Source organism: Ranitomeya imitator, chromosome 3 (genome assembly GCF_032444005.1).
Source record: "Ranitomeya imitator isolate aRanImi1 chromosome 3, aRanImi1.pri, whole genome shotgun sequence".
Classification (NCBI taxonomy): Eukaryota; Metazoa; Chordata; class Amphibia; order Anura; family Dendrobatidae; genus Ranitomeya; species Ranitomeya imitator.
The window spans coordinates 340849784-340921872 of record NC_091284.1 but is presented as its reverse complement, the minus strand read 5'-3'; the positions used below and the strand labels follow the sequence as shown (position 1 = coordinate 340921872).

The following is a 72089-nucleotide window of genomic DNA, read 5'->3' as shown; positions in this document are numbered from 1 at the left end:
TGTATTCTCTAGCCTTCTGATCGTGCACTCCCTGCCTCCTAGCTTCAGGTGTTTTAATTATAGTAGGTCCAATACCCCTCCACAGTGAGAGAGAATTTGAGTCCAAGGAGAGGTTTCACATGTACCCATTCAGATGGAGACGTTTATTCTCAGAGAGGTAGGTTTAGAGTAGGACCTCGTATAAGAGAGATGCCGTAACGTGGCTACGAGGTACACATAAAATTGGCCATTTTTATGCGCTAAAAGCTCTCATTTTTCATATTTCTAGTGCAGTAATGCAGTTTAAAAAAATTTCGTGTTTTCAAGTTTGCATGTTTTGGCGCTGCAGTGTGCTGCCCTATTTGTTTGATTATATACGAGTTGGCGACTCTGGGTTCAGCACCTGTTCACACTGTGTCTATGTTTGGATGTGCAGATCAGGTTTTTTGAAATGTATTCTCTAGCCTTCTGATCGTGCACTCCCTGCCTCCTAGCTTCAGGTGTTTTAATTATAGTAGGTCCAATACCCCTCCACAGTGAGAGAGAATTTGAGTCCAAGGAGAGGTTTCACATGTACCCATTCAGATGGAGACGTTTATTCTCAGAGAGGTAGGTTTAGAGTAGGACCTCGTATAAGAGAGATGCCGTAACGTGGCTACGAGGTACACATAAAATTGGCCATTTTTATGCGCTAAAAGCTCTCATTTTTCATATTTCTAGTGCAGTAATGCAGTTTAAAAAAATTTCGTGTTTTCAAGTTTGCATGTTTTGGCGCTGCAGTGTGCTGCCCTATTTGTTTGATTATATACGAGTTGGCGACTCTGGGTTCAGCACCTGTTCACACTGTGTCTATGTTTGGATGTGCAGATCAGGTTTTTTGAAATGTATTCTCTAGCCTTCTGATCGTGCACTCCCTGCCTCCTAGCTTCAGGTGTTTTAATTATAGTAGGTCCAATACCCCTCCACAGTGAGAGAGAATTTGAGTCCAAGGAGAGGTTTCACATGTACCCATTCAGATGGAGACGTTTATTCTCAGAGAGGTAGGTTTAGAGTAGGACCTCGTATAAGAGAGATGCCGTAACGTGGCTACGAGGTACACATAAAATTGGCCATTTTTATGCGCTAAAAGCTCTCATTTTTCATATTTCTAGTGCAGTAATGCAGTTTAAAAAAATTTCGTGTTTTCAAGTTTGCATGTTTTGGCGCTGCAGTGTGCTGCCCTATTTGTTTGATTATATACGAGTTGGCGACTCTGGGTTCAGCACCTGTTCACACTGTGTCTATGTTTGGATGTGCAGATCAGGTTTTTTGAAATGTATTCTCTAGCCTTCTGATCGTGCACTCCCTGCCTCCTAGCTTCAGGTGTTTTAATTATAGTAGGTCCAATACCCCTCCACAGTGAGAGAGAATTTGAGTCCAAGGAGAGGTTTCACATGTACCCATTCAGATGGAGACGTTTATTCTCAGAGAGGTAGGTTTAGAGTAGGACCTCGTATAAGAGAGATGCCGTAACGTGGCTACGAGGTACACATAAAATTGGCCATTTTTATGCGCTAAAAGCTCTCATTTTTCATATTTCTAGTGCAGTAATGCAGTTTAAAAAAATTTCGTGTTTTCAAGTTTGCATGTTTTGGCGCTGCAGTGTGCTGCCCTATTTGTTTGATTATATACGAGTTGGCGACTCTGGGTTCAGCACCTGTTCACACTGTGTCTATGTTTGGATGTGCAGATCAGGTTTTTTGAAATGTATTCTCTAGCCTTCTGATCGTGCACTCCCTGCCTCCTAGCTTCAGGTGTTTTAATTATAGTAGGTCCAATACCCCTCCACAGTGAGAGAGAATTTGAGTCCAAGGAGAGGTTTCACATGTACCCATTCAGATGGAGACGTTTATTCTCAGAGAGGTAGGTTTAGAGTAGGACCTCGTATAAGAGAGATGCCGTAACGTGGCTACGAGGTACACATAAAATTGGCCATTTTTATGCGCTAAAAGCTCTCATTTTTCATATTTCTAGTGCAGTAATGCAGTTTAAAAAAATTTCGTGTTTTCAAGTTTGCATGTTTTGGCGCTGCAGTGTGCTGCCCTATTTGTTTGATTATATACGAGTTGGCGACTCTGGGTTCAGCACCTGTTCACACTGTGTCTATGTTTGGATGTGCAGATCAGGTTTTTTGAAATGTATTCTCTAGCCTTCTGATCGTGCACTCCCTGCCTCCTAGCTTCAGGTGTTTTAATTATAGTAGGTCCAATACCCCTCCACAGTGAGAGAGAATTTGAGTCCAAGGAGAGGTTTCACATGTACCCATTCAGATGGAGACGTTTATTCTCAGAGAGGTAGGTTTAGAGTAGGACCTCGTATAAGAGAGATGCCGTAACGTGGCTACGAGGTACACATAAAATTGGCCATTTTTATGCGCTAAAAGCTCTCATTTTTCATATTTCTAGTGCAGTAATGCAGTTTAAAAAAATTTCGTGTTTTCAAGTTTGCATGTTTTGGCGCTGCAGTGTGCTGCCCTATTTGTTTGATTATATACGAGTTGGCGACTCTGGGTTCAGCACCTGTTCACACTGTGTCTATGTTTGGATGTGCAGATCAGGTTTTTTGAAATGTATTCTCTAGCCTTCTGATCGTGCACTCCCTGCCTCCTAGCTTCAGGTGTTTTAATTATAGTAGGTCCAATACCCCTCCACAGTGAGAGAGAATTTGAGTCCAAGGAGAGGTTTCACATGTACCCATTCAGATGGAGACGTTTATTCTCAGAGAGGTAGGTTTAGAGTAGGACCTCGTATAAGAGAGATGCCGTAACGTGGCTACGAGGTACACATAAAATTGGCCATTTTTATGCGCTAAAAGCTCTCATTTTTCATATTTCTAGTGCAGTAATGCAGTTTAAAAAAATTTCGTGTTTTCAAGTTTGCATGTTTTGGCGCTGCAGTGTGCTGCCCTATTTGTTTGATTATATACGAGTTGGCGACTCTGGGTTCAGCACCTGTTCACACTGTGTCTATGTTTGGATGTGCAGATCAGGTTTTTTGAAATGTATTCTCTAGCCTTCTGATCGTGCACTCCCTGCCTCCTAGCTTCAGGTGTTTTAATTATAGTAGGTCCAATACCCCTCCACAGTGAGAGAGAATTTGAGTCCAAGGAGAGGTTTCACATGTACCCATTCAGATGGAGACGTTTATTCTCAGAGAGGTAGGTTTAGAGTAGGACCTCGTATAAGAGAGATGCCGTAACGTGGCTACGAGGTACACATAAAATTGGCCATTTTTATGCGCTAAAAGCTCTCATTTTTCATATTTCTAGTGCAGTAATGCAGTTTAAAAAAATTTCGTGTTTTCAAGTTTGCATGTTTTGGCGCTGCAGTGTGCTGCCCTATTTGTTTGATTATATACGAGTTGGCGACTCTGGGTTCAGCACCTGTTCACACTGTGTCTATGTTTGGATGTGCAGATCAGGTTTTTTGAAATGTATTCTCTAGCCTTCTGATCGTGCACTCCCTGCCTCCTAGCTTCAGGTGTTTTAATTATAGTAGGTCCAATACCCCTCCACAGTGAGAGAGAATTTGAGTCCAAGGAGAGGTTTCACATGTACCCATTCAGATGGAGACGTTTATTCTCAGAGAGGTAGGTTTAGAGTAGGACCTCGTATAAGAGAGATGCCGTAACGTGGCTACGAGGTACACATAAAATTGGCCATTTTTATGCGCTAAAAGCTCTCATTTTTCATATTTCTAGTGCAGTAATGCAGTTTAAAAAAATTTCGTGTTTTCAAGTTTGCATGTTTTGGCGCTGCAGTGTGCTGCCCTATTTGTTTGATTATATACGAGTTGGCGACTCTGGGTTCAGCACCTGTTCACACTGTGTCTATGTTTGGATGTGCAGATCAGGTTTTTTGAAATGTATGCAATGTGATAGGACTTTGACCAGAGCTCAACGGCAAGAACACAGACGTCGGAATGGGCTGTGTTTTTACTGTGGTGATTCCACTCATGCTATCTCCGATTGTCCTAAGCGCACTAAGCGGTTCGCTAGGTCTGCCACCATTGGTACGGTACAGTCTAAATTTCTATTGTCCGTTACTCTGATTTGCTCTTTGTCATCCTATTCTGTTATGGCATTTGTGGATTCAGGCGCTGCCCTGAATTTGATGGACTTGGAGTATGCTAGGCGCTGTGGTTTTTTCTTGGAGCCCTTGCAGTGTCCTATTCCATTGAGAGGAATTGATGCTACGCCTTTGGCCAAGAATAAGCCTCAGTACTGGACCCAATTGACCATGTGCATGGCTCCTGCACATCAGGAGGATATCCGCTTTCTGGTGTTGCATAATCTGCATGATGTGGTTGTTTTGGGGTTGCCATGGCTACAGGTTCATAATCCAGTATTGGACTGGAAATCTATGTCTGTGTCCAGCTGGGGTTGCCAGGGGGTACATGGTGATGTTCCATTTTTGTCTATTTCGTCTTCCACTCCTTCTGAAGTTCCAGAGTTTTTGTCGGATTATCGGGATGTATTTGATGAGCCCAAAGCCAGTGCCCTACCTCCTCATAGGGATTGCGATTGTGCAATTAATTTGATTCCTGGTAGTAAGTTTCCTAAGGGCCGATTGTTTAATTTATCTGTGCCAGAACACGCCGCTATGCGGAGTTATATAAAGGAATCCTTGGAGAAAGGCCATATTCGCCCGTCGTCATCACCGTTAGGAGCAGGGTTCTTTTTTGTGGCCAAGAAGGATGGTTCTTTGAGACCTTGTATTGATTACCGCCTTCTTAATAAAATTACAGTCAAATTTCAGTATCCTTTGCCGTTGCTGTCTGATTTGTTTGCTCGTATTAAAGGGGCTAGTTGGTTCACCAAGATAGATCTTCGAGGGGCGTATAATCTTGTGCGTATTAAACAAGGCGATGAATGGAAAACAGCATTTAATACGCCCGAGGACCATTTTGAGTACCTGGTGATGCCATTCGGGCTTTCCAATGCTTCATCAGTATTTCAGTCCTTTATGCATGACATCTTACGAGAGTACCTGGATAAATTCCTGATTGTGTATTTGGATGATATTTTGGTCTTTTCGGATGATTGGGAGTCTCATGTGAAGCAGGTCAGAATGGTGTTCCAGGTCCTTCGTGCAAATTCCTTGTTTGTGAAGGGGTCAAAGTCTCTTTGGAGTTCAGAAGGTTTCATTTTTGGGGTTCATTTTTTCCCCTTCTACTATCGAGATGGACCCTGTTAAAGTCCAGGCCATTTACGATTGGACTCAGCCGACATCTGTGAAGAGCCTGCAAAAGTTCCTGGGCTTTGCTAATTTTTATCGTCGCTTCATCGCTAATTTTTCTACTGTTGCTAAACCGTTGACTGATTTGACCAAGAAGTGTGCTGATGTGGTCAATTGGTCTTCTGCAGCTGTAGAGGCTTTTCAGGAGTTGAAGCGTCGTTTTTCTTCTGCCCCTGTGTTGTGCCAGCCAGATGTTTCGCTCCCGTTTCAGGTTGAGGTTGATGCTTCTGAGATTGGAGCAGGGGCTGTTTTGTCGCAAAGAAGTTCTGATGGCTCGGTGATGAAACCATGTGCCTTCTTTTCCAGGAAGTTTTCGCCTGCTGAGCGTAATTATGATGTTGGCAATCGAGAGTTGCTGGCCATGAAGTGGGCATTCGAGGAGTGGCGTCATTGGCTTGAAGGAGCCAAGCATCGCGTGGTGGTCTTGACAGATCACAAGAATTTGACTTATCTTGAGTCTGCCAAACGGTTGAATCCGAGACAGGCTCGATGGTCGTTATTTTTCTCCCGTTTTGATTTTGTGGTTTCGTACCTTCCGGGCTCTAAGAATGTGAAGGCTGATGCCCTGTCAAGGAGTTTTGTGCCTGACTCTCAGGGTGTTCCTGAGCCGGCGGGTATTCTCAAAGAGGGGGTAATTTTGTCTGCCATCTCCCCTGATTTGCGGCGGGTGCTGCAAAAATTTCAGGCTGATAGACCTGACCGTTGCCCAGCGGAGAAACTGTTTGTCCCTGATAGATGGACTAGTAGAGTCATCTCTGAGATTCATTGTTCAGTGTTGGCTGGGCATCCTGGAATCTTTGGTACCAGAGATTTGGTGGCTAGATCCTTTTGGTGGCCGTCTTTGTCACGGGATGTGCGTTCTTTTGTGCAGTCCTGTGGGACTTGTGCTCGGGCTAAGCCCTGCTGTTCTCGTGCCAGTGGGTTGCTTTTGCCCTTGCCGGTCCCGAAGAGGCCCTGGACGCATATTTCTATGGATTTTATTTCGGATCTCCCCGTCTCTCAAAAGATGTCGGTCATTTGGGTGGTTTGTGATCGCTTTTCTAAGATGGTCCATTTGGTACCTTTGTCTAAATTGCCTTCCTCCTCTGATTTGGTGCCATTATTTTTCCAGCATGTGGTTCGTTTACATGGTATCCCTGAGAACATCGTTTCTGACAGAGGTTCCCAGTTTGTTTCGAGGTTTTGGCGATCCTTTTGTGCAAGGATGGGCATTGATTTGTCTTTTTCCTCGGCTTTCCATCCTCAGACAAATGGCCAAACCGAACGAACTAATCAAACTTTGGAAACATATCTGAGATGCTTTGTTTCTGCTGATCAGGATGATTGGGTGTCCTTTTTGCCGTTGGCTGAGTTCGCCCTTAATAATCGGGCCAGCTCGGCTACTTTGGTTTCGCTGTTTTTCTGCAATTCTGGTTTCCATCCTCGTTTCTCTTCAGGGCAGGTTGAGTCTTCGGACTGTCCTGGTGTAGATACTGTGGTGGATAGGTTGCAGCAGATTTGGACTCATGTGGTGGACAATTTGACATTGTCCCAGGAGAAGGCTCAACGTTTCGCTAACCGCCGGCGCTGTGTGGGTCCCCGACTTCGTGTTGGGGATTTGGTTTGGTTGTCGTCTCGTTATGTTCCTATGAAGGTTTCCTCTCCTAAGTTTAAGCCTCGTTTCATTGGTCCGTATAAGATTTCTGAGGTTATCAATCCTGTGTCATTTCGTTTGGCCCTTCCTGCTTCTTTTGCCATCCATAATGTGTTCCATAGGTCGTTGTTGCGGAGATACGTGGCGCCTGTGGTTCCATCCGTTGATCCTCCTGCCCCGGTGTTGGTTGAGGGGGAGTTGGAGTATGTGGTGGAGAAGATTTTGGATTCTCGTGTTTTGAGACGGAAACTCCAGTACCTGGTCAAGTGGAAGGGTTATGGTCAGGAAGATAATTCCTGGGTTTTTGCCTCTGATGTTCATGCTGCCGATCTGGTTCGTGCCTTTCATTTGGCTCATCCTGGTCGGCCTGGGGGCTCTGGTGAGGGTTCGGTGACCCCTCCTCAAGGGGGGCTACTGTTGTGAATTCTGTTGTCGGGCTCCCTCCTGTGGTCATGAATGGTACTTCGGCTGGTTCTGTCCATGGACTTCCTCTGGTGGGTGTTTCTGAGTTTCCTTCCTCAGGTGACGAGGTTAATTCGTTAGCTGGCTGCTCTATTTAACTCCACTTAGATCTTTGCTCCATGCCACCTGTCAATGTTCCAGTATTGGTCTAGTTCACTCCTGGATCGTTCTTGTGACCTGTCTTCCCAACAGAAGCTAAGTTCCAGCTTGTATTTCTTTGGTTTGCTATTTTTCTGTCCAGCTTGCTATTTTCATTGTTGTCTTGCTTGCTGGAAGCTCTGGGACGCAGAGGGAGCGCCTCCGCACCGTGAGTCGGTGCAGAGGGTCTTTTTGCGCCCTCTGCGTGGTCTTTTTGTAGGTTTTTGTGCTGACCGCAAAGTAACCTTTCCTATCCTCGGTCTGTTCAGTAAGTCGGGCCTCACTTTGTTAAATCTATTTCATCTCTGTGTTTGTATTTTCATCTTTACTCACAGTCATTATATGTGGGGGGCTGCCTTTTTTCTTTGGGGAATTTCTCTGAGGCAAGGTAGGCTTTATTTTTCTATCTTCAGGGCTAGCTAGTTCCTTAGGCTGTGCCGAGTTGCATAGGGAGCGTTAGGCGCAATCCACGGCTATTTCTAGTGTGTTTGATAGGATTAGGGATTGCGGTCAGCAGAGTTCCCACGTCCCAGAGCTCGTCCTTTATTATCAGTAACTATCAGGTCATTCCGTGTGCTCTTAACCACCAGGTCCATTATTGTCCTGACCACCAGGTCATAACAATTAACCCTTCATTACCCCATATCCCACCGCTACACGGGAATGGGAAAAGAGTGGCCAAGTGCCAGAATAGGCGCATCTTACAGATGTGCCTTTTCTTGGGTGGCTGGGGGCAGATGTTTTTAGCTAGGGGGGCCAATAACCGTGGACCCTCACCAGGCTATTCATATCTGCCCTCAGTCACTGGCTTTACTACTCTGACGGAGAAAATTGCGCGGGAGCCCACGCCAATTTTTTCTGCGATTTAACCCTTTAAATTAATAGCTAGAGCGCCCATATTTTGCACATACACACTACTAACAGTAGTGTGGAATATGCTAAAAAAAAGGGATATGAGATGGTTTACTGTATGTAAACCATGTCTCACATCATGTCGGGTTTGGAAAGGACATAGCAAAAGCCGGCAATTGAATTACCGGCTTTTAAGCTATCTAAGCGCTGTATGATATATTAATATATATATATATATATATATATATATATATATATATGTGCCTCACTGACATACTGTATATATATATATATAGACAGTATATATGTTTTTACGATTTTTTGAGAACATGGATCCATTGTATGTCCGTATGTCGGTTTTGCAAGCCTGCGAGAAAATCTCGCAGTACGGATGCCATACGGATTACATATGGAGGATGCCATGCGCAAAATACGCTGACACACCCTGCCTACGGGTGAGATACGGACCACTATTTTGGGGACTTTTCTGCGTATTACGGCCATAAATTACGGACCATATTTTTATACGCTGAGTGTGAGGCCAGCCTTAGAATGGGCTAGTCTGATCCACAATATGGATGAAAGCATGTACGCTATATTTTTACTCGAGCACCATTGGTCCATGGAGAAGACGTTCATGTGCACTACCACATAGACGTGCACCGGTCAGTGTGTGGTTGTATGTCAGCCGTTCGTCTGAAGCCCTAAATGCCTGAGATGGGATACCCCACCGTATAGGATAACGCCAATGCTCAGGCTTTGGACAGATAAACCTGCCTGCTTGTCTGGCATTATAAGGCCACGTTCACACGTTCAGTGTTTGGTCAGTATTCTACCTCAGTATTTGTGAGCCAAAACCAGGAGTTGGTGATAAATGCAGAAGTGGTGCATATGTTTCTACTAGCTGTTTCCAGCCAGCTAACGCTCGGCACGCTTATTGCTATCTAATTAACGCTGCTGGTGATTAAACTAAGGTAAATAATGACAACATTCAATAGCGCTTACGCAGATGGTAAATTAACTTAAAATAAATTTTTTTGCCTCGTTTGTATCTTTAGTTAACCATGCTTGAAACTGCTGACGATATTCATTTAGTTCACAAAAGTGTATGGTACCACTTCCGCAGCACGACGCAAACTTTGCACTGTGTAATTTTTCTTTCCAAACGTGAGATGCACCGCAATCACTACACGTAACGTCTTGCTTTCCCACGTGGTGTTCACTGGGTATATTCTCTGGATTTCTTGCTGCATACCTCGAAGGTGGTGGCAGTTTACATAAACGGGCATTGTTGTTTTCAACTTCCGCAGGTGTCAAATTCCTTCTTCGTTGACACTGGTTATATATATATATATATCAGCTTCTCTTCTTTCTGTCACTCGGTTGATATAAACCTTGTGATATCTCTCTCTGTCCTTATCAATCTGCTCAGGTGTTCATTGTTGATTACCAATCCTATGATTTTGTCGATATTGTTGTTGTCGATCAGCTACTGCATCGTTGTCCGGATTTTCCTGCGGCCTGTGAGATGGACCTGGCGACTCTTCTTGGCTCATTTAGTTTGTGAGAATGTGGATGCAATTAAATGTACGTTTACCTTGGCTGAAGTGGTTGAATTACATAGAAAGGAAGTGCAGCGTGTGGTAATGGGGGGGCAGAGCCTCGTGTGGTAATGTGTGAGGACGGAGCCTCATGTGGTAATGTGTGGGGAGGAAGCCTCGTGTGGTAATGTGGTGGGACGGAGCATTGTGTGGTAATGTGTGGGGACGGAGCCTCGTGTGGTAATGTGTGAGGACGGAGCCTCGTGTGGTAATGTGTGAGGAGGAAGCCTCGTTTGGTAATGTGGTGGGACGGAACCTTGTGTGGTAATGTGGAAGGACGGAGCCTCGTGTGGTAATGAGTGGGGACGGAGCCTCGTGTGGTAATGTGTGGGGATGGAGCCTCGTGTGGTAATGTATGGGGACGGAGCCTCGTGTGGTAATGTGTGAGGACGGAGCCTCGTGTGGTAATGTGTGGGGACGGAGCCTCGTGTGGTAATGTGGGGGGACGGAGCCTCGTGTGGTAATGTGTGGGGACGGAGCCTCATGTGGTAATGTGGGGGGCGGGATTATGTGTGGTAATGTGGTGGGGGGCGGGATTATCTGTGGTGATGTGGTGGGGAGCAGGATTATGTGGTGATGTGGTGGAGGGGTGGGATTATGTGTGGTGATGTGTTGGGGGCCGGGATTATGTGTGGTGATGTGGTGGGCAGGCGGGATTATGTGTGGTGAAGTGGTGGGGAGGAGGGATTATGTGTGGTGATGTGGTGGGGAGGGCGGGATTATGTGTGGCGATGTGGTGGAGGCGGGATTATGTGTGGTGATGTGGTGGGGGGTGGGATTATGTGTGGTGATGTGGTGGGGGGCGGGATTATGTGTGGTGATGTGGTGGGGAGGTGGCATTATGTGTGGTGATGTGGTGGGGGGCGGGATTATGTATGGTAATGTGTTGGGGGACAGGATTATGTGGGGTGATGTGGTGGGGGGCGGGATTATGTGTGGTGATGTGGTGGGGGGGCGGGATTATGTGTGGTGATGTGTTGGGCAGGCGGGATTATGTGTTGATGTTGTGGGGGGCGGGATCGTGTGTGGTAATGTGGTGGGGGTGCGGGATTGTGTGTGGTAATGTGGTGGGGGCGGGATTGTGTGTGGTGATGTGGTGGGGGCGGAGCTACTGTGCAGGGGCGGGATTAGCGAGTAATCACGATGCCTCTTATATATTTTTCCTCTGATTGTCCCACTCCTGGTTTTGGCTTACAAATACTGATGTGAAATACTGACCAAACACTGTGTGATTGTGGCCTTAATGGTCTCAATTTTCAGCTGATTTTTTTACGGCCCACAAGTGAGGTTTAATAAATGTGTAAGACTATGTGTCCACGGGCCGGTTTACATCCGGATTAGCTGCGGATTGGATGCTGCGTACAACCCGCAGTGTCCAGATGTTACAGCATAGTGGAGGGGATTTTATGAAATCCTGTCTCCACTATGCGTGCGAACACGCACCCAGCGGCCCTGCGTTTATGGACATGCGGCGCATCTTTTTACATACCTCCCAACCGTCCCGGATCCAGCGGGACTGTCCCGATTTTGACAGTCAGCCCCGCAATCCTGGGCGGGACATTAGTTGTCCCGCAGTGGTTGGGAGGTGTGCTGCAATATCAGCTGGTCAGCCTCATCTCTGCACCCGCAGAGCAGCCTGAGCACAGCACACCACATATTGGCTGCTCCGTGCGCACAGAACCTGTGAGAAGGTCACAGGGGGGAGGAGTCAGGGGTCACATGATCAGGACCTCCATGGATTGCAGGACTCGGCTGTGCAGGTTGCCAACTTTCCATGGTGCTGCTGGATGAGGTAAGTAAGCTGCCTGTTATGTGTGGGGTCAGGAGGTGTTTACAGTGTTGATGTAGCAGAGCCATGTGGGTACGAGGAGTACGGAGCGGAGCCGTGTGTGTATGAGGTGTATGGAGCGGAGCTGAATGTGTACGAGGTGTATGGAGCAGAGCTGAATGTGTACAAGGTGTATGGAGCAGAGCTGAATGTGTACGAGGTGTATGGAGCGGAGCTGAATGTGTACGAGGTGTATGGAGCGGAGCAGAATGTGTACAAGGTGTATGGAGCGGAGCTGAATGTGTATGAGGTGTATGGAGTGGAGATGAATGTGTATGAGGTGTATGGAGCGGATCTGAATGTGTACGAGGTGTATGGAGCGAAGCTGAATGTGTACGAGGTGTATGGAGAAGAGCTGAATGTGTACGAGGTGTACGGAGCAGAGCTGTGTGTGTATGAGGTGTATGGAGCGGAGCTGAATGTGTACAAGGTGTACGGAGCGGAGCCGTATGTGTATGAGGTGTATGGAGCGGAGCTAAATGTGTACGAGGTGTATGGAGCGGAGCTGAATGTGTACGAGGTGTATGGAGCGGAGCTGAATGTGTACGAGGTGTACAGAGTGGAGCAGTGTGTGTATGAGGTGTACGGAGCGGAGCTGAATGTGTACAAGGTGTACGGAGCGGAGCCGTGTGTGTATGAGGTGTATGGAGCGGAGCTAAATGTGTACGAGGTGTATGGAGCGGAGTTGAATGTGTACGAGGTGTATGGAGCGGAGCTGAATGTGTACGAGGTGTATGGAGCGGAGCTGAATGTGTACGAGGTGTATGGAGTGGAGCCGTGTGTGTATGAGGTGTATGGAGCGGAGCTGAATGTGTATGAGGTGTATGGAGCGGAGCTGAATGTGTACGAGGTGTATGGAGCGGAGCCGTATGTGTATGAGGTGTATGGAGCGGAGCTAAATGTGTACGAGGTGTATGGAGCGGAGCTGAATGTGTACGAGGTGTATGGAGCGGAGTTGAATGTGTACGAGGTGTATGGAGCGGAGCTGAATGTGTACGAGGTGCATGGAGCGGAGCTGAATGTGTACGAGGTGTATGGAGCGGAGCTGAATGTGTACGAGGTGTATGGAGTGGAGCCGTGTGTGTATGAGGTGTATGGAGCGGAGCTGAATGTGTACAAGGTGTACGGAGCGGAGCTGTGCGTGTATGAGGTGTATGGAACGGAGCTGAATGTGTACGAGGTGTACGGAGCGGAGCCGCGTGTGTACGAGGGGTATGAAGTGGAGCGCGTGTGTATGGAGCAGAGCCATGTGTGCAAAGTGTACGGAGCGCAGCCGCGTGTGTAGGAGTAGCTATGTGTGGCCATTATACGGTACAAAGTATCATGTGTGGCCAATATACAGTATGGAGCATCATGTGTGGTCATTATACAGTATGGAGCATCATGTGCAGTCATTATACAGTATGGAGCATCATGTGTGGCCATTATACAGTATGGAGCATCATGTGTGGTCATTATACAGTATGGAGCATCATGTGCAGTAATTATACAGTATGGAGCATCATATGTGGCCATTATACAGTACTAGATTGTGGCCTGATTCTAACGCATCGGGTATTCTAGAATATGCATGTCCCCGTAGTATATGGACAATGATAATTCCAGAATTCGCGGCAGACTGTGCCCGTCGCTGATTGGTCGAGGCACCCTTTATGACATCATCGTCGCCATGGCAACCATTATGACATCTACGTCGATACTGTGCCCGTCGCTGACAGTATGGAGCATCATGTGTGGCCATTATACAGTATGCAGCATCATGTGGGGCCATTATACAGTATGGAGCATCATGTGTGGCCATTATACAGTATGCAGCATCATGTGGGGCCATTATACAGTATGGAGCATCATGTGTGGCCATTATACAGTATGCAGCATCATGTGGGGCCATTATACAGTATGGAGCATCATGTGGGGCCATTATACAGTATGCAGCATCATGTGTGGCCATTATACAGTATGGAGCATCATGTGGGGCCATTATACAGTATGGAGCACTGTGTGGCCATATTTTTTGTTTATAATTGTTCTTTATGAAACAGTGTGATCAGCAGTGCTAAATGGGTGTGGTTGGGACGTGGATATGGGTGTGACTAGTTATGAATGGGTGTGGTCAGAGGCGTGGCCTAAAATTTGCCGCGGCGCGCGTTGAGCGCCGCAAACTTTGTCCTTCTTTACCATCTTCAAAAGTTGGGAGGTATGTTTTTAGAATGCAGCATGTCTGTTTACCTTGCGGCGATGCTCCGTCGCCGCAAGGTAAATTACAGGGCCCTATGTATGGGGTGCGGAGATTCCGGATGTGTGCAATGAACGCATCCGGATCACCACGCGTGTACAGAAGGGGCGCGGCTCTTTGGGCGGAGCAAGGTTTCCGCTCCATCCAAAGCGCCGTAAATTCGGACAGTGGACACCCAAGCACCCTAAGACCCTAAAATCCAGATGTGACCATGCGCCATGTAGCCACAACAGGGTCCCATCTTCGATAAAAAAAGAGCACTATGCCATGGAGGCAGCCAGGAGTGTGGCCCCCTGCTGGCGAAACTGGCTGAAGGTAGGGGAGAAAAGGTTCCCTCATGTAGTAAACTAGGTAGGTACAGGATAGTGGGGGCGTGCCTGACACTGTGACTGGCCATTATCAGCAGGGTCCCCAGCGTGACGCGTGCAGTGTCTGGACGAGGAGCCAGTCATAAATAGCCACGCCCACTGCGCGTCGCCTCCAAGCTTGAAAGCTGAATCGCCACGCCTCCACCTGACGTCATCTAATCCTCGGGCGTTGTTGTGCGACTGCGCAGTGTTCCTGTTGCCGGCACAGTACCCACAGTAAGAAGAACCAGGCCAAACGGACGGCATCATGTCGGGCCAGTGGCCACAAAGCACGGCCAGGGGGCGAGACTTCAACAGCATCATCCAGGCCTGCAGCGGCAACGTCCAGAGGATCAGCAACAACAGTGAGCAGGGCTGGCATTCGGCCATCGGTTGTCTTCCGAGCTGTCATCGGGCGCTATGAGGGCTGGCGGTGCCTGTGTGGCCAGCCACTATACACATAATACACAGTGATGCTACTGCTCCTGTCATCAGCCATGGCCACCGTCCTGCAGCTAGAGGTGGACCAGGGGAGGGGAGCCATGCTGACCTCCAGGTGGCTGATGTGGGAGCCCAGGTCTGAGTTTGTGACCGAGGTGGCACAGTGGGCTCTACAGTGCCATGCTCCTCTACGGCAGGTTCACACCATGTCTGCCTTTTTTTTTCTTCCCTCTGCGTACCATCCATATTTCTGTCTCTTTAACATCTGTATGTCATACAGTATTTACACGAACAATTTAATATATATATTTTACACCCGACCCTCAGTAAAACCATTTCTGTGAGCGCCCACCCTGCCCTGCCCTGGTCCGTATGGTGGCGGGTACTCCATCAGCTGCACACATTCCTACCGGTAACAATTCTATCTGCTAGTAACACAGGGATGGTGAATGGGCACCGTGCCCACAGAGCACCAGGGTCTTCTTGTTTTTTGGAGCGTTGGGGACCCCCCAAAAAAGTCCAGTGTATAATTGTGGTGTGTCTGTCCTCACCGCGTACATTCGTGTTCACCTTCCCGGTAGCAGCCCATGGCTTCACACAATATATGGCCGTACATGGGGGCTGACACCGATCAGATCAAATATATGCCGAATGCGTGTACGGTATTTGGGGTATGGAGGACTGGTTGCAATCTCTCGCTCATCGGGAGGTGGCTGCATCCTATCTAGTTTGTACTAATTGCTTTATAGAGGTTTTCTCAATGAGCCCGGGGGGGGGGAGGGTTTGGGGGGAAATCATATACTAACATTTTGGGCTGGCGCTGCCCCTCCACACTGTATCCCCCACCAATCTTGGCGCATGAAAATCTTGAGCAGGCACCACGTGACTGCTGGCTCCACTGGATGTAATGTGAAGGCTGCAGCTGATTGGTGCCGCAGCAGTCATGTGACGTCCGCCCTCCAGATATTGGTGATCGGTGGAGAACTTGTGAGTCTAGATAGAGGAGTGGTCTCAGTCTGAAAATAGTCCTTTTCTTTTTCTTTTCTACCCCACCCTTTGTCCATTGAAAATGGGGGGGGGGGGGGGGGACGTGTCCGCTAACCTGTGGTTGAGGTGCCATGGCGCTGCAGCTTCTCCTACCTGATTTTCTCCTCTCGTTCTCGTTAACCCTGTAGCTGCTCAGATTCGGACCTTGCTGAACCAGCTTGGAACCAGTGAAGATTCTAGTAAACTCCAACAGAACCTGTAAGTTCTGCACCGTAGCGCTGATCGATACCAAAGAACGTGCGCAGCCCTTTCCTGATGTCTTGTAGTTTAACCCATTATTTTCCCTGTGTGCAGCCAACAGATTCAGCACTCCACTAATGTTTTGGCCAAGGAAACCAACACTTATCTGAAAAATCTTTCATTTGTTCCAACACCATTGTCTCCCACAGAACAGGTACCGTATTAATTTTCGTAAAATTTCAGTATAACCAATACCTTGTATTTTATGATCATGCCAAATATCTCACCAAAGCAGATGAATGGAAAACCCACCCAATGCCATCAGATTTCTCTCCATCTGTTGCACTTTTTTTTAGTTAAAAAGTACTTGATACTGATTACCTGTCCTTGGGATAGGCCACCAATATCAGATCAGTGGGGTCCGACGCTCCACCAATAAGCTGTCCCCATATGCCACCATAGTGCAGGACGGATCTGTGCGGCTCTGCTCCCATTCAATTGAAAGCCTGCATTTCATTATCGGTATGGGTCGCTATGTGATGTCCCTTTCTTACAGCGTCAGCAGAAACTGCAGAAGGAGCGTCTTATGAATGATTTCTCCGCTGCACTGAACCATTTCCAAGCTATCCAGAGACAAGTGTCAGAAAAGGAGAAGGAGACGGTAGCACGTGCCCGAGCCGGGTCTCGCCTCTCTGTAAGTCCAGTCCTAGCTTTGTCTTGGGATATCCCCTCTATAAACCATGTTGGATAATATGGGAAGTATAGGCAGAAAATAGTTCCAATAACACTTGTTTTATTCCAGTTGTGCTCCAATCTGGTGTTTGGCCCATTGCATAGAAATAACTGGCATTTATTGTCAGCCAGCAGAACACTGGAACTCTTGGTTCTGGAGTATGGTCGGCTTTTCCCACCTGCTGCAAGTGGGGCTCTCCAGGTTCTAGTAGATCCGCTGAAATAAGAATAGGCACGGCTGTCTTACATTTCAACCTGTCTATATTCTCATTACTGAGAACTCTGCTGCTCTAGAATTAGGCCTCTGGGATGTCTTGTCTCATGTGGCCACTGCAGCCTGTGATTGGCTGCAGTGGTCATGAGACATCATTGTCATATGAGGCTGGGTTATGCAAAGACCAGCAAGCAAGTCGTAGAAATGCTATGTGAGTTGATGATATACTTATTATTATTTTTTTTTCTTTTGGCCATTTTAAACTTCATTAAAGCAACTCTGTGACCCCCTCCAGCCCTTAGAAACTAAAATAGCCACGTTGTGCAGCTGTAATGCAGCATTCTGACAAGGTGGCTCTTTTAGTTATTGGTGCAGTTAAAGCAGAAATAAAGCGTTTCTTTATCGCCTCTCATTGGGGGACACAGGAACCATGGGTGTATGCTGCTGCCACTAGGAGGCTGACACTATGCAAATAAAAAAGTTAGCTCCTCCTCTGCAGTGTACACCCCACCGACTGGCATTATACTCTTCAGTTTAGCTTAGTGTCAGTAGGAGGTGGACACGGGTCTTTCATTAGACCCTTATCTACCTCAATGTGCGTCGTTTTCTTTCAGTTTTCCTCGGAGGGATACAGGGTGAACAGTCACACCTGTATTCCCACAAGCGGACTATGAGTACGGTGTGTACTGCCACCCCGTATCCTCACAGATCCCTCACCAGGACCAAGATCCTGGCACACCAGCGTGCTCAGAAGTCCGGTCCTGGCTCCGTCCCCCACCCACTCGCCCACCAGAGCCTGTCGGTTGGAGGAGACGAGGACGTCCATCAGCCCTGGATGTCTCACCCTCTTTTAAGGTTAGTACGGCGTGGGATGTTTTTTAGGTGAGTATTTCCCCTATCCCATCCCAGATCCTTGTTAGGGGGGGGATTCTTGTTAAGGGCTCCCAGACGGTGACCCTCTCTTACCCGGTCATCGCCTGTAACCTTGCGGCGCGGTCGATATTTTATCGGTGATCCTGGAGCTCCAGCATTTTCCCCATTCTGAGCAGGCTGCGGCGCCTGTTTTCTGGCCGCAGCGCTCTCACCCGTGACCAGCACCTTCTTTCTTGACAGCTCTTGGCTGCTGTTCGCTCCTTTCCGCGGCGCACTATCAGCGCTGCGGTTTTTCACTGGGCACAGTCCTCAGCGCAGCAGCCCTGCAGTCTATCGCGCTGCTTATCGCTGCAGCGCATTGCTCCGGCGCCGCAGGAGGTGGATCTGCGGCGCCCTTCAGCGCAGGCTGCGGCGCCTGTGCCGCCAGCCTCCCGTCGCGGCGCATTGCTCCGGCGCCGCAGGAGGTGGATCTGCGGCGCCCTTCAGCGGCGCAGCCTACCAGGCTGCGGCGCCTGTGCCGCCAGCCTCCCGTCGCGGCGCATAGCTCCGGCGCTCTATACCGGCGCCGCGGCTCGTTTCCCGGCCGCCGGTTCCCAATTTAAGCCCCGGCTTCGGCCGGGGCCTACTTCCGGTCTTCGGATCTGTCTCTTCCGCTTCTGCGGGCGGGCTTTTTTCCCGCCCGACATACTATGACCTGCCCACTGGCGCCTCTGCGTCTAGCTCCGCCCCCTTCCTCGTGGGACACTCGTCTGGTGTGAGCATCGCTTCACACCACAGCAGCAGCCCTTGCAGTGCCTCACGCAGCGCGCCACGCTCCTTCGCCCGCATCTTCTGTGAGCTCAGCACCAGGGGATTTCTCCACCAAGGACAAGTGGGACATCTTCCAGGACCGGGTCCGTGAGTAGCTGCACTGCAGTCTGACACCCCCCTCTGCCCACTGTCCCCTAACCAACTGGCATCTTCAGGGTCCCTCAAAATGTCTTCCTCTAAAGGGGGCCGCTCTCGCCCCCCTACTTCTTCTTCATCTACTACCTTAGTCACGTACTTTGCATGTTCGTCCTGTAACAGCAAACTTCCCTCAGGTCAGTCCTCCCCGCTGTGTCAGTCCTGCAGCAACCCGATTGCTCCCACCGCCCAGGATCCCCCGGCTGTTCCGCCCGAGAGTGATCCCCCCCATCCCAGGCTGGGCCGCTTCTCTGTCACAATCGGTGGCCGATTTAACACGGGTGTCTCAAACCCTGGTGTCCGCGCTGGATCGGTTACCCCTGCAGACCCCTGCAGTGGCCAGCGGGTCGCAGGAACCGCCGCCCGAGCCCTCCTTGATTAGCCACAAAAGGTCCAGACAGGAACGTCGGTCTGAGTCCTCTTCGCGTTCCATCTCGCCGCACGGCCCTCCCCCGCGGTTGGTGTCGCACCGTTCCTCCTCCCCTGAGTCAGGCGAGGCTTTATCGGATGCGCCCTCAGAGGAGATGTCGGAGTTGGATCCTAGCCAAATCGCCACCATGAGTGAGTCGGTCCAGAACCTCATTCGGGCTATAAACCAAACCTGTGGCATTAAGGATCCCTCTACGGAACCCGCAGATCAGGCGGTTTCGTTTAGACGGGCCAAACCACCTTCAAAATTTTTTGCCCCTCATCCTGAATTCGAGGAAATCCTGGCCAGAGAGAGAGAGAATCCGACCAGACGTTTTCAGAGGGGAAAACGCCTGGGGGTGTTATATCCTTTTTCACCAGATCTTACCGCCAATTGGACGGTCTCTCCCTCGGTGGATCCACCTGTGTCCAGGCTGTCCACCAACACGGTGCTCCCACTGTCCGGCGGAGCGTCTCTGAAGGATTCTAACGACAGAGTTATAGAATCCTTCGCAAAATCTGCCTTCGAAGCGGCTTCAGCAGCGCTATGCCCGGCCTTTGCTTCCACTTGGGCCTCAAAATCCATCTCAAAATGGGCCAAGGATCTGCGGCGAGGTATCCTGGACGGGGCTCCTCCCGCGCAATTAGCGGAACTTGCCAACCAGATTTCCCACGCTGGTGAATACCTGGTTTCCGCCTCCCTGGATGTCGCCTCTTGTGCGGCTCAGGCTTCCAGCAATGCCGTTGCCATCCGCCGGACCGTTTGGCTCAAGGCCTGGCAGGCGGACTTGTCCTCCAAAAAGTCCCTCACTAGTCTGCCCTTCCAGGGCTCTCGTCTCTTTGGTTCCCAGCTGGACCAGATCATTAAGGACGCCACTGGGGGCACAAGTTCCCTTCTCCCCCAGGCTAAACCTCGTCGCCCTCCTCCTAGACGGCAGTTTCGCTCGTTCCGGCCTTTTCGTCGCTTCGCTGCATCAAACTCCTTTTCCCAGCAGCAACAGAGGCCACAGGCACGTCAAGAGAAGAAGGCGGTGTCCTTCAGGCCCACTCCGTCCTGGCGTCCTCGCTATTCCCAGGGTAGATCGTCCAGGCCCAGGACTGGAAGATCCACTTCCGCATGACTCTCGGCAAGACTCCAGCCCAACTCCCAGGTTGGGGGGCCGTCTTCTCCGTTTCAGGGACGTCTGGATTTCCGCAGTAGAGGATGCATGGGTCAGGGAAGTGGTGTCTTCGGGATACAAAATAGAGTTCGCCTCCCGACCCAGAGATCGTTTCTTCCAATCTCGTCCTCCAAAAGATCCCGCTTTGGTTCCGGGCTTCTTCGCAGCCATCGCTTCTCTGCTCAAATCCGGGGTAATCGTTCCCGTCCCAGAAAAGGAACGGTACACGGGTTTCTACTCGAACCTCTTTGTGGTACCGAAAAAAGACGGCAAGGTTCGTCCCATTCTGGACCTCAAATTGTTGAACAGGAGGGTTCGCCTGAGACACTTCAGGATGGAATCCCTTCGTTCAGTAATTGCTTCCATGGAGGCTCAGGAATTTCTATGCTCTATAGATATCCAGGACGCCTACCTACATGTTCCAATATTTCCCGGACATCACCGTTTCCTGCGCTTCGCAGTGCAACAAGATCATTTTCAGTTCGTCGCCCTGCCGTTCGGTCTCGCAACCGCGCCAAGGGTGTTCACGAAAATCATGGCGGCGCTGATGGCCATTTTGAGAGTCAGAGGCTTGGTTCTGTTTCCATACCTCGACGACATCCTCATCAAGCCTCCGTCCTTTGCTCAGGCCCACGAAAGCTTGTCCATTGTTCTCGACACCTTATCCCGTTTCGGATGGCTGGTCAACCGGAAGAAGTCCTGCCTTATTCCTTCTCAGCGCATCATCTTTCTGGGCATGCTCTTCGACACTCGTCAGTCCAGAGTCTTCCTTCCCAAGGACAAGAGATCCACCCTTTGTCGGGACATTCTCTTGCTCCAGGGTCCTCGGCCTCCCTCCCTCCGATCGGCCATGAAGGTTCTGGGGAGGATGGTAGCTACCTTGGAAGCGATTCCCTTCGCCCAATTCCATTCTCGACCCCTTCAGCAAGCCATTCTGTCTCAGTGGGACAGGTCGGTCTTCTCCCTGGATCGGCCGATCAGACTCTCCTTTCGGGTCAAGCGGTCTCTCAACTGGTGGCTGACGTCTCCTCTCATCTCCCAGGGCAGGTCCTTCCTTCCGGTTCACTGGCAGGTGGTGACAACGGATGCCAGCCTGATCGGCTGGGGTGCGGTTTTTCGCCACCTGACGGTTCAGGGCCGTTGGTTGCTGCAGGAGTCCGCGCTGCCGATCAACGTCCTCGAAATTCGGGCCATCTTTCTGTCCCTCCGCCATTGGGAAAGGATCCTCAGGGGCCTTCCAGTCCGGATCCAGACGGACAATGCCACGGCTGTGGCATATGTCAACCATCAGGGGGGGACTCGGAGCTCCTTGGCCCTTGCCGAGGTGTCCAAGATCCTCCTTTGGGCAGAGGCAACGGTTCCGGTGATATCCGCGGTGCATATCCCCGGCGTAGAAAACTGGGCCGCCGACTTCCTCAGCCGCGAGGGTCTCGCGGCAGGGGAATGGTCCCTGCATCCGGAGGTCTTCCATCAGATTTGTCTTCGATGGGAAACTCCGGATGTGGATCTCACGGCGTCTCGGATCAACAGGAAGGTTCCACAATTCGTCTCCAGGTCACGCGATCCTCTCGCAGTGGGCGTCGATGCTCTGGCCATTCCTTGGTCACAGTTCGAGCTGCCCTATCTGTTCCCACCCCTTCCATTACTTCCCAAACTGTTGAAGAAGATCAAAGCGGAAGGGGTGCCGGTCATCCTGATCGCCCCGGATTGGCCCAGGAGAGCTTGGTTCGCGGAGCTCGTCAACCTTCTCGCGGACGCTCCCTGGTGCCTTCCAGACAGGCCCGATCTGCTGTCCCAGGGTCCGATCTGCCACCCGAATTCTCGGTCGCTCAGTTTAACGGCGTGGCTGTTGAGACCGCGGTTCTAAGAGCGTCCGGCCTTTCGGACCGGGTGATTCACACCATGATTCAGGCTCGGAAGCCTTCGTCTTCCAGGATCTACTACCGCACCTGGAAGGCCTACTTCTGTTGGTGCGAGTCCAACCGCGTGCCGCCTATGGTTTTTTCCCTGCCTTCTCTTTTGGCCTTCCTTCAGGCAGGACTGGATTCGGGCCTGGCTCTTAGTTCCCTGAAGGGTCAGGTCTCTGCGCTTTCCATCCTCTTTCAGAAGACCTTGGCCTCTCGGCCACAGATTAAGACCTTCTTTCAGGGGGTAGCCCACGCCGTCCCGCCGTACAGGGCCCCTGTGGAGGCATGGGACCTAAACCTGGTACTGGACGTTTTGAAGGTTTCTCCCTTTGAACCTCTTAGGGAGATTCCTCTATCAGTTTTATCTTGGAAGGTGGCCTTTCTTGTGGCCATCACGTCCATTCGCCGCGTTTCCGAGCTGGCGGCACTGTCTTGCCGCCCTCCGTTTTTGGTCATTCACCAGGACAAGGTGGTCTTCCGACCTCCACCTTCTTTTCTTCCTAAGGTGGTTTCCACCTTCCACCTCAACGAGGACATCGTTCTACCTTCCTTTTGTCCAGCTCCGACTCATCCTCTGGAGCGATCGTTGAACAAGCTGGACCTAGTCAGGGCAGTGAGGATTTATCTGGATAGAACATCCTCTTTCCGGAAGACGGATTCATTTTTCGTCATTCCTGATGGCACGCGCAGAGGCCAGCCGGCTTCTAAAGCGACTATTGCTCGCTGGATCAGTACGGCAATTTTGGAGGCTTACCGGGTCAAGAACAGAGTGCCCCCTCCTGGGATTAAGGCTCACTCTACCCGGGCAGTCGGCGCCTCCTGGGCGGTGCACCACAGGGCTTCCGCCCTACAGCTTTGCAAAGCGGCAACTTGGTCTTCCATCCACACGTTCGCCAAATTTTACAAGGTCCATACCTACGCATCGGCGGACGCCAGCCTAGGCAGAAGGATCCTGCAGGCGGCAGTGGTGAGTCCTCTGACCTGATGGAAGTCTGTTTTCCCGCCCTTGGGACTGCTTTGGGACGTCCCATGGTTCCTGTGTCCCCCAATGAGAGGCGATAAAGAAAACAGGATTTTTGGTTGCTTACCGTAAAATCTGTTTCTTGAAGCCTCCATTGGGGGACACAGCTCCCTCCCAATGTTTTCTGTTGTTATCTGTTCTATGACTGTTCTCACGTTACAGTTCTCAAGTTTGTGGTTATGGTTTTTCAACCTTGTTTCATTATCTCCTACTGCTTTCTCACTAACTGAAGAGTATAATGCCAGTCGGTGGGGTGTACACTGCAGAGGAGGAGCTAACTTTTTTATTTGCATAGTGTCAGCCTCCTAGTGGCAGCAGCATACACCCATGGTTCCTGTGTCCCCCAATGGAGGCTTCAAGAAACAGATTTTACGGTAAGCAACCAAAAATCCTGTTTTTATAATTTCGCAAAAATACCTGTCTTTAGTCGTGGAGGCAGGTCTTAACCCCCCTGCTGCACACGCCACACAGCTGCCAGTCAAGGCTTCTTCGGCGCTGGGCGCCGCCCCCTTCGCGCTGTTTTCTAGTCAAATCCGGCGCCTGCGCTGTTTTGTTCTGCCTGGGGCAGGCGCAGTGAGCGCTGCCCGTCTGACATCAGATGCAGTCTCGAAGACTGCGCCTGTGCGGCCGCCCTGCCTGTGAATCCCAGCCTCGCACTGTGCATAAGGCAGGGCGGCCGCACAGGCGCAGTCTTCGAGACTGCATCTGATGTCAGACGGGCAGCGCTCACTGCGCCTGCCCCAGGCAGAACAAAACAGCGCAGGCGCCGGATTTGACTAGAAAACAGCGTGGAGGGGGCGGCACTGGCGCCGAAAAAGCCTTGAGTGACGGCAGCGTGGCGTGTGCAGCAGGGGGGTTAAGACCTGCCTCCGGGACTAAAGACAGGTATTTTTGCAAAATTATAAAACGCTTTATTCTTTGACTGCACCAATAACTAAAAGAGCCACCTTGTCAGAATGCTGCATTACTGCTGCACAAGGTGGCTCTTTTAAGGTACCGTCACACTAAAGCGACGCTGCAGCGATACCGACAACGATGTCGATCGCTGCAGCGTCGCTGTTTGGTCGCTGGAGAGCTGTCACACAGACAGCTCTCCAGCGACCAGAGATCCCGAAGCCCCGGGTAACCAGGGTAAACATTGGGTTACTAAGCGCAGGGCCGCGCTTAGTAACCCGATGTTTACCCTGGTTACCGTTGTAAATGTAAAAAAAAAAAAAACACTACATACTTACATTCCCGGTGTCTGGTCATGTCCCTTGCCTTCAGCTTCCCGCACTGACTGAGCGCCGACCGCAAAGCACAGCGGTGACGTCACTGCTGCACAGCGTGCTTTACGGCCGGCCGGCGCTCACCAGTCAGTGCGGGAAGCTGACGGCGAGGGACATGACCAGACACCGGGAATGTAAGTATGTAGTGTTTTTTTTTTTTTTTTTTTTACATTTACAACGGTAACAAGGGTAAACATCGGGTTACTAAGCGCAGCCCTGCGCTTAGTAACCCGATATTTACCCTGGTTACCAGTGAAGACATCGCTGGATCGGCGTCACACACGGGGGTGTGACAGTCGCTTTAAGTTTTTTTTTTTCTATTGATTAGTACTTGGCCATGTTGCTGTTGTTCCATAGGAAATCAACAAAAAGTGGGGTCCTAAACTTAATAGGACAATTCCTTCATTACCAATGTGCCACATATATTGACTTGCTTTGATTTAAGATCCACAGCTCTGGTCAGTTTGTGTGGATTCCAAACCGATATTTTGTGCAGCATGTGGATGATTCGGCACGATAACAATTGCAGCATGCTGTGGTTTGCAGTGCAAATCTGATAGCACATGCTCATTAAAGTGCATGGTTGCATGGAAATGATTGGACTGCACACGGATGACATCAGAGTGCAGTCCAATTTCCAAGGAATTATACAGTGGAGGACTTGTGTTCTCATCTGTGCTTTGATTCTTTCATCTGAATGAATCAGAACACACTAAGCTGTCACTTGGATCAGAGTTTGATCAGAGTGTCATTACCGTAATAATCAATCCAGTTCTCTTGCAGATGAGGCCACACGCCTGTATGGCCCCGGCCTAAGGGAGCTATTTCTCTGCATGGGCATTATTCTGCTGCTGTGTGATGAGATCATGGTTCACTGCCATAATTGTAAATCTAATTCTTGGAGATGAGCAGACGTGGCTGTGACACTGATCAGGGATCACTTGTTGGATACGGCAGCTGATGTGGATGTTACATGGAAAATGTCTACACTCAGATCATTGCAGTGATGGTACCTGACACGGGAAATGTTATAGGCGCCCCTCCTCTTCATGTGGAAGTGACAGGTGTTGTAGAACTAAAATAGCTAATTTAGGGTTATAATTGGGATAGATGTTATATATGTGCCTAGGAAGACCAATGTCTCCCGAGCCACAGTGCTCTGTATAATCTGTTTTTACACCGTGACGTGCTTCACCTCATTTATTTCTTTTTTTCGAAGGGTGATGAGCGCCAGAAGGAAGAACCGCTGGTTTCATTTGACAAGTAAGTGACACTGGACACGAGGTGATCGGCTGACCATGATTTGAAGTGGACATTTACAGAGGGTATATTCAAGTGGAAACGGTTTCCTTTATTGGAAATCTGACAGAACTCTTGAGCAGTGATTTACATAGGACTTATTACACTGATGTAAGGCAGCATGCTACATTTTTTTCTCTGCGCCACGACAGCACCCGCTGAGAGAGGGGATCCGCCCCTAGGAACAGGAAACCTACAGAGAGATAAAAGGGGCGGCCCCCTCCTCGCTCCTCACTTGGTTTCCTGTTCCTAGAAGGGAACCTGCAGAGATTGTACTCTAAGGCCATGTTCACACATTGTGGTTTTTACCGCAGAACCGTGGCGATTTTGCAGCTGCAGGTCCGCAGCAGTTTCCACAGCGTTTACAGTAACATGTAAACCCTATGGAAACCGCAAACCGCTGTGCACATACTGCGGGAAAAACCACGCTGGAACGCAGCGGTTTACAACCCGCAGCATGTCACTTCTTTGTGCAGAATCGCAGCGATTCTGCACCCATAGAAATGCATTGATCCACTTACTTCCCGCATGGGGCTGTGCCCACCATGCGGGAAGTAAGCGGATAATGTGCGGGTTATACCCGGGGTGGAGGAGAGGAGACTCTCCTCCAGGCCCCGGGAACCATATTTGAGTAAAAAATAAATAAATAAAATAAAAAATCATGATATACTCACCTCTGAAGTCTCAGCGCTGCACGCGGCCGTCCGGTCTCAGGTTTGCTATGCGACCATGACCTGCGGTGACGTCGCGGTCACATGACCGTGACATCACGAAGGTCCTTCTCGCACAGCATCTTTGGAACCGGACCGCCGCCTGCAGCGCCGAGGAGATCGGGACGTCAGAGGGTGAGTATATCATTATTTTATTATTTTTAACATTACTATTGATGCTGCATATTGCTGCATATGCAGCATCAATAGTAGGGGTAAAATCCCGCAGCGGAACCCGCAGGACAAACCGCGATAAATCTGCAGGGATAACCGCAACGGTTTGCCCTGCAGATTTATCAAATCCGCTGCGGGAGAACCCGCAGGGACAGGACGCTGTGTGTGAACATACCCTTAGTCAAATCTTCAGGCTATGTGCACACGATGCAGATTTAGTGCAGAATTGGTGCAGAACTGCACTGTGATTTACAGTACAATGTAAATCAATGTGAAAAAAAAAAGCTGTGCACATGGTGCAGAAAAATCTGCGCAGAAACGCTGCAGATTTCAAAGAAGTGCACGTCGCTTCTTTTGTGCAGTTCTGCAGCGTTTCTGCGCAGATTTTTCTGCACCATGTGCACAGCTTTTTTTTTTTTTCGCATTGATTTTTCGCATTGATTTTTCACATTTCCTACGTGTGCACATAGCCTAAGGCTAAGTGCACACGCTGCGGATTCCATTGCGGAATTTTCCACAGCGGGTTTGCAAAATCCACAGTGAAAAACCGCTGCGGATTTTAATGCGGATTTATTGCGGTTTCTTTTGCGGTTTTCTCTGCGGATTTTAACCTGCAGATTTCTATTGGAGCAGGTTGAAATCCGCAGCGGAATCCGCACAAAGAATTGACATGCTGCGGAAAATAAACCGCAGCGTTTCCGCGCATTTTTTTCCGCAGCATGTGCACTGCGGATTTGGTTTTCCATAGGTTTACATTCTACTGTAAAGTCATGGGAAACTGCTGCGGATCCGCAGCTGCGGAAATGCTGCGGATCCTCAGCAAAATCCGCAGCGTGTGCACATACCCTAAGGCTTATTTCACACTTGCTTCGATACGGGTGCATCACTAAGCGTCGGCGCAACGTACCGACACACGTTGTGAAAATTTGGCACAACGTGGGCAGCGGATGCAGTTTTTCAACGCATCCGCTGCCCATTGTAAAGTCCCGGGGAGGAGGGGGCAGAGTTCCAGCCGCGCATGCGTGGTAGGAAATGGCGGACCCGACGTACGAAAAAACGTTCCATGAATGTTTTCTTCGTGCCGATGGTCCGCCAAAACACAATGCATCCAGTGCACGACGGACGCGACGTATGGCCATACGTCGCGACCCGTTGGCAATACAAGTCTATGGGAAAAAAACGCATCCTGCGGGCACATTTGCAGGATGCGTTTTTTCCCCAAAACGATGCATTGCGACGGATTCCAAACGACGCAAGTGTGAAAGAAGCCTAAGAGGATGCCTGGGCTGGATTGCCGCCTGTACAGTTTCTTATAGAGCGGCAGTGGCTCCAGCACCAGGGTCGAGGGAATGGTGTTTTATAGCTCCCCCCTCCTCTGAGCGGAGTGATAGCCGAGCCCATCCTGTCTCATACTACAGCAGTGCCGCCGGAGGATTCTATTCCAAGGGGCACAGTTCTCCCGTTGGCGGTACCCCTAATAGAAGCAGGAGGTAAGCGGACGTGATGTAAATGCCTTACCTGAAAGGCCACAGTAGTGGCGGTCTCCAGTCCGGGGTCCGGGCGCTGCAGTTTGGGGATGCGAAGGTGAATAGGCCGCTAGACCGCCCAGAAGTGGTTGGGTATACTTCCGGGCTGTGTGGGAATGCGGTGACGCAGTTCACAGCGGCCGCAATAATACACGGGTTCGGAAGTGAGGATTACTTACGGGAGAGAAATAAAAAAAAAAAGAGAAATTGCCTCTAATATCCAGTGCTATATAAGCACAGACCAGTGGATTTGTTGGTACGCTACCATGTCATCCCCAAATGACCCTGTTTCGCACCCACTGGAGGAGCTAATGTTGCCTGCTCGCGGCAGTAGCAATAAAAGTGGAAGTGGATACTCTAAAGAGTGATTCCACGGATAAGGCTGGAAAGGATAAGAAGTCGGCTCGTTCCACACCTCAACCTGTGCCTTCATCCCCACAGTCGGTATTTTGCTGACAAGCCGCTTTGGTGAGTTAAAACCAATCACGCCTATTAGGCCGGAGTCACCCTACAGCGAGATACGACTGAGTCTCGCAGGTGAAAACCCAGCTCTGGCATCGGCACTGTGGAGCAGAGCGTGCAGCTCCATGTATTGCTGTGCGGCTGCACGCTCCGCTCCAGAGTGCCGGTGCCAGAGCTGGGTTTTAACCTGCGAGACTCGGCCGTATCTCGCTGTGTGTGATCCCGGCCTTAAAGGGAAGGTGCCATCCAAAAATTTTTTTTTCAGAAATTGTAAAAATGTAAAGAATTAATGATTACATTTTCTTAAAAAATATTATCATTTGTTTATAATTTAGTAAAATATGAAAAATAATTTGAAAAGTTTTGGAATTTCCACTTTTAAACACTAGGGGGAGCAGCTGCTGAAATTTCAGAAAAACCTAGTGTACAACTAGCTCACATTACTGCACTGCAGTAATTATGGGCGGAGTCTGCTGACGTGTGTGATGTCTCCTCTCCTCCCCTTCTGGGTGTTTGCTAAGGGATTAGAGAGGAGGATATTCAGGAACCCAGTGAGCAGCCATTTTGTTGGTGACTGCAGAGTATGGTCAGTATTTTACATCAGTATTTGTAAGCCAAAACCAGGAGTGGAACAATTAGAGGAAAAGTATAATAGAAATATATGCACCACTTCTGTATTTATCACCCACTCCTGGTTTTGGTTTACAAATACTGAGGTAAAATACTGACCAAATACTGATAGTGTGACGGCAGCCTTATACTGACAAGTAGACAGTCACCGAGGATGGCAGGTGACAAGGATTCTGGGAAATATATGGGGGAAGGAGCAGGGTGACAGCAGCACAGAGTATTTCAGGAGAGCAGTGTGCTGGTCTATAGGGGCCCCCTGTTTGGTGCACGGAGCAGCCAGGGATTGTACATAGAGCGCTGTCTTTTATACACATGGATGGACCATCTGCTTGTCTGCTCCACAGAAATCCAGGAAACATTTCTGCGGATTGATGGCCTGTTCTGATCCAGACTTTGCATACAGACCCCATTCCCCTCCTCAGATCCTGTCTTCTCCATCCTGTCCTGGCGATGTGTGAAAGCGAGGCAACAGGCGCAGTCTGGGGTGACGCTGGGAAGGAAATGTAGCCATATAGTAACGATAAAAATGAGACCCCTCTCTTCAGCCGCCTCACCAGCCTTCCTCTGATTGCACCCAACTGGAGGTCATGCTGCCCCCTCTATTACCCCAGACCCGCGTGCAGGTGCTCAGCCAGAATCACCATAGAATGGGTCCGCTTTCTGAAGATAATACTGCCATAGTGTTCTCACATAATACCGCCATATAGATCACACACAATACTATCAAATAGATCACACAATACTGTCATACAGTTCTCACATAATACCACCATATAGATCACACATAATACCGCCAGTGTTCTCACATACCGCCATATAGATCACACATAATACCGCCAGTGTTCTCACATACCACCATATAGATCACACATAATACCGCCAGTGTTCTCACATACCGCCATATAGATCACACATAATACTGCCAGTGTTCTCACATATCGCCATATGCTTCTCACATAATACCACCATATAGATCACTCATAATGCCGCCACATAGATCTCACATGTATTGTAAATACTCGGCCAGAATAAAGTCCTTTATTAATCTTTTTTATACCATACCGAACGTATAATCCTCGACTCCCTCATCTCCCACAACAAACATAATAAACCACAATGGGGAAAGACACGCAGGGGGGAGAGGAGTGCATAGGAGAGGATTAGATACTGACTGCTGAGCCGTGTATCTAATCCTATCTTGTGTGATACTGTACACAGGACAGGATTAGCTACACAGGACTAGATTAGCTACACAGGACAGAGGTAGCAGTGGTAGATGGTATATAGAGGTAGGCAGCAGTGGTAGATGGTATATAGAGGCAGGCAGCAGTGGTAGATGGTATATAGAGGCAGGCAGCAGTGGTAGATGGTATATAGAGGCAGGCAGCAGTCGTAGATGGTATATAGAGGCAGGCAGCAGTCGTAGATGGTATATAGAGGCAGGCAGCAGTGGTAGATGGTATATAGAGGCAGGCAGCAGTGGTAGGTGCTATACAGAGGCAGGTAGCGGTGCTATACAGAGGCAGGCAGCAGTAGTAGATGGTATATAGAGGCAGTGGTAGGTGGTATACAGAGGCAGGTAGCGGTGGTATACAGAGGCAGGTAGCGGTGGTATACAGAGGCAGGTAGCGGTGGTATACAGAGGCAGGTAGCGGTGGTATACAGAGGCAGGTAGCGGTGGTATACAGAGGCAGGTAGCGGTGGTATACAGAGGCAGGTAGCGGTGGTATACAGAGGCAGGTAGCGGTGGTATACAGGGGCAGGTAGCGGTGGTATATAGGGGCAGGTAGCAGATGCATAAGAAAATAAAAACTCTGTACTTACCTTCAGTCCTCTCCCAGGAAGTGCTGAATCATGTTCAGGGCAGAGCAGTGTGACGATCTCCCTGCTCTGCTCTGAACAGGTCGGCAGTGAGCAGTGATTGCAGCGTGTGCTGTAATACGAAGTACAGGCTGCAATCACCGCTCCTGGCTGCAGATACTCACCCCGACCCTCGCTTCCCAGCAGCAGCCTCTCCCTGGCAGCTCCTGCTATGATCGCACACACTGAGCTGTGTGTGCGATGACAGAGGAAAATAAAAAACAAAATGGCCGCAATCTCCTCTCACAGCTGTGACGTAGCAGCCCAGTGGGCGTGCCCAAGTCACAGCTGAGAGGCAGGAGGAGCGGTCGGAGCCCGACTGTTGGCTCCTATGCCCATGGCTGCCGTAAGTGAGGTGTGCAAGTGTCGTGTCCAGACACTTACACCCACACTAATAAAAATGGCGGCCTCCAGTGGCAAAAGTAAAAATGAATAAATAAAAAAGTATTAAAGTAGTACATTTACTTTTGTATTAAAAATAATTGATTATATAATCAATAATTATTAATACAAAAACTAAAATCACGGCACCCTCCCTTTAAGCTGATGGCGCCTTTTTCTGTTTTTATATGTCCGTAGGCTAAAAAAAAAATCCAAGCACAAGCAATGTGCCCTATGTTCTGAACCCCTTCCGGATGCTTATTTTAAGAGGTTATGTCAGATTTGTATTGGCCATACCCTGCAGGAGGAGGGCTCAGTAAGAACAGAGGCCATACGTTTGATGATTCGGGGGGAACTACAGTCCCTAGGGGGTTCTAGTAGTATAATGGGGAGAAAGCTCAGTAGGAAACTGACCTCTCCCAGAGCCGAATCCTCTTCTGATAGTGGCGAGATTAAAGGTACCGTCACATTAAGCGACGCTGCAGCGATCTAGACAACGATCCCGATCGCTGCAGCGTCGCTGTAGAGCTGTCACACGGAAAGCTCTCCAGCGACCAACGATGCCTAAGACCAGCGTAAACGTAAAAAAAAAAAACACTACATACTTACATTCCGGCGTCTGTCCTCTCCGGCGCTCTGCTTCCTGCACTAAGCGCTGGTCGTAAAGCACAGCGGTGACGTCACCGCTGTGCTTTCCGGCCGCTGCGCTTACACAGTGCAGAGAAGCAGAGCGCCGGAGAGGACAGACACCGGAATGTAAGTATGTAGTGTTTGGTTTTTTTTTACGTTTACGCTGGTAACCAGGGTAAACATCGGGTTACTAAGCGCGGCCCTGCGCTTAGTAACCCGATGTTTACCCTGGTTACCAGTGAAGACATCGCTGAATCTGCGTCACACACGCCGATTCAGCGATGTCTGTGGGAGATCCAGTGACGAAATAAAGTTCTGGACTTTCTGCTCCGACCAACGATGGCACAGCAGGATCCAGATCGCTGCTGCCTGTCAAACTGAACGATATCGCTATCCGTCCTGCAACATCACGGATCGCTAGCGATATCGTTCAGTGTGACGGTACCTTAATTCAGTTGCATCCCAGGGGTCCGTATCCTCAAACATGAGGAGCATGTATGTTTTCCAACTGACAGTATTAACAAGTTAGTCAAGTCAGTAAGATAAGATTGGGGTTGTCGGAAACCAGGGAATCCCAGACTCCTCAAGAGGTCATGTTTGCAGGTCTCTCCCAGCGGAAAGGCTGAGCTTTTCCAGTAATCCAATCAATTAAAGATCTAGTGAAAAAAGAGTGGGAAAAACAATGGCAGAGATCCTGGGAGTCCTGCACAGGAGCATTTAAACCGGCAATTTTGGTCACTTGTACGGGGTGATCTATGCTTGTTTGGCTGGATCAGCTGGAACAAAATATAAAGAACGGCATTTCTAGAAACAAGTTGTGTTCCTCCATTCCGTTAATTAAAGGTGCAGCTGCTTTTCTATCAGACGCTTCTATTGACTCTCTCCATCTAGCAGCTAGAACGGCGGGTTTAACTAATGCAGCCCGCAGAACGTTATGGTTGAAGGGTTGGAAAAGTGGTGCCCAAACCAGATCCAAACTCTGCGCTATACCCTGTCATGGTGAGTACCTGTTTGGGGCAGTGTTAGATGACATTCTGACTAAAGCAGGAGAAAGGAAAAAAGGGTTTCCTAATGCATTCATTCCTTCCTACAGGAGGGCATTCAGGAAACCGGCATTTGTCAGAAAGAAGGATTATAAAGACCGCTGGAGTAATAAAGGTTTCAGACAAAGGGGGAATCTCTTTAAGGCTAGGTTCACATTGCGTTAGTGGGTATCCGCTAACGGACTCCGTTACATGGCGCAATTGTCGCAATTAACGCTATGTAACGGATCCGTTAGCGCGCGCCCATTGACTGCAATGTGCTAACGGATCGCTAACATATGCCATTTTTGGCATGCGTCAGTGATGTGCCGTTATTTTCGGATGGACCTCGAACGCTGCTTGTAGCGTTCAGGGTCCGTTCTTTGCTAGCGCAGATCGGGCATCTGCGCTAGCGGGATTGCCAAACGCAATCCCTTTTTTGACATTGCGTTAGCGCAATCCGTTAGTGTATCCGCTAAACGGATTGCACTAACGCAATGTGAACCTAGCCTAACAAACGTCCTTTCAAGTCAGCAGATGGATTCCGCTAGTTCTGTTCTACCGGTGGGTGGCAGATTACTCCATTTCTGCCACCAATGGAGAGCATTAACGATTAGCCCCTGGGCCATTAACATCTGGCTTAAACTAAAGGTACCTTCACAATGAACAACTTAACAACGATAACGATAGCGATCCGTGACGTTGCAGCGCCCTGGATAGCGATCTCGTTGTGTTTGACACGCAGCAGCGATCAGGATCCTGCTGTGACATCGCTGGTCGGAGCTAGAAGGCCAGCACCTTATTTCGTCGCTGGATCACCCGCTGACATCGCTGAATCGGCGTGTGTGACGCCGATCCAGCGATGTCTTCACTGTGCTCTCACCGCTGTGCTCTGCTTTACAGCCGGCCCTCACAGTCAGCACGGGAAGCTGACGGCGAGGGACGCGACACACCGGAATGTAAGTATGTAGTGTTTTTTTTTTTTTGTTTGTTTGTTTTTTTTTACAAAGGTAACCAGGGTAAACATCGGGTTACTAAGCGCTGCCCTGCGCTTAGTAACCCGATGTTTACCCTGGTTACCCGGGAACTTCGGCATCGTTGGTCGCTGGAGAGCTGTCTGTGTGACAGCTCTCCAGCGACCACACAATGACTAAACAGCGACGCTGCACTGATTGGCATCGTTGTCTATATTGCTGCAGCGTCCCTTAATGTGACGGTACCTTTAGATTTTGTCAGGGAACCTCCGGACTCCTTTCTATTGACTTCCTTAAAATCACAAGTTCAGCAGGAGGCGTTAGAATTGGAAATTAGAGGCCTTTTTGTCTAAACGAGAGTTAATAGAAGTCCCAGCAGATCAAAAAGGGAAAGGCTTTTACTCCCCCCTTATTTCTGGTCCCCAAACCTGATGGTTCTTTTAGAACCATAATTAATCTGAGAAAACTAAATACATTTTTAAGATCTAAAACCTTCAAAATGGAGTCTATACTTTCAGCCATAAACATTTTCCCCAATGTTATATGGCTGTGTTAGATCTTAAAGATGCCTATTACTATCTCCCTATACATATTTCACATCAGCGTTTTCTCTGAGTAGTGGTCACATTGGAGGGTCATATCCATCATCTACAATTCACGGCGATGCCCTTAGGGTTGTCTATGGCACCCCGTATTTCTACCAAATTGATCTTGGAGGTAATGTCTCATTTACGGGTTAAAGACACCCTGGTTGTTCCATACCTCGATGAACTTCTCATAGTAGGGAATTCCCCCTCTCCAATGTGAACAGAGACTGGCGGAAATAATCTCTTACTTACCGACTCTAGGCTGGTTGATCAACCGGGAAAAATCCAGACTACGCTCTGTAACCTGCCAGATGTTCCTATGCCTTCATCTGGACTCTTTAAACCAAAAATGTCTGCTACCAGAATCTAAAAGGTTATCTATAATTAATAAAGTAAACCTAGAAGTTAACAGGCCTAGTATGTCCTTAAGGGAAAGTATGTCCTTACTGGGTTCAGTGGGCCCAGCTTCATACTAGGAATTTACAAAAATTCACTTTGCAGCAGGACAGAAGACTGCGGGGACATTTGGAAGGTACACTATCCCTGCCGTCAGATGTGCTCAACTCCCTTAAATGGTGGTTAAACCCGGTTAATCTCTCGGGCGGAGTACCTTGGGTTATAGTCCCCTCAAACATAATTACTACGGATGCAAGTCCCTTTGCATGGGGGGCACATTTCAGGGACAAAATAGTCCAAGGTCGGTGGTCTAGGGCAGAGACTGATGACTCTTCAAATGTGAGTTAAAGGCTATATACCATGCCATATCTAACTTTCTTCCACAGCTACAAGGATCTCATACAAGAGTTCAATCCGACAACACCACCTCAGTAGCTTATCTAAACCAGCCAAGGGGGTACGCGATCAATCACTCTCATGTCCATCTCAGCAGACGTTCTGGAACTAGACGAAAAACACCTTGTCCCTATCAGCCCTGCATGTCAGAGGCATAGACCACTCCAGGGCAGATTTTCTCAGCCGCCACACCCTGCACCAGGGGGAATGGGTGCTCAGCATGTGAATTTTCACAATGATAACTGTTATGTGAGGCTTGCCACAAATAGACTTATTCGTCACGAGAGACAACAAGCAGGTTGAAAGATTCACTTCACTGTATAGGATGGACAATGTGGACATATTCAACGCCTTGCAGACCCCATGGACATTTCACCTGGCCTATGCCTTTCCGCCTTTGACGCCATTACCAGTAGTCATCAGGAAGATAAGGGAGGAAGGAGCAAGAGTAATCTTAATAGCCCCGTTTTGGCCCAAGAAGCCGTGGTTCTCATGGGTGAGAGCCATGTCGATCTCCGATCCATGGATACTCCCGGAGGTCCGAGACCTGCTCTCACAAGGCCCTTTCTTCCACCCTCAGGTCAAGGGCCTGCACCTCATGGCATGGCATTTGAAAGGCAGCTACTAAAACTTAGAGGATTCTCTGATAGTTTATTTAATACCCTCTTAAAAAGTTGGAAAGAGTCCACAACAAAAATCTACACCAGAGTCTGGAAAAAAGTTCTAGAGTTTCATTCGGTAAACCTATCTCCTGAAGTACCTATATTAGAGTTCCTAAAGAAAGGACGTGAATTAGGGCTTTCAGTTAGTACCCTAAAAGTTAAAATTTCAGCTCTGGGAGCCTTATATAATTATGATGTTGCAGGCAATAGATGGGTTTCTCGATTTATAGCAGCATGCCAGCGTACAGACCCGGTCCATATACCGCAGGTTCCACCATGGGATCTGAATTTAGTCTTAGATGCCTTGACGGAGACCCCATTTGACACCCTCCTCTTAGCCTCGATAAAATATATCTCATTGAAGACCATCTTATTAGTGGCCTTGGTGTCATCTAGGAGAGTGAGTCGCCTCCAGGCTCTATAAATAGATCCTCCTGACAGAATAGTCTTAAATAAAATATAACCTGACAGAATAGTCTTAAAAACAGACCCGTCATATCTTCCCAAAATGACTACTAAATTCCATAGGTCCCAAGAAATCTTCCTGCCTGCCTTTGATGATAATCCCTCAACACCAGAGGAGGAGAGACTCCACAACTTGGATGTAAAAAGAACTGTTTTAGCCTATTTGGATAGGACTAGGCCCTGGAGGCAGAGCAGGGCTCTCTGTATCTTTCCAGGGTAACAAGAAAGGATCCAAGGTCATGAAAAATACGCTGTCTTGCTGGATCAGAGACGCGATAACATTGGCATGTAAGGCAAAAGGAAGAGACCCACCACAAAATCTGGGAGCACACTCCGCAAGGGCCATATCTTCTTCCTGGGCCGAAAAAGCGGATGTCCCGATAGACCTAGTATGTAAGTCTGCAACCTGGTCTTCGCCTTCTACATTCTATAGGCACTATAGGCTAGATATATCTTCTTCGACTGATTTGGCCTTTGGTAGATCAGCTCTTGACACGGTGATTTTTTCCCCCCCCCCCCAGGTGATTGTCTCTGAAAATCACTCAGTGGGTGCTGTCGTGGCGAAGAGAAAAAAATGGATTACTTACCAGTAATGCTCTTTTATAGAGCCCACGACAGCACCCACTCACTTCCCTCCCTTAATTATAGTTGCGTGTGGTGCATTCTGGTAGTAAGGGGTCAATTGTATATAGTAGACTGTACATAACTTAAGATTGTAGATATGTATATATAATTTTTTATGGAGCAAGTTAACTAAAACCCGGTGGCGGTTCCTCTCATTCTCTGTAATACAACTGGGGAGCGAGGGGGCGCCCCTTTATCTCTCGATAGGTTTCCTGTTGCCAGGGGCGGATCCCCTCAGTGGGTGCAGTCGTGGGCTCTATAAAAGAGCATTACCGGTAAGTAATCCATATTTTTTTTTTGTCATTCTTACAAAAAATGCAAAGAAAAAAACTTTGTGATATCAGAGACATACTGAGGGTACAGTACAGCCTCCATCACCTCTATAGGTGCCCTATTCTAGTTTTGCACAGCATGGAATCGTACATTGCTGTGTATATGAGACCAGGTTAAGCTGAGGAGCGTATTTATATAAAAACAAGCCCTGAAACTGTATCGTATCAGAACTCTGATTAGTACCAAGGAGGTTTCGCTGCTCTATAAAGATTGTAAAATCTTAGTCACAGACCTGAATACCTTACCATGCCTTTATAGATACTCCTTTATTATATATGCGGAGCATTTGGACACCTACAACTTCTTGTCATTTACTAGATTCAACTTTTTCTTTTTTTTTTTTTTCCTTAAGCAATGAAGAGTGGAACCAAATGCAAAGCCAAGAGGAAGATCTTGGAATAACAGAACAAGACTTGGAGCTTATAAAGGAGAGAGAGAGTGCAATCCAGAAATTAGAAGTAAGACTCCTGTAAAATATAATGATATATATATATATATATATATATATATATATATATATATATATATATATATATATATATATAATGTAATTTTTCCTATGATATCTTGTACATAATTTTAATGTAGTTGTACAGACTGCTAATGCTCTCTATACTTCCTTCAAACAGGCAGATATTCTTGATGTGAATCAGATTTTTAAAGACTTGGCAGTAATGATTCATGACCAAGGAGAAATGATAGGTAAAAGTCACTGACTTTATTTTATACTACAAATAGGAAAAAGGATAGGAATCAATGAGGGTTTATTGTAATAGCAATGCTACAGATACGGTATTCATCCACTATACAATATGTTGCCTTACTAAAGAGACAATAAAAAATATGACTGCACCCTAACCTCCCAGCCGAGGGGCTGTCCTGTAGAGCAATGCAGGCTAAGGTTTCTATGTCAACTGAGAATTCTTATTTTAACCCCTTTCTGCCATTAGACATAGTATCTTATCAAGGTGACCTGGGACTTAATTCCCAGGGATGGGATAGTACGTCATAGGCGATCGGCTGCGCTCACGGGGGAGTGCGGCCGATCGCTGCCGAGTGTCAGCTGATTATTACACAGCTGTCACGGTCCGCTCCTGGCACATTAACCCCCGGAACACTTCGATCAAACATGATCGCAGCGTTCCGGCGGTATAAGGATGCATCGCGCAGTGAGGAGGCTCCCTGCGTGCTTCCCTGAGACCCTCGGAAAACGCGATGCGATCGCGTTGTTCCGAGGGTCACCTCCCTGCAGGCCCCGGATCCAAAATGGCTGCGGGGCTCCTTCCAGGTCTTGCAGGGAGGTGGCTTGCAAGAGCCTGCTAAGAGCAGAAGCCGGCAGCCCTGCATGTCAGATCGCTGATCTGACACAGTGCTTTGCAAAGTGTCAAATCAGCGATCTGACACTATAGCATGATGTCCCACCCTGGGACAAAATAAAAAAGTAAAAAAAAAAAAAATTCCTAAATAAAGTTAAAAAAAAAAAAATATTGTTCCAATAAATACATTTCTATATCTGTACCCGGCACCGTTAATTAACGGTGCTGTGGTTTAAGTACCCTTAACTGCTGCCGTTAAAAGGCGTATCGGCGGTCGTTAAGGGGTTAAGGTTAGGGTTGGGGCTAAAGTTAGGGTTACGGGTGTGTCAGGGTTAGGGGTGTGGTTAGGGTTGGGGTTAAGGTTAGGGGCATGTTCGGGTATGGGGTGTGGTTATGGTTAGGGTTGGGATTAGGGTTTGGGGTGTGTTCGGGTTAAGGTTAGAGTTAGAATTGGAGGGTTTCCACTGTTTAGGCACATCAGGGCTCTCCATACATGGCGTCCGATCTCAATTCCAGCCATTTCTGCTTTGAAAAAGTAAAAGTGCTCCTTCCGTTCCGATCTCTCCCGTGTGCCCAAACAGGGGTTTACCCCGACATATGCGGTATCAGCGTACTCAGGACAAATTGGACAACAACTTTTGGGGTCCAATTTCTCCTGTTACCCTTGGGAAAATAAAACAAATTGGAATTAAATTTGTGAAAAAGTTAATGTTCATTGTTTTTTTTAAACATTCCAAAAATTCCTGTGAAACACCTGAAGGGTTAATAAACTTTTTGAATGTGGTTTTGAGAACCTTGAGGGGTGCAGTTTTTAGAATGGTGTCACACCTGGGATTTTCTATCATATAGACCCCTCAAAGTTACTTCAAATATGATGTAGTCCCTAAAAAAAAATGGTGTTGTAAAAATGAGAAATTGCTGGTCAACTTTTAACCCTTATAACTCCCTAAGAAAAAGAAAATGTTGGTTCCAAAATTGTGCTGACATAAAGTAGACATGTGGGTTACTTATTAAGTATTATGTGTGACATATCTGTGATTTAAGGGCATAAAAATTCAAAGTTGGAAAATTGAGAAATTTTCAAAATTTTCGCCAAATTTCTGTTGTTTTCACAAATAAACGCAGGGAATATCAAAGATATTTTTACCAATATCATGAAGTACAATATGTCACGAGAAAACAATGTCAGAATCACCAGGATCCGTTGAAGCGTTCCAGAGTTATAACCTCATAAAGGGACAGTGGTCAGAATTGTAAAAATTGGCCCGGTCATTAACGTGCAAACCACCCTTGTGGGTAAAGGGGTTAATAAGTAAATGGTGTGATTTAAGGACCCATTTCACCTTACTACATATGAATGTAGGTAATCTGCCAATCAGGAGTATTAACCCGTCTGCGCACACGTACAGGTACATCTCACTCGGGGTGCCAGTGTATGAAGCGTTCTAAGCCCACTCCATAGAGGGCATATTATGGCTGGAATACAGAACTGTCACCAGCCTGTAACAGCAGTCATCTATAGTAGGTGTGATCGCTGCTGCTCCAACTATTTACCTGCCTCTGTCAATCTCTGACCACGGAATTTAAATAACGCGAACGACGGTGATTGTGCTCATTTCCACCATCTTGCTACTAATCTGAAGCTCCGCAATAGGCTGAACTTCAAATGACACCGTGATTTATACCAGGGGCAGATATACCATTGGAACAACAGGGGCCCAAGGGGTAAGCGGGCCCACTACTGAATTCAATACAGGAATTGTGCATTATGATAAGTTCTGGACTGTACATGGCCCATATATTTTTCTTGCAGAGGGGCCTCTTTTGTCTTTGACCACTACTGATTTACACTATATATAATATTTTAGTAATGCAGTATATAGCATAAGCAATCAGACAACTGCAGGTTAAAGTCCTCTAGGAAAATAGTGTTTAAAAATATTAATATAAAGGTTTAAATTGCCCCCTTTTTTTTTTTCCCCAGTTTTAAAATAAAGAAATACAAAAATTATAATAAACGTAATTAGTATTACCACAATCATAAAAGTTTGGTATTTACAAATATAAAATATGCATTGAATGCCCCCCTAAAAAAAAAAACAAAACAAAAAAAAAACCCTAAGATTTGTATTTTTGGGAAACCTAACTGAAAAAAAAAAAATCAATAAATGATCAATATGATGTATGCACCCCAAAACGGTATTAATAAAAAGTTCGGCTGAAGGTGTAATAGACAGCTCAATCAACAGAAAAACAAATTATAGGTCTCTGAATATGGCAGCGCAAAATGTATGTACAAATTTCCAAATTTGTAGCGCAGTAAAAACATAAATTGACAATTTATTCGAAAAAGTGCTTGGAAACTGAATCCATTTTTTTTCCAGATAGTATAGAAGCCAATGTTGAAAGTGCAGAAGTTCATGTAGAAAGGGGAACGGAGCAGTTACAGAGGGCAGCCTATTACCAGGTAAGCAGCACTGACTGTACGGCCAAGTTCACACGACTGTATTATCGGTCTGTCTGTGAAAAAACAGACGGCACTTAAACCAATGTTATTCAATTAGGCAGTGCTGATGATGGTGATATCATTTATTTATGTTTTTTATGGTCCGAATCTACACAGGAAAAAAAATCACAGCATAAATTAGGCTACTTTCACACTAGCGTTGGAATCTCCCCGTCGCAATGCGTCGGGCAGAGATTCCGACGCTAGCGTTTGACGCACTGCACAACGGGTGCAGTGGATGCATTTCTCCGGCACATCCGCTGCCCCATTGTGAGGTGGGGGCGGAGTTCCGGCCGCGCATGCGCGGTCGGAAAAAGTGGTCCGTCAGGAGCAAAAAACGTTACATTTAACGTTTTTTGCTCCCGGCGGTCCGGCGCAACCGTCGCACGACGGTTGCGACGTGTGGCAAAGCGTCGCAATGCGTCGCTAATGTTAATCTATGGGGCAAAAACGCATCCTGCAAACAACTTTGCAGGATGCGTTTTTTGCCATAAACGACGCATTGCGACGTCTGGCAAAAAACGCAAGTGTGAAAGTAGCCTTAGTCTTTCCTGGGCGTTAGCTAAGACTTGCATAATCAAGTGTGCACTAGTACCCAGTGTTCACACTTGTATTTCTATACCCTTTTCAAAACTTAATAAAGATAAATTTATAAATAAAAAAAAAAAAGTCTTGTGTGGAAAAAATAAATCGTAATCCATACAGAGTAACTGTATAGCACCTGATTTTTTTCAGATACATTGCAGTTTTTCCTGTTCCTGCAAATAAAGGTTGTATTCATGTTTTGGAAAGGGGTCCTCACTTGGTGAGGGGACTCAGGAGTCGTATTGTCAGCATTTGTCTCTAACCTCCACAGTTTGCGCAGAGTTACGGCTGTAGCTGGTATAGTGGTATTCCCATCTCCAAGATCCCATCGCAATATGTTACGATCGCTAACTGTCACTATACGAGTGGTCACAACCCTGAGTACCTAAACTATTGCAATGCCTGCACATGGCATAGGAGACACAGCAAATCAGAAGAATTAGGCTGGGGTCACACTCTCGCAACAAGTCCCGTCACTGCCGCTGGCACTCGGGACCGGAGTTTGCGGCTGCATGTATTTCTTTGCAGCCACAAACTCCGGTCCCGAGGGCTGGCGCCAGTGCCGGGACTTGATGCATTGAACTTGCAAGTGTGACCCTGGCCTTATACTACATTTCTACTTGAAGGTATTTGCCAATTTTATGCATACACCCACTACATATTAGGATAGAATCTTGGAGATGGGAATATCCCTTTAGACATTTTACATCCACTTTCAATCTCTGACAGCAGCATTTAAATGGAATGAGTGCTAATGCCACCTCACATCAGTTCCCTTTGTGGTGATGGCGAACTTCCGGCTGTCATAGTAACTCATCGGTCCCCTGCTGAAAACCCCTTACCCCAGCTATCATCTCAGCCCTCCTCTGACGTTCAGCTTGAGGCTAAGCTCCGTAGAAATTTTTACTATAGTCTAGAATACTGTGGTATTTCAGTATAAACACAAGCAGTCAAATTGCAGTTTTAGAAATCCCCCAAGAAAAATAGAAAATAATGTAAAAAAAAAAACAGTAATAACTCCCATGTACATGGAGAGCAGTGAATATTAATTCCCTTAAGTAACGGGCACACTTCCAAGCCCAGCTGCTGCAGGAAGCCTGCATCTAACAGCGTGTCTGCTATTAAAGAGAAATTAATTTTTGCTGCTCTCTGCTCCCATGGGTGGGGAGAGCAGTGCATATTCATTTCTCTGGCTCCTGCCTCCTGTGACCTTTTTGCTCTGCCACTCCCCCACCTCCCCAACAAAAGCCAAAGCAGGTACACACACACACTCGCATATTTTTCTCCAAATTTTTGGAAGATAAAAAGTGTCTTATAGTCCAAAAAATCCGGTACTCTCAGATTTGTTGGCAGCCTTGTTGGACTTAGGTGGACACACAATCACTCTGCATGTAGGTAGTCGAGATATCAGAAGCCCCATGAAATGTAATGTTGATGTGTTTCACTTTTTTAAATTTCATTTTTAAGCCAAGAGTATAGTAATTTGTATATCAAAGTAATACATTCTTCATCAATTATACTTACATCTCCTGGACCTAATGCAAACATGAGGCTAGCACTGCATCTTATTAGTAGGAGATGCTAAACATGGCAGCTTTTCTTGAATAACTTTTTCTTTTTTCTTTTCTTCAGAAAAAGTCCCGGAAGAAGATTTGCATCATAACGCTGTTCCTTGCTCTTGTAATGGTTATACTGGCCATTATTATATGGTTGTCTGTGCGGTCCTGATCCATGAGTCCTAGCACAGGAATGCCTCCCACCGCTCTGTAAATATTGACTTCCTAGTGCACAAAAATCACCCTTCCACCCCCAGAGTGAATGTAAAGGGGCAAGGGTCTAAAAGAAAGTTTGAGAAGTGGGATTCAGAGCAGGTTCAGTATATGTGGAGTAGTATAAATGTCAAGATTAAATGGTAGCTTTAGACCTAGTTATTTATCTATGCAGCTGACTACTGACTCGGGTGCAGAGTCACCCTCTGGATTTCTACTGTTTTTGACATACACCACACACTATGACTTGGGTCTTTTTAAATAGACGCTACATTGATCTTTCAATCAGCTGCTGTGCACCTCTTGGCTGTCGACCAGCCCTCTATAGATACTGTCTCACTTATTAAGGTTTTGTAGATTACCAATGGTTATTTCCTTTTGGTGTCTGTCGTTGGGTTGTATATAAAATATATATTTATAGCTTTTTTGTGTTTAGAATTCTGACCTTAATTAGCCAGTATCAGTAATGAAGATAAGGAGCTCTGCAATATTTCCTAATACTGCACATCTGTAATGGATTATTCTTATGACGTGTGCTTTATGTATACACATTAATACATGAGATCATTGTATATACTTTGTCTCATTAACATTCTTTCTACTTTTTGATGTTTATGGACCACACAGAGGAGTAGTAATATATGTATAGGGGTTCAATATGAAAACTGTATTAAACATGAATTTATCCGTTGTGTTGTCTTCATTCAGTTTGACTTGTGTGGAAAGATAAGAGTAGAGGTAGCAGCTTCGGCTTGGTCCACACCAGATGAACCCGATGCTTTCAGCATGATCTAATGTGCATGGGGGCTTGCCAGTGACAGATGACTGGGGAAAGGATTGAGCATGGTGGATATGAACATGCCCTATCCATTTCTTCCAAGCAACCAGAGATTGGCACTCAAATGATAATTCTGCAGAATAAAAAAAAAATGAAAAAAAAAATCCATCTTTGGAGAATTGCTGTATATGGGAGCAGTGTGTATATATAAAACCAACAAAGGGCCTGGATCCTGTTAGAAAAATACGTGGAATCATTAAACTAACAATTTTGAAAGGATTCTGTTATGTTGTGACTGGACCCACTCCTGGTCTTGGCTCTATGTACACAGCTTTTTTTTTTTTTTTTACAGCAACCCGCCACCCCCAATTCCTTAATGTACAGTTGGGGAAATAAGTATTTGATCCCTTGCTTATTTTGTAAGTTTGCGTACTTACAAAGACATGAACAGTCTATAATTTTAAGGGTAGGTTAATTTAATCATTGAGAGGTAGAATATCAAAAACAAAGTCCAGAAAATCACATTGTATAAATTTATTTCTATTTTGCAGTGTGAAATAAGTATTTGATCCCCTACCAACCATTAAGAGTTCAGGCTCCTACAGACCCGTTAGACGCTCCTAATCAACTTGTTACCTGCATTAACCCCTTTACCCCCAAGGGTGGTTTGCACGTTAATGACCGGGAGAATTTTTACAATTCTGACCACTGTCCATTTATGAGGTTATAACTCTGGAACTCTTCAACAGATCCCGGTGATTCTGACTTTGTTTTCTCGTGACATATTGTACTTCATGATAGTGGTAATATTTCTTTGATATTACCTGCGTTTATTTGTGAAAAAAATGGAAATTTGGCGAAAATTTTGAAAACTTCGCAATTTTCCATCTTTGAATTTTTATGCAATTAAATCACAGAGACATGTCACACAAAAAACTGAATAAGTAACATATCACATATGTCTACTTTACAGCAGCACAATTTTGGAACCAAATTTTTTTTTTTGTTAGGTAGTTATAAGGTTTAAAAGTTGACCAGCAATTTCTCATTTTTACACCATATTTTTTAGGGACCATATCTCATTTGAAGTCATTTTGAGGGGTCTATATGATAGAAAATAACCCAGTGTGACACCATTCTAAAAACTGAACCCCTCAAGGTGCTCAAAACCACATTCCAGAAGTTTATTAACCCTTCAGGTTAACCATTCAGAATGTTTAAATAAAAATGAACATTTAACTTTTTTGTTCACAAAAAATTTACTTCAGCTCCAATTTGTTTTATTTTATCAAGGGTAACAGGAGAAAATAAACCGCAAAAGTTGTTGCACAATTTGTCCTGAGTACGCTGATACCCCATATGTGGGGGTAAACCACTGTTTGGGCGCATGGGAGAGCTCGGAAAGGAAGGAGCGCCATTTGACTTTTCAATGCAAAATGGACAGGAATTGAGATGGGACGCCATGTTGCATTTGGAGAGCCACTGATGTGCCTAAACACTGAAACCCCCCACAAGTGACACCATTTTGGAAAGTAGACCCCCTAAGGAACTCATCTAGATGAGCTTTGAACCCCCAAGTGTTTCACTACAGTTTATAATGCAGAGCCGTGAAAATAAAAAAATCTTTTCTCCTCCGCCTCATTGGGGGACACAGACCGTGGGTGTATGCTGCTGCCACTAGCAGGCTGACACTAAGTGATACACAGAAAGTTATCTCCTCCCCTGCAGTATACACCCTCCTGCTGGCTCTCAGCTAACCAGTTCTTGCTTAGTGTTTGTAGGAGGCACATGGGTCTGGTTCAGACCCCAACGTTTTTTATTTTTTACTTTTCTGGTAATTTTTATTTTTTAATTAACGGAGTGAAGGGGGCGACGGTTCCTTTCAAGGTTCCGATTTCCTCCGAGCCATGAACAGGCGAGCACGGCGAGTATACCTCCCCGTACCCTCTCCTGCGACGTGGGAAGCCATGCCTGAGCTCACTTCAGGGGCGACGGTTCCTTCGGGTCCCGATCTCCCCACACCAGCAGCAGGGGACCACATGGAGTGTCGCCACCATGTATCCTCTCCTGAGCCAGGCGTAATGCCAGACAACTGGCCCTGTCCACCCGAGGGCTGAACTCCGTGGATGTACAGAGGCCCTCTCTACGGCGTCCGAGCAGCCCCCACTGTCCCACCACTGTGAAAGCGGATGGCGCAAGGAGGCGGACGGTTCCTCTCCACCTCCCTGACAAAGGGATGATGGATTGAGGTGATGACAAGAGACTATGATCTACTGGATGCAGCCGCACATTCTGCCACGGGGCAGATTAACCGGGTAGAATCTCCTGTGGTATACCTACCGGTATCCCTACCCAATGGGTCATCCATTAAAAATACCACGGACTGTCAGATAGCAAATCTGGTTTATTCCATCTTGTTGCTTCAGGTTCAGCACTCTACCCTCCCTAGCCGCCACATTGATTGCTAGAGCAATGGTCCCCTGGCTGGAGACCTTAACTACCTTGATTCACACCAGTAACAACTGGCCAATCAAATTTTTTGAGCGGGAGACTGACAAAGGATTGTATAAGGATTGTCCAGCACAGTCTAGATCTAAGGGATCTTGGTTCCAAAAAGGGGAACGAAACGTAAGACTGACCCTGGACCTCAAACTTCTAACAACCTTTGACATGGTCCTCCTTCTTTGATGGAGTTCCTCCACTCATCCATTCAACAAAAAAAGGTGCAGTTTCCGGCATCCATCGACATTCGGGATGCTTACCCTCTTCAAAAATTCCTTCGCCTTTCCATTCGTGAACAGCATTTTCAAGTCACAACCTTGTCCTTCGGCCTTGCTTCCGCACCCAGAGTGCTCGCATGGGTCATGGCGGATGTCCTGTTTCTCTTGCACCCTAGAGGCGTGCTCGCCCTGCCCTGTTTGGTCGACTGTCTAGCCGCCCTTCCAGGACTACGCTGAGTCGTCTTTATCACTTGCGATACCCTCTCACCTGGGCTGGCAGCTACACTTAGACAAGTTCTCCTCATCTCCAGCCCAGCAGATATCCTTTTTGAGGATGATCCTGTAAACTTCCAGAAGGATGGTAATTATCCCTTGAGACAAAGTCATGGCCCTTCAACAGGGAGCTCGTGAACTTGATTACTCACCCTCTCATGTCATTCGATTTGCTAGGAGAGTTCTGAGAGGAAAAATGGTGACGACAATGGAAGCGGTTTCCTTCGCTCCGCTCATTTTCAGCAAGTCAGACTTTCAGACGATAGTCTCTGAGCTCCTTCTTCATCCAGGGCCTTTCTCCCGGTTCAATGGTTATTAGTAACTACCAATGCCAGTCCCTATCATTGCTCTGGAGATCCGAACGGTAGTTCTACAGCAGGTCCACTGCCTTCTGGCGGGTCACCCTATCCGAATTCAATTGGATAATGCAACGGTGGTGCCATACGTCAATTATCTAGCAGGTATCCACGGTCAGGTGCCATGACAGAGGTACCTCACATTCTCTGATAGGCCGAGATCTATCATTCGGTGATCTCGGCAGTATATATCCCAGGAGTAGAACTCTGGATGGCAAACAAATTCAGCCGTCAGGGTTCCGCCTCAAGTCAGTGGGAACTTCACCCCGAGGTCTTCCATCAGATCTGCCTTCACTGGAGCTCTGCAGTTGTAGGTCGGATGACGTCCAGACTGAATGCCAATGTACTCAAGTTCGTGGTTCGTCCTCGAGATCCAAGAGCCATCGCACTCCATGCTCTGTTCTGCCATGGTACCAGTTTCCATAACTCCCCTTCCACTACTTCCAAAAGCCTTTCTGAAATGGAAAGGGGCCCCAGTGATCCTCTGAGATCCGCACTGACCACGTCAGTTTTTGTTTGCGGAGCTGGTATCTTCCCGACTTATCGCAGCAAAACTGCAAGTAGGAACTTTCTCACAGGGAGTTTTCACACGTTGTTCTTCCCTATTGCATACCATTAGATCATTGGGACCTTAATGGTCCTAGGAGTCTTACAGTAGACTCCTTTTCATCCGGGCAGACTTTACTATCAGGGAAGGTCGCCCTTTTTTCTCTGCGATATCCTCACTCTGACGAGTCTTTGGAGCTAGCTGCTCTGCTCGTTCAGACTTTTTTCCCTTATTACCTTCAAGGCAAGGTTGTCCTCAGGCCATCCCCATCCCGTGTTACCAAGGTGGTACTGTATTACCACTGTTATGAGGGCATAGTTCTTCCCTCATCTCTTTCGACACCAGTCCACAAAATGGAATAAATTCCCCATATTCTTGACGAAGTGAGTGCTCTGAGTAGGTACGTCTCAAGGACGGCGTCCTTCCGATGGTTGGAAACTTTATTCGGGCTTCCTGACGGTAGAGAAAGGCTTCCGGACGTTTTTAGGAAGGGATTAGCCGTTTCATCGGCCATGATAGCATGGTGGATTCATTTCACCATCCAGGAGTCCTTCCATGCTAGATGTCCACCTATCTCCCTGTCTATCGAGGGCACGCCTGCAAGCTTGCGGATTCATCCAGTCCGCATGCATTCTTGCAGCACTATAATTCCCACACTTCCACAGATGTGAGTCTGGGCAGGTGGACTCTGCAGGCCACAGTGGTGCACTTGTAAGTAGCGGTTACACAGGGCCTGATCTGATGTTGTCCCCACCCAGGGACTGCTTTGGGACGTCCCACGGTCTGTGTCCCCCAATGAGGCGAAGGAGAAATAGGGATTTTTGTGTACTCACTGTAAAATCCTTTTCTCCGAGCCATTCATTGGGGGACACAGCTCCCACCCTGTTATTAGCTTATGCTTGTTTTATAATCTGACATGCTATACTCTCATATATAATATGACATGCTATACCCTCACATGTTGTTATTGATCTCCTACTGCTTTTGCACTGAACTGGTTAGCCGAGAGCTGGCAGGAGGGTGTATACTGCAGGGGAGGAGCTAACTTTCTTTGTATCACTTAGTGTCAGCCTCCTAGTGGCAGCAGCATACACCCACGGTCTGTGTCCCCCAATGAATAACTCGGAGAAAAGGATTTTATGGTGAGTACACAAAAATCCCTATATTTTTTTTTCCACAAAAATTATATTTTGGCCCCCAGTTTTGTATTTTCTCAAGGGTAACAGGAGAAATTGAACCCCAAAGGTTGTTGTCCAATGTGTCCTGAGTACGCTGATGCCCCATATGTGGGGGGGAACCACCGTTTGAGAGCATAGCAGAGCTCAGAAGGGAAGGAGCATCATTTGGAATGCAGACTTAAATGGATTGGTCTGCAGGCGTCACATTGCGTTTGCAGAGCCCCTGATGTACCTAAACAGTAGAAACACCCCACAAGTGACCCCATGTTGGAAACTAGACCCCCCAAGGAACTTATCTAGATGTGTTGTGAGAACTTTGAACCCCCACGTGTTTCACTACAGTTTATAATGCAGAGCCGTGAAAATTAAAATAAAAACATTTTCCACAAAAATTATTTTTTAGCCACCAGTTTTGTATTTTCTCAAGGGTAGCAGGAGATATTGGACCCCAAAAGTTGTTGTCCAATGTGTCCTAAGTACGCTAATACCCCATATGTTGGGGTAAACCCCTGTTTGGGTGCACGGGAGAGCTCGGAAGGGAAGGAGCACTGTTTTACTTTATCAACGTAGAATTGGCTGGAATTGAGATTGGATGCCATGCCGCGTTTGGAAAGCCCCTGATGTGCCCAAACAGTGGAAACCCCCCAATTATAACTGAAACCCTAATCCAAACACATCCCTAACCCTAATCCCAATGGTAACCCTAACCACACCCCTAACCTTGACACACCCCTAACCCTAATCCCAACCGTAAATGTAATCCAAACCCTGACTTTAGCCCCAACCCTAACTGTAGCCTTAACCCTAGCCACAACCTTAATACTTTTTTTTAATTTTTTCCCTAACTAAGGGGGTGATGAAGGGGGGTTTGATTTACTTTTATAGCGGGTTTTTTAGCGGATTTTTATGATTGGCAGCCGTCACACACGCTTTTTATTGCAAAAAATATTTTTTTGCGTTACCACATTTTGAGAGCTATAAATTTTTCCATATTTTGGTCCACAGAGTCATGTGAGGTCTTGTTTTTTGCGGGACAAGTTGATGTTTTTATTGGTAACATTTTCGAGCACATGACATTTTTTGATCGCTTTTTATTCCAATTTTTGTGAGGCAGAATGACCAAAATCAGCTATTCATGAATTTCTTTTGGGGGAGGCGTTTATACCGTTCCGCGTTTGGTAAAATGGATAAAGCAGTTTTATTCTTCGGGTCAGTATGATTACAGCGATACCTCATTTATATCATTTTTTTATGTTTTGACGCTTTTATACGATAAAAACTTTTATAGAACAAATAATTATTTTTGCATCGCTTTATTCTGAGGACTATAACTTTTTTATTTTTTTGCTGATGATGCTGTATGGCGGCTCGTTTTTTGCGGGACAAGATGACGTTTTCAGCGGTACCATGGTTATTTATATTCGTCTTTTTGATCGCGTGTTATTCCACTTTTTGTTTGGAGGTATGATGATAAAGCGTTTTTTTGCCTCGTTTTTTATTTTTTGCAGTGTTCACTGAAGGGGTTAACTAGTGGGACAATTTTATAGGTCGGGTCGTTAAGGACGCGGCGATACTAAATATGTGTACTTTTGTTTTTTTTTATTTAGATAAGGAATGTATTTATAGGAACAAAATATATATATATATACTAGATGGCAGCCCGATTCTAAAGAATCGGGAGTCTAGAATCCATATATACTTTATTTATTCAAATGTAAGAATAATACAATTAATAAATAATAGTAAGAAAGAACAAAAAATGGCTGCACTCACCAGCTCTTGACAATTCTTGTTATTTAAGGTACAGTTACACACACATTAGGAAAATAGCCAGTTAATAATAGGCAATAGTTCTTTGCAGGAATGCAGATATTAATAAATAGGCAGTTTATATTGCAGAGAAATTGCTGGGCAATAATGGACAATGTCCTTATGTGGCAAATAATAGAGCAATATACCCAATGTGGCAAAGAAGAGGTTAATAAACGGCAGTCTCTCAGTATAACAGTCAGTGAATAATAGGCAGTATATGGAGAAAACACCAAACAAAAGTTCAAAATTGGTGTGAAAATGTCACTGAACCACTTCACAACTAAATATATATAGTTTTGGTAAATGGTATTATCATTTTTTTGACGAAATTCGGCAGGAGCTTGAAGAGCAACGTCACTGGGCCCGCCTCCACGCAGTAGAAACTTGCTGTGAGGTAAAAATTCAAAAATCACACCAAAATGGCGGGCGGAGTGTGTCACAGTACGGCACGTTTCTGATTGGTCGCTCGCAGCAGGCGGCAACCAATCAGACACTGGACACTGTTGACGTCACTTATCTCCGGACATTAGCTCCGGACATTATCTCCGCACATTAGCTCCGGACATTAGCTCCGGACAAAGCCACGGAAGTTGGCACAAATTGCAGGAAGTAGTATTCTAGGCAATTATATATTAGATAGTGCCTACAAGTAGTATTCAACCCCCTGCAGATTTAGCAGGTTTAATAAGATGCAAATAAGTTAGAGCCTTCAAACAAGAGCAGGATTTATTAACAGATGCATAAATCTTACAAACCAAAAAGTTTTGTTCCTCAGTTAAATTTTTATAAATTTTAAACATAAAAGTGTGTGTCAATTATTATTCAACCCCTAGGTTTAATATTTTGTGGAATAACCTTTGTTTGCAATTACAGCTAATAATCGTCTTTTATAAGACCTGATCAGGCCGGCACAGGTCTCTGGAGTTATCTTGGCCCACTCCTCCATGCAGATCTTCTCCAAGTTATCTAGGTTCTTTGGGTGTCTCATGTGGACTTTAATCTTGAGCTCCTTCCACAAGTTTTCAATTGGGTTAAGGTCAGGAGACTGACTAGGCCACTGCAACACCTTGATTTTTTGCCTCTTGAACCAGGCCTTGGTTTTCTTGGCTGTGTGCTTTGGGTCGTTGTCTTGTTGGAAGATGAAATGACGACTCATCTTAAGATCCTTGATGGAGGAGCGGAGGTTCTTGGCCAAAATCTCCAGGTAGGCCGTGCTATCCATCTTCCCATGGATGCGGACCAGATGGCCAGGCCCCTTGGCTGAGAAACAGCCCCACAGCATGATGCTGCCACCACCATGCTTGACTGTAGGGATGGTATTCTTGGGGTCGTATGCAGTGCCATCCAGTCTCCAAACGTCACGTGTGTGGTTGGCACCAAAGATCTCGATCTTGGTCTCATCAGACCAGAGAACCTTGAACCAGTCAGTCTCAGAGTCCTCCAAGTGATCATGAGCAAACTGTTGACGAGCCTTGACATGACGCTTTGAAAGTAAAGGTACCTTACGGGCTCGTCTGGAACGGAGACCATTGCGGTGGAGTACGTTACTTATGGTATTGACTGAAACCAATGTCCCCACTGCCGTGAGATCTTCCCGGAGCTCCTTCCTTGTTGTCCTTGGGTTAGCCTTGACTCTTCGGGCAAGCCTGGCCTCGGCACGGGAGGAAACTTTCAAAGGCTGTCCAGGCCGTGGAAGGCTAACAGTAGTTCCATAAGCCTTCCACTTCTGGATGATGCTCCCAACAGTGGAGACAGGTAGGCCCAACTCCTTGGAAAGGGTTTTGTACCCCTTGCCAGCCTTGTGACCCTCCACGATCTTGTCTCTGATGGCCTTGGAATGCTCCTTTGTCTTTCCCATGTTGACCATGTATGAGTGCTGTTCACAAGTTTGGGGAGGGTCTTAAATAGTCAGAAAAGGCTGGGAAAAGAGATAATTAATCCAAACATGTGAAGCTCATTGTTCTTTGTGCCTGAACTACTTCTTAATACTTTAGGGGAACCAAACAGAATTCTGGTGGGTTGAGGGGTTGAATAATAAATGACCCTCTGAAAAGACTTTTCACAATTTAAAAAAAAATAAAGAAATAACATTCTTTTTTGCTGCAGTGCATTTCACACTTCCAGGCTGCTCTACAGTCCAAATGTCACAATGCCAAGTTAATTCCAAATGTGTAAATCTGCAGGGGGTTGAATACTACTTGTAGGCACTGTATCTATATATATATATATAATTGTCTAAGGGTTTTTCCGTCTGTCTGTCTTTCTGTCTGTCTGTCCAGGAAATCCTGCGTCTCTGATTGGTCGAGGCCGCCAGGCTTCGACCAATCAGAGACGGGCACAGCATCGACGTAGAAATCCCGCGTCTCTTATTGGTCGAGGCCGCCAGGCCTTGACCAATCAGCGACGGGCACAGCGACGATGATGTCATAAAGGACGTAGACATCCCGCGTCTCTGGTCGAGGCCGCCAGGCCTTGACCAATCAGCAACGGGCACAGCGACGATGATGTCATAATGGTTGCCATGGCGACGATGATGTCATAAAGGTTGCCTCGACCAATCAGCGACGGGCACAGTCTGCCGCGAATTCTGGAATCATCATTGTTCATATACTATGGGGACATGCATATTCTAGAATACCCGATGCGTTAGAATCGGGCCACAATCTAGTGTATGTATGTATGTATATATACAGTTAGGGCCAGAAATATTTGGACAGTGACACAATTTTCGCGAGTTGGGCTCTGCATGCCACCACATTGGATTTGAAATGAAACCTCTACAACAGAATTCAAGTGCAGATTGTAACGTTTAATTTGAAGGGTTGAACAAAAATATCTGATAGAAAATGTAGGAATTGTACACATTTCTTTACAAACACTCCACATTTTAGGAGGTCAAAAGTAATTGGACAAATAAACATAACCCAAACAAAATATTTTTATTTTCAATATTTTGTTGCAAATCCTTTGGAGGCAATCACTGCCTTAAGTCTGGAACCCATGGACATCACCAAACGCTGGGTTTCCTCCTTCTTAATGCTTTGCCAGGCCTTTACAGCCGCAGCCTTCAGGTCTTGCTTGTTTGTGGGTCTTTCCGTCTTAAGTCTGGATTTGAGCAAGTGAAATGCATGCTCAATTGGGTTTAGATCTGGAGATTGACTTGGCCATTGCAGAATGTTCCACTTTTTGGCACTCATGAACTCCTGGGTAGCTTTGGCTGTATGCTTGGGGTCATTGTCCATCTGTACTATGAAGCGCCGTCCAATCAACTTTGCAGCATTTGGCTGAATCTGGGCTGAAAGTATATCCCGGTACACTTCATAATTCATCCGGCTACTCTTGTCTGCTCTTATGTCATCAATAAACACAAGTGACCCAGTGCCATTGAAAGCCATGCATGCCCATGCCATCACGTTGCCTCCACCATGTTTTACAGAGGATGTGGTGTGCCTTGGATCATGTGCCGTTCCCTTTCTTCTCCAAACTTTTTTCTTCCCATCATTCTGGTACAGGTTGATCTTTGTCTCATCTGTCCATAGAATACTTTTCCAGAACTGAGCTGGCTTCTTGAGGTGTTTTTCTGCAAATTTAACTCTGGCCTGTCTATTTTTGTTATTGATGAATGGTTTGCATCTAGATGTGAACCCTTTGTATTTACTGTCATGGAGTCTTCTCTTTACTGTTGACTTAGAGACAGATACACCTACTTCACTGAGAGTGTTCTGGACTTCAGTTGATGTTGTGAACGGGTTCTTCTTCACCAAATTAAGTATGCGGCGATCATCCACCACTGTTGTCATCCGTGGACGCCCAGGCCTTTTTGAGTTCCCAAGCTCACCAGTCAATTCCTTTTTTCTCAGAATGTACCCAACTGTTGATTTTGCTACTCCAAGCATGTCTGCTATCTCTCTAATGGATTTTTTCTTTTTTTTCAGCCTCAGGATGTTCTGCTTCACCTCAATTGAGAGTTCCTTTGACCGCATGTTGTCTGCTCACAGCAACAGCTTCCAAATGCAAAACGACACCCCTGACCTTTTAACTACTTCATTGATTACAGGTTAACGAGGGAGACGCCTTCAGAGTTAATTGCAGCCCTTAGAGTCCATTGTCCAATTACTTTTGGTCCCTTGAAAAAGAGGATGCTATGCATTACAGAGCTATGATTTCTAAACCCTTTCTCCGATTTGGATGTGGAAACTATCATATTGCAGCTGGGAGTGTGCACTTTCAGCCCATATTATATATATAGTTGTATTTCTGAACATGTTTTTGTAAACAGCTAAAACAACAAAACTTGTGTCACTGTCCAAATATTTCTGGCCCTAACTGTATATATATATATATATATATATATATATATATATATATATATATATATATATATATATACAGGTCCTTCTCAAAAAATTAGCATATAGTGTTAAATTTCATTATTTACCATAATGTAATGATTACAATTAAACTTTCATATATTATAGAATCATTATCCACCAACTGAAATTTGTCAGGTCTTTTATTGTTTTAATACTGATGATTTTGGCATACAACTCCTGATAACCCAAAAAACCTGTCTCAATAAATTAGCATATCAAGAAAAGGTTCTCTAAACGACCTATTACCCTAATCTTCTGAATCAACTAATTAACTCTAAACACATGCAAAAGATACCTGAGGCTTTTATAAACTCCCTGCCTGGTTCATTACTCAAAACCCCCATCATGGGTAAGACTAGCGACCTGACAGATGTCAAGAAGGCCTTCATTGACACCCTCAAGCAAGAGGGTAAGACCCAGAAAGAAATTTCTCAACAAATAGGCTGTTCCCAGAGTGCTGTATCAAGGCACCTCAATGGTAAGTCTGTTGGAAGGAAACAATGTGGCAGAAAACGCTGTACAACGAGAAGAGGAGACCGGACCCTGAGGAAGATTGTGGAGAAGGACCGATTCCAGACCTTGGGGAACCTGAGGAAGCAGTGGACTGAGTCTGGTGTGGAAACATCCAGAGCCACCGTGCACAGGCGTGTGCAGGAAATGGGCTACAGGTGCCGCATTCCCCAGGTAAAGCCACTTTTGAACCATAAACAGCGGCAGAGGCGCCTGACCTGGGCTACAGAGAAGCAGCACTGGACTGTTGCTAAGTGGTCCCAAGTACTTTTTTCTGATGAAAGCAAATTTTGCATGTCATTCGGAAATCAAGGTGCCAGAGTCTGGAGGAAGACTGGGGAGAAGGAAATGCCAAAATGCCTGAAGTCCAGTGTCAAGTACCCACAGTCAGTGATGGTGTGGGGTGCCATGTCAGCTGCTGGTGTTGGTCCACTGTGTTTCATCAAGGGCAGGGTCAATGCAGCTAGCTATCAGGAGATTTTGGAGCACTTCATGCTTCCATCGGCTGAAATGCTTTATGGAGATGAAGATTTCATTTTTCAGCACGACCTGGCACCTGCTCACAGTGCCAAAACCACTGGTAAATGGTTTACTGACCATGGTATTACTGTGCTCAATTGGCCTGCCAACTCTCCTGACCTGAACCCCATAGAGAATCTGTGGGATATTGTGAAGAGAAAGTTGAGAGACGCAAGACCCAACACTCTGGATGAGCTTAAGGCCGCTATTGAAGCATCCTGGGCCTCCATAACATCTCAGCAGTGTCACAGGCTGATTGCCTCCATGCCACGCCGCATTGAAGCAGTCATTTCTGCCAAAGGATTCCCGACCAAGTATTGAGTGCATAACTGAACATTATTATTTGTTGGTTTTTTTGTTTGTTATTAAAAAACACTTTTATTTGATTGGATGGGTGAAATATGCTAATTTATTGAGACAGGTTTTTTGGGTTATCAGGAGTTGTATGCCAAAATCATCAGTATTAAAACAATAAAAGACCTGACAAATTTCAGTTGGTGGATAATGAATCTATAATATATGAAAGTTTAATTGTAATCATTACATTATGGTAAATAATGAAATTTAACACTATATGCTAATTTTTTGAGAAGGACCTGTATATATATTAGGAATTTCAAAATTTTTTTTTTTACACGTGAATATTTTTTATTTTTACACTATAACATTGCCCCAGGGGGGCATCATGTTATAGTGTAAGATCGCTGATCTGACACTGCTGTGCACTGTGTCAGATCAGCAATCTGACGTGCACTCCTGGAGGCTTCCCGGCACCTGCAGGACCCGGATGCCGTGGCCATTTTGGATCCGGGCCTGCTGCAGGGAGGAAGGAGTTAGGAGACCCTCGGAGCAACACGATCACATCGCGTTGCTTTGGGGGTCTCAGGGAAGCCCGCAGGGAGCCCCCTCCCTGTACGATGCTTCCCTATACCGCCGGAACACTGCGATCATGTTTGATCGCAGTGTGCCGGGGGTTAATGTGCCAGGGGGCAGTCCATGACCGCTCCTGGCACATAGTGCCGGATGTCAGCTGCGATAGTCAGCTGACACCCGGCCGATCGCATATGACGTACTATCCCGTCGGTGGTCATACGGGCCCACCCCACCTCGACGGGATAGTACGTCTAATGTCAGAAAGGGGTTAAAGATAGCGGTCTTACATAGTCACCATTATAAAAGACTCCTGTCCACAGACTCAATCAGTCAGACTCTAACCTCTACAACATGGGCGAGACCAAAGAACTTTATAAGGATGTCAGGGACAAGATCATAAACCTGCACAAAGCTGGAATGGGCTACAAAACCATAAGTAAGACGCTGGGTGAAAAGGAGACAACTGTTGGTGCAATAGTAAGAAAATGGAAGAAATACAAAATGACTGAATCGACATCAATCTGGGGCACCATGCAAAATCTCACCTCGTGGGGTATCCTTGATCATGATGAAGGTGAGAGATCTGCCTAAAACTACACGGGGGGGGGGGGGGGACTTATTAATCTCAAGGCAGCTGGGACCACAGTCACCAAGAAAACCATTGCTAACACATTACGTCGTAAAGGTTTGAAATCCTGCAGTGTCGGCAAGATCCCCCTGCTCAAGAAGGGATATGTGCAGGCCCATCTGAAGTTTTCCAATGAACACCTGGATGAGTCTGAGTGATTGGGAGAAGGTGCTGTAGTCAGATGAGGCAAAATTTGAGGTATTTGGCATTAACTCACCTCGCCGTTTTTGGAGGAAGAGAAATGCTGCCTATGATCCAAAGATCACCGCTGCTGAACAAATAGAAATCCGGACGTATTGAAGAAATGGAATGGTGGCTTTATTCAATGCGTTTCGAAGTCTACATATGACTTCTTCCTCAGGAATTACCACATACTTCAATCTATATCGGATAAGATCCTATTTGCGCTTCTTTTCACCTACAGTTCCCTTGATTGAAGCATGGAAGTGGAAACATTATGTTTTGGGTGAATTTCTCTGCTAAGGGCACACTACTACTTCACGGCATCAAAGGGAGAATGGATGGAGCCATGTACCGTAAAATCCTGAGTGACAACCTCCTTCCCTCTACCAGGATGTTAAAAATGGGTCATGGCTGGGTCTTCCAGCAAGACAATGGCCAGAAACATAGTAACATAGTAACATAGTTAGTAAGGCCGAAAAAAGACATTTGTCCATCCAGTTCAGCCTATATTCCATCATAATAAATCCCCAGATCTACGTCCTTCTACAGAACCTAATAATTGTATGATACAATATTGTTCTGCTCCAGGAAGACATCCAGGCCTCTCTTGAACCCCTCGACTGAGTTCGCCATCACCACCTCCTCAGGCAAGCAATTCCAGATTCTCACTGCCCTAACAGTAAAGAATCCTCTTCTATGTTGGTGGAAAAACCTTCTCTCCTCCAGACGCAAAGAATGCCCCCTTGTGCCCGTCACCTTCCTTGGTATAAACAGATCCTCAGCGAGATATTTGTATTGTCCCCTTATATACTTATACATGGTTATTAGATCGCCCCTCAGTCGTCTTTTTTCTAGACTAAATAATCCTAATTTCGCTAATCTATCTGGGTATTGTAGTTCTCCCATCCCCTTTATTAATTTTGTTGCCCTCCTTTGTACTCTCTCTAGTTCCATTATATCCTTCCTGAGCACCGGTGCCCAAAACTGGACACAGTACTCCATGTGCGGTCTAACTAGGGATTTGTACAGAGGCAGTATAATGCTCTCATCATGTGTATCCAGACCTCTTTTAATGCACCCCATGATCCTGTTTGCCTTGGCAGCTGCTGCCTGGCACTGGCTGCTCCAGGTAAGTTTATCATTAACTAGGATCCCCAAGTCCTTCTCCCTGTCAGATTTACCCAGTGGTTTCCCGTTCAGTGTGTAATGGTGATATTGATTCCCTCTTCCCATGTGTATAACCTTACATTTATCATTGTTAAACCTCATCTGCCACCTTTCAGCCCAAGTTTCCAACTTATCCAGATCCATCTGTAGCAGATTACTATTTTCTCTTGTATTAACTGCTTTACATAGTTTTGTATCATCTGCAAATATCGATATTTTACTGTGTAAACCTTCTACCAGATCATTAATGAATATGTTGAAGAGAACAGGTCCCAATACTGACCCCTGCGGTACCCCACTGGTCACAGCGACCCAGTTAGAGACTATACCATTTATAACCACCCTCTGCTTTCTATCACTAAGCCAGTTACTAACCCATTTACACACATTTTCCCCCAGACCAAGCATTCTCATTTTGTGTACCAACCTCTTGTGCGGCACGGTATCAAACGCTTTGGAAAAATCGAGATATACCACGTCCAATGACTCACCGTGGTCCAGCCTATAGCTTACCTCTTCATAAAAACTGATTAGATTGGTTTGACAGGAGCGATTTCTCATAAACCCATGCTGATATGGAGTTAAACAGTTATTCTCATTGAGATAATCCAGAATAACATCCCTCAGAAACCCTTCAAATATTTTACCAACAATAGAGGTTAGACTTACTGGCCTATAATTTCCAGGTTCACTTTTAGAGCCCTTTTTGAATATTGGCACCACATTTGCTATGCGCCAGTCCTGCGGAACAGACCCTGTCGCTATAGAGTCACTAAAAATAAGAAATAATGGTTTATCTATTACATTACTTAGTTCTCTTAGTACTCGTGGGTGTATGCCATCCGGACCCGGAGATTTATCTATTTTAATCTTATTTAGCCGGTTTCGCACCTCTTCTTGTGTTAGATTGGTGACCCTTAATATAGGGTTAGAATACAGCCAAGGCAACAAAGGAGTCGTTCAGAAAGAAGCACATTAAGGTCATGGAGTGGCCTAGCCAGTCTCCAGACCTTAATCCCATAGAAAACTTATGGAGAGAGTTGAAGCTCCGAGTTGCCAAGCGACAGCCTCAAAATCTTAATGATCTAAAGATGATCCGCAAAGAGGAGTGGACCAAAATTCCTCCTAACGTTCACAAACCTCATCATCAACTACAGAAACCGTCTGCTGTGCTTGCCAACAATGGTACTGTCACCAAGTATTGACCCCTTTCTGCCAGCTGACGGAATAGTACGTCAGCTGGCAGAATCCCCCGTTTTGAGGTGGGCTTCGGTGGTGAGCTCACTTCAAAGCCGCGACATGTCAGCTATTTTCAACAGCTGACATGTGCCCGCAATGGGCGCAAGCGGAATCGCGATCCGCCCGAATGCAATAACTAGTTAAATGCCACTGTCAAACGCGGCGCCGGGCGGCCGGAAATACGTGCACCGCTGACTCCCCGTCATGTGATCGGGGTCATCGGTGCGTTGCCATCACAACCAGAGGTCTCCTGAAGACCTCTATGGTTACTGATGATGGATTGCTATGAGCGCCACCCCGTGGTCGGCGCTCATAGCAATTTTGTAATTCAGCTACATAGAGGTGATCTGTGCATAACCTCTAGGTAGTAGAGGCGATCGATTAGTGATGTTCGTCCTTCGTAGTTGAAGATGACCATGACTTCAGGGTTAGAAGAGAATTTGTAGTTATGGGTCCGGAGGTGGCTGATGAGTCCAATCTGGGCCCTGAAGGTTTGCCCACATACTTGACATAAGGAAGCAGATGTAGTCAGTACACCAGATTCTACTTGTGCCTTGCGGACAGCGTGCTTTCTTTTTGCGTCAAAGATTTTCCTATCTTCTGCTGCATGTGCTCCTGAGGTGATCCTGCCCCGCCAACCTGGACGATCCAGGGCAAGCTCTTCCCATTCAATGGTGTTTACTTCCAGGTTTTTGAGAGACATCTTAAGGCAGTCTTTATAGCGCTTCTTCTGCCCCCCAACTGCTCGCTTTCCTTGGTACAGTTCCCCATACAGCAATTGTTTTGGTAGTCGGCTGTCAGGCATTCTAACCACGTGTCCAGCCCACCTGGCATGAACTTTCAGCAGGAAAGTGTAAACACTGCAGAGCCCAGTTTGTTCCAAAATTGCCGTGTCCGGGACATTGTCTTGCCACCTGATGTGGAGGAGTCTGCGGAGGCAACTCATATGGAAATGATTAAGCTGTTTAGTGTGCCAGCTGTACACTGTTCAGGTCTCACTAGCATAGAGAAGTGTGGTGAGGACCACCGCGCAATAGACCTTCAGCTTGGTGGTAAGGCTGAGCCCCCTTCGCTCCCAGACATTCTTACGCAGTCTCCCGAAGTCGGCACTGGCTTTGGCAATTCTGTTATTAACCTCAGCGTCTATGGTTACTTCACGGGAAAGTGTGCTGCCTAAGTAGGTGAAGTTATCGACTGCTTTGAGGTTTTGCTCCTTCACCGTGATACGTGGCTCCTTGTATAGTTTTCCTGGAACAGGTTGATACATGACTTTGGTTTTTCTAATGTTGATCGCGAGACCAAAACTGTCGCAAGCTTGCGAAAAAAAGTGCATTTCATGCTGCATCTGCTGTTCCATGCTAGCTTTAAGTGCACAGTCATCAGCAAATAATAATTCACGGATAACAGTCTCATGCATTCTCGTAACCGCCTTCAGGCGTTTTGGGTTGAATAGCTTGCCATCAGTCCTGTACCTAACCTGGATTCCATCTTCACAGTTGTTAAATGCATCACTTAACATTGCAGAGAATAGCATACTGAGAAGGGTTGGAGCAAGCACACAGCCTCGTTTTACGCCGTTTGTTACTGGGAAAGCCTCAGATTCGTCTCCATCATTCAGAACTTTCAACATCATACCATCATGGACCTGCCGAATGAACTTGCTCGGGCAGCCGAATTTTGATATGATCTTCCACAGGCCGTCTCTATTGCCTGTTGAAAGCTTTGGTCAAATCAACAAAAGTTACATAAAGGTCACGGTGTTACTCCTGGCACTTTTCCTGAAGTTGACGTGCTGAAAAGACCATATCTACTGTTCCACGTTTAGCACAGAAAACCATATTGGCTTTCGGGTCATAGGCCTTGCGCAAGGTGATGTAAAAGGCGGTTGAGCAAGAGACGAGCCAATATCTTTCCTGCAGTGGACAGAAGGGAGATGCCTCGATGGTTGTCACATTATTGGCAATTACCTTTCCTCTTGTATATGTGAATTATGCTGGCATCTTTCATCAGTTGTGGAACCTGTTCCTTTTTCCATATATACTGGAATAGTTTGGTCACCGTTTGCATCAGAGCAAAAAAAAATTCTGAAAAGTTCCCACGCTCGAGGTCATATGAGGACATCCAGCAGAGGGCGCATCACCGCGAATGAAGGTAACTACAGGTCATTGACCTACTTTCCATTCATTCCCCGGGGTTTTACAGGCACGAGCACAGCTGCATTATAGCAGAGCTCCTGCCTGTAAAATAATTTAACCCCTTCAGATGGATTTACATCGTGGGACATATCGACGGAAGGTATGAGATATTGTTGGTTTATTTTTTTTTACTTTGTTACAGGCCGAGGTTCTTCAGGTGGATTGAGAGTGTGTTTATTTCATCAAAATACTTTGCAATATTGTGTGTGTGTTTTTAACCATTTCATGCTATTGGATTAATAATGGATAGGTGTCATAATTGACGCCTCTCTATTATTAATCTGGCTTAATGTCACCTTACAATAGCAAGGTGACTTTAACCCTTCATTACCCCATATCCCACCAATACACGGGAGTGGGAAGAGAGTGGTCACCGTTGGCGTGGGCTCCCGCGCAATTTTCTCCGCCAGAGTGGTAAAGCCAGTGACTGAGGGCAGATATTAATAGCCTGGAGAGGGTCCATGGTTATTGGCCCCCCCTGGCTAAAAACATCTGCCCCCAGCCACCCCAGAAAAGGCACATCTGGAAGATGCACCTATTCTGGCACTTGGCCACTCTCTTCCCATTCCCGTGCAGCGGTGGGATATGGGGTAATGAAGGGTTAATGTCACCTTGCTATTGTAAGGTGACATTAAGCCAGATTAATAATGGAGAGGCGTCAATTATGACACCTATCCATTATTAATCCAATAGCATGAAATGGTTAAAAAAACACACACACAATATTGTAAAGTATTTTTTTTTATATATTGTAAAGTATTTTAATGAAATAAACACACAGGTTGTTGTAATATTTTATTGTACTCTCAATCCACCTGAAGACCCTCGCTCTGTAACAAAGGAAAAATAAAAAAAACAACAATATCTCATACCTTCCGATGATCTGTCACGTCCCACGATGTAAATCCATCTGAAGGGGTTAAAATATTTTACAGGCAGGAGCTCTGCTATAATGCAGCTGTGCTGGTGCCTGTAAAACCCAGGGGAATGAAGGTAATGTAGGTCAATGACCTGTAGTTACCTTCATTCGCGGTGATGCGCCCTCTTCCAGATGTGCCTTTTCTGGGGTGGCTGGGGGCAGATGTTTTTAGCCAGGGGGGGCAATAACCATGGACCCTCTCCAGGCTATTAATATCTGCCCTCAGTCACTGGCTTTACCATTCTGGCGGAGAAAATTGCATGGGAGCCCACATCAATTTTTTTCCGCGATTTAACCCTTTAAATTAATAGCTAGAGTGCCCAAATTTTGCACATACACACTACTAACATTAGTAGTGTGGAATATGCTAAAAAAAGGGATATGAGATGGTTTACTGTATGTAACCATGTCTCATATCATGTCGGGTTTGGAAAGGATATAGCAAAAGCCGGCAATTGAATTACCGGCTTTTAAGCTATCTAGCGCTGTATGAAATCTTAATATATATACATGTACAGTTAGGGCCAGAAATATTTGGACAGTGACACAAGTTTTGTTATTTTAGCTGTTTACAAAAACATGTTCAGAAATACAATTATATATATAATATGGGCTGAAAGTGCACACTCCCAGCTGCAATATGATAGTTTCCACATCCAAATCGGAGAAAGGGTTTAGGAATCATAGCTCTGTAATGCATAGCGTCCTCTTTTTCAAGGGACCAAAAGTAATTGGACAATGGACTCTAAGGGCTGCAATTAACTCTGAAGGCGTCTCCCTCGTTAAGCTGTAATCAATGAAGTAGTTAAAAGGTCAGGGGTGGATTCCAGGTGTGTTGTTTTGCATTTGGAAGCTGTTGCTGTGAGCAGACAACATGCGGTCAAAGGAACTCTCAATTGAGGTGAAGCAGAACATCCTGAGGCTGAAAAAAAAGAAAAAATCCATCAGAGAGATAGCAGACATGCTTGGAGTAGCAAAATCAACAGTTGGGTACATTCTGAGAAAAAAGGAATTGACTGGTGAGCTTGGGAACTCAAAAAGGCCTGGGCGTCCACGGATGACAACAGTGGTGGATGATCGCCGCATACTTAATTTGGTGAAGAAGAACCCGTTCACAACATCAACTGAAGTCCAGAACACTCTCAGTGAAGTAGGTGTATCTGTCTCTAAGTCAACAGTAAAGAGAAGACTCCATGACAGTAAATACAAAGGGTTCACATCTAGATGCAAACCATTCATCAATACCAAAAATAGACAGGCTAGAGTTAAATTTGCAGAAAAACACCTCAAGAAGCCAGCTCAGTTCTGGAAAAGTATTCTATGGACAGATGAGACAAAGATCAACCTGTACCAGAATGATGGGAAGAAAAAAGTTTGGAGAAGAAAGGGAACGCACATGATCCAAGGCACACCACATCCTCTGTAAAACATGGTGGAGGCAACGTGATGGCATGGGCATGCATGGCTTTCAATGGCACTGGGTCACTTGTGTTTATTGATGACATAAGAGCAGACAAGAGTAGCCGGATGAATTCTGAAGTGTACCGGGATATACTTTCAGCCCAGATTCAGCCAAATGCTGCAAAGTTGATTGGACGGCGCTTCATAGTACAGATGGACAATGACCCCAAGCATACATCCAAAGCTACCCAGGAGTTCATGAGTGCCAAAAAGTGGAACATTCTGCAATGGCCAAGTCAATCTCCAGATCTAAACCCAATTGAGCATGCATTTCACTTGCTCAAATCCAGACTTAAGACGGAAAGACCCACAAACAAGCAAGACCTGAAGGCTGCGGCTGTAAAGGCCTGGCAAAGCATTAAGAAGGAGGAAACCCAGCGTTTGGTGATGTCCATGGGTTCCAGACTTAAGGCAGTGATTGCCTCCAAAGGATTTGCAACAAAATATTGAAAATAAAAATATTTTGTTTGGGTTATGTTTATTTGTCCAATTACTTTTGACCTCCTAAAATGTGGAGTGTTTGTAAAGAAATGTGTACAATTCCTACATTTTCTATCAGATATTTTTGTTCAACCCTTCAAATTAAACGTTACAATCTGCACTTGAATTCTGTTGTAGAGGTTTCATTTCAAATCCAATGTGGTGGCATGCAGAGCCCAACTCGCGAAAATTGTGTCACTGTCCAAATATTTCTGGCCCTAACTGTATGTGTCTCACTGACATATATATATATATATATATATATATATATATATACCCCTATACTATGTGTAGACATTTATTTTAGCTATTCTATTGTTACCTGTCAGTGTGATTTTACTGTACACTGCACTGAATTGCCGGCTTTTCTAGAGAACACCGCTGCGTATTTCTCGCAAGTCACACTGCTGGTCCGTGTGTAATCCGTATTTTTCTGACCCCCATAGACTTTCATTGGCGTATTTTTTGCGCAATACGGTGACAAACGCAGCATGCTGCGATTTTCTACGGCCGTAGAACACCGTATAATATGGATCAGTAAAATACGGCTGATAGGAGCTGGGGCATAGTGAAGCATTGTACCGTATGCAATCCGTATTTTCAGCACCTCTCTTACGTCCGTAAAACACGCTAGTGTGAGGCCGGCCTAAGGTAATGGCTACATAAAAAAACACCTGACATATGCAGGGCCGTATTTGGAGTTTCTACTGCCCTCGGCACTTTTAGTGCTGCCCCCCCCATTGGTGAGTATGAGGCTGCCGTCACACTAGCAGTATTTGGTCAGTATTTTACATCAGTATTTGTAAGCCAAAACCAGGAGTGGGTGATAAATGCAGAAGTGGTGCATATGTTTCTATTATACTTTTCCTCTAAAGGTACCGTCACACTAAGCGACGCTGCAGCGATACCGACAACGATCCGGATCGCTGCAGCGTCGCTGTTTGGTCGCTGGAGAGCTGTCATACAGACCGCTCTCCAGCGACCAACGATGCCGGTAACCAGGGTAAACATCGGGTAACTAAGCGCAGGGCCACGCTTAGTTACCCGATGTTTACCCTGGTTACCATCGTTAAAGTAAAAAAAACAAACGCTACATACTTACCTACCGCTGTCTGTCCCCTGCGCTGTGCTTCTCTGCTCTGGCTGTGAGCGCCGGGCAGCCGGAAAGCAGAGCGGTGACGTCACCGCTCTGCTTTCCGGCCGCTGTGCTCACAGCCAGAGCAGAGAAGCACAGCGCCGGGGACAGACAGCGGTAGGTAAGTATGTAGCGTTTGTTTTTTTTACTTTAACGATGGTAACCAGGGTAAACATCGGGTAACTAAGCACGGCCCTGCGCTTAGTAACCCGATGTTTACCCTGGTTACCAGCGAAGACATTGCTGAATCGGCGTCACACACACCGATTCAGCGATGTCTGCGGGGAGTCCAGCGACGAAACAAAGTTCTGGACTTTCTTCCCTGACCAGCGACAGCACAGCAGGGGCCTGATCGCTGCTGCCTGTCACACTGGACGATATCGCTAGCCAGGACGCTGCAACGTCACAGATCGCTAGCGATATCGTCTAGTGTGACGGTACCTTAATTGTTCCACTCCTGGTTTTGGCTTACAAATACTGATGTAAAATACTGACCAAATACTGCTAGTGTGACGCAGCCTGACGGCAGTGTGGTGCGCACTGTGAGAATTCAGAAGTCTGAAGTCACAAAGAATGACTGCAGACTCATTACAAACCTGGACATCCCATTTTATGCTCCTAACAAATAAAAAACATAGAGTTAGTTAGTGTCACAAATAACATTTACATCCAGGTACCGTATAGATGATGTTGTCTCTGGAGTCGTTCTCCTTTTCTTCATCTTGTCCTGACCCCATGATGAGTTTTCTCATCCACAGCTCCTCTCTGCAGACTTCCATCTTCTCTGCTGTTTTGCAGAAAATCTCCACATGATGCCCTGTCATTATAATGCTCCTGAATAAAAATTGCCCCTCACTATATTGTCTGCACAAAATATGACCCCCACATTGTCCCTCTTATGGTACATGCTCTTCACGCTGACCTCTCCTTTCCATACCGGCCCCCTCTTCACACTGTCCTCTCACACTGTGTCCCCAATATAGGGCCCAGTATTTATACTGTACTCTCTCATCACACTCCCCCTCCTTGGTATACTGTCCCCTCCTGGCTGTGCCCTTACACTGTCCCTCCATGCTACACCCCCACTACTCTATTTCTATTCTGTGCCCACTCACTTTTCTGCCCGCATACTGTCTCATCACACTATTTCCCTCCCTCCTCATACTGTCTCCTCTCACATTCCCCCTGCTCACCATACTGTCTCCTCATATATTTACCCCTTCACTTTCTATACTGCCTGCTCACCTGACTCCCCATACTGTATCTGCACACATCCCATCACCCTCACTCCCCGTACTCTGTCCACATCCATTTTTCACATCGTTACTCATACTGTGTCCGCATACATTCCCCCGTTCGCTCCACTTACTGTCTGCACCCATCCCCCATATTGTTTCATCATATATGCCCCCCATTCCACCATACTGTTTCCTCACACATGCCTCCCATTCCCCCGTACTGTTTCCTCATACATGCCCCCCATTCCCCAGTACTGTTTCCTCATGCATGCCCCCCATTCCCCATACTGTTTCCTCATACATGCCCCCCATTCCCCAGTACTGTTTCCTCATGCATGCCCCCCATTGCCCATACTGTTTCCTCATACATGCCCCCCATACTGTTTCCTCATGCATGTCCCCCATTCCCCCGTACTGTTTCCTCATACATGCCCCCATTCTGTTTCTTCATACATGCCCCCATTCCCCTGTACTGTTTCCTCATACATGCCCCCCATTCCCCAGTACTGTTTCCTCATACATGCCCCCCACTCCCCCATACTGTTTCCTCATACATGCCCTCATTCCCCCGTACTGTTTCCTCATACATGCCCCCCATTCCCCCATACTGTTTCCTCATATATGCCCCCCATTCCCCTGTACTGTTTCCTTATACATGCCTTCATTCCCCCATACTGTTTCCTCATACATGCCCCCCACCCCCTGTACTGTTTCCTCATACATGCCCCCCATTCCCCCGTACTGTTTCCTCATACATGCCCTCATTCCCCCGTACTGTTTCCTCATACATGCCCCCCACCCCCTGTACTGTTTCCTCATACATGCCCCCCATTCCCCCGTACTGTTTCCTCATACATGCCCTCATTCCCCCATACTGTTTCCTCATACATGCCCCCACCCTCCTGTACTGTGTACTGTTTCCTCATACATGCGCCCATTCCCCTGTACTGTTTCCCCATCTCCCCCTTTGCTCTTTGTTTTGTGTCCTCAAATCTCCCCCTCACATTAAATCCCTCCATCCCCACTCCAATTGTCCCCACACATAATAAATCTCCCATCTCCACTCCAATTCTCCCCACACATAATAAATAACCTCATCTCCACTCAAATTGTCCCCCCCCGTGCACTTAATCTTAAGTGCTTAAGTGTCTTCTGCTCCACTAGAGCACTTACCACCAGTGTTCACCTCTGCAGCACGAGTGAGCAAAGTCAGCAGCATGATCACATGATCTGATCAGGCTGCTCACGTCGCTCTGACCCGGCAGTCAGAGACTCAATTGTACTCACTTCTGTAAGATGCGAGTACAATTGATCCCTGGGCAGGGGCGGACACTGACAGCTTGAGGCCCCTGTGCAAGAAATGTGTCTGGGCCCCCCTCCTTTTATGGCAACAAAGATATATATATATATATATATATATATATATATAGAGCCACACACACTCATACATGTGTATATATTACATACCGTATATACTCAAGTATAAGCTGACCCGAGTATAAGCCGAGGCACCTAATTTTACCCAAAAACCTGGGTAAGCTTATCGACTCGAGTATAAGCTGGGTATGTATTGTCCCCTCATCCCTATCCCGGTATGTGTGGTTCCCCCTGTCCTGTCCTGCTCTGTGTGGCTCCCCCTGTTGTATGCATGGCTCCCCAGTCCCATCTTGTATGCATGGCTCCCCCATCCTCCCATCCTGTATGTATGGCTCGGCTCCCCCTCCCATCTTGTATGTATGGCTCCCCCATCCTCCCATCTTGTATGCATGGCTCGGCTCCCCCATCCTCCCATCCTGCATGTATGTATGGCTCCCCCCTTCCATCTTGTATGTATGGCTCCCCCATCCTCCCATCTTGTATGCATGGCTCCCCCATCCTTCCATCCTGTATGCATGGCTCGGCTCCCCCATCCTGTATGCATGGCTCGGCTCCCCCATCCTCCCATCTTTTATGCATGGCTCGACTCCCCCATCCTCCCATCCTGTATGCATGGCTCGGCTCCCCCATCCTGTATGCATGGCTCCCCCATCCTCCCATCATGTATGCATGGCTCCCCATCCTGTATGCATGGCTCCTCCATCCTCCCACCCTGTATGCATGGCTCCTCCATCCTCCCACCCTGTATGCATGGCTCCTCCATCCTCCCATCCTGTATGCATGGCTCCTCCATCCTGTATGCATGGCTCCTCCATCCTCCCACCCTGTATGCATGGCTCCCCCATCCTCCCATCATGTATGCATGGCTCCTCCATCCTCCCATCCTGTATGCATGGCTCCTCCATCCTCCCATCCTGTATGCATGGATCCCCCATCCTCCCATCCTGTATGCATGGCTTCTCCATCCTCCCACCCTGTATGCATGGCTCCTCCATCCTCCCACCCTGTATGCATGGCTCCTCCATCCTCCCACCCTGTATGCATGGCTCCCCCATCCTCCCACCCTGTATGCATGGCTCCCCCATCCTCTGACCCTGTATGCATGGCTCCTCCATCCACTCCTGTCCTCCCCCATCCTCCCATCCTGTATGCATGGCTCGGCTCCCCCATCCTCCCATCCTGTATGCATGGCTCGGCTCCCCCATCCTACCATCTTGCATGCATGCCTCGGCTCCCCCATCCTCCCATCCTGTATGCATGGCTCTCCCATCCTCCCATCCTGTATGCATGGCTCTCCCACCCTCCCATCCTGTATGCATGGCTCCTCCATCCTCCCACCCTGTATGCATGGCTCCTCCATCCTCCCACCCTGTATGCATGGCTCCTCTATCCTCCCACCCTGTATGTATGGCTCCCCATCCTCCCACCCTGTATGCATGGCTCCCCCATCCTTCGACCCTGTATGCATGGCTTCTCCATCCACTCCTGTCCTCCCCCATCCTCCCATCCTGTATGCATGGCTCCCCCATCCTCCGACCCTGTATGCATGGCTCCTCCATCCACTCCTGTCCTCCCCCATCCTCCCATCCTGTGTGCATGGCTCGGCTCCCCCATCCTCCCATCCTGTATGCATGGCTCACCTCCCCCATCCTGTATGCATGGCTCCCCCATCCTCCCATCCTGTATGCATGGCTCTCCCATCCTCCCATCCTGTATGCATGGCTCCTCCATCCTCCCACCCTGTATGCATGGCTCCTCCATCCTCCCACCCTGTATGCATGGCTCCTCTATCCTCCCACCCTGTATGTATGGCTCCCCCATCCTCCCACCCTGTATGCATGGCTCCCCCATCCTTCGACCCTGTATGCATGGCTCCTCCATCCACTCCTGTCCTCCCCCATCCTCCCATCCTGTATGCATGGCTCGGCTCCTCATCCTCCCATCTTGTATGCATGGCTCAGCTCCCCCATCCTGTATGCATGGCTCCCCCATCCTCCCATCCTGTATGCATGGCTCCCCCATCCTCCCACCCTGTATGTATGGCTCCTACCAATCCTCTCATCCTGTATGCATGGCTCCCCCATCCTCCCACCATGTATGCATGGCTCCCCCATCCTCCCACCCTGTTTGAATGGCTCCCCCATCCTCCCACCCTGTATGTATGGCTCCTCCATCCTCCCCCATCCTCCTCCATCCTCCCCCCGTCCTCCCCTGTCATACTCACCTCTCTCACACTGCGCGGCGCTGAACTTCCTGGCATCTCTGTCCCACCGCA

The 72089-nt window shown here is 46.9% G+C and overlaps 1 protein-coding gene across 1 annotated transcript; it reads left to right on the top strand.

The window, feature by feature from the left end:
* The first annotated feature begins 14508 nt into the window (after positions 1-14508).
* Positions 14509-44540, top strand: STX12 (syntaxin 12). Its single transcript, XM_069756787.1, has 9 exons — positions 14509-14715; positions 15967-16036; positions 16133-16232; positions 16575-16712; positions 25766-25809; positions 38030-38135; positions 38307-38379; positions 41378-41460; positions 43717-44540. Exons 1-9 carry the CDS (start codon positions 14619-14621, stop codon positions 43810-43812), a joined length of 807 nt encoding a protein of 268 aa, XP_069612888.1. The 5' UTR covers positions 14509-14618; the 3' UTR covers positions 43813-44540.
* The last annotated feature ends 27549 nt before the right edge of the window (positions 44541-72089 follow it).

What these genes read in the sequence shown, in the direction of transcription:
- STX12 (XM_069756787.1), top strand. Translation starts at nt 14,619, where the DNA reads ATGTCGGGCCAGTGGCCACAAAGCACGGCCAGGGGGCGAGACTTCAAC. An exon ending in GAGCCGGGTCTCGCCTCTCT is followed by an intron (nt 16,713 to 25,765) that starts GTAAGTCCAGTC and finishes TTTTTTTCGAAG; the next exon opens with GGTGATGAGCGCCAGAAGGA. An exon ending in TGACCAAGGAGAAATGATAG is followed by an intron (nt 38,380 to 41,377) that starts GTAAAAGTCACT and finishes TTTTTTTTCCAG; the next exon opens with ATAGTATAGAAGCCAATGTT.